This window comes from Ictalurus punctatus, chromosome 21 (genome assembly GCF_001660625.3).
Source record: "Ictalurus punctatus breed USDA103 chromosome 21, Coco_2.0, whole genome shotgun sequence".
Lineage (NCBI taxonomy): Eukaryota > Metazoa > Chordata > Actinopteri > Siluriformes > Ictaluridae > Ictalurus > Ictalurus punctatus.
The window spans coordinates 20,506,154-20,576,875 of record NC_030436.2 but is presented as its reverse complement, the minus strand read 5'-3'; the positions used below and the strand labels follow the sequence as shown (position 1 = coordinate 20,576,875).

General features: G+C 41.1%; 4 protein-coding genes across 4 annotated transcripts in view; all 4 read left to right on the top strand.

Moving 5' to 3' along the window:
* LOC108281041 (plexin-A2) overlaps positions 1-7,991 on the top strand; it is a gene marked incomplete at its 5' end in the record, with an annotated part of 23,954 nt that extends 15,963 nt beyond the window's left edge. Inside the window, 5 exon segments of the mRNA XM_053674105.1 lie at positions 2,269-2,465; positions 2,551-2,720; positions 2,918-3,130; positions 3,652-3,802; positions 5,528-7,991. Of these exon segments, the coding sequence (XP_053530080.1) occupies positions 2,269-2,465; positions 2,551-2,720; positions 2,918-3,130; positions 3,652-3,802; positions 5,528-5,623 (827 nt within the window).
* A 4,433-nt stretch (positions 7,992-12,424) lies between these two features.
* LOC108254800 (myosin heavy chain, fast skeletal muscle) lies at positions 12,425-25,274 on the top strand. Its single transcript, XM_053674097.1, has 40 exons — positions 12,425-12,562; positions 13,754-13,966; positions 14,069-14,212; positions 14,302-14,458; positions 14,559-14,586; positions 14,693-14,804; positions 15,331-15,423; positions 15,525-15,588; positions 16,087-16,185; positions 16,283-16,386; positions 16,479-16,617; positions 16,714-16,832; positions 16,921-17,070; positions 17,152-17,322; positions 17,419-17,725; positions 17,890-17,960; positions 18,490-18,577; positions 18,694-18,811; positions 18,949-19,072; positions 19,295-19,431; positions 19,524-19,779; positions 19,870-20,112; positions 20,198-20,374; positions 20,464-20,609; positions 20,701-20,791; positions 20,877-21,266; positions 21,586-21,712; positions 21,789-21,907; positions 22,325-22,521; positions 22,617-22,800; positions 22,891-23,056; positions 23,140-23,264; positions 23,349-23,657; positions 23,748-23,951; positions 24,049-24,174; positions 24,259-24,429; positions 24,513-24,617; positions 24,701-24,796; positions 24,907-25,038; positions 25,167-25,274. Exons 2-40 carry the CDS (start codon positions 13,766-13,768, stop codon positions 25,179-25,181), a joined length of 5,805 nt encoding a protein of 1,934 aa, XP_053530072.1. The 5' UTR covers positions 12,425-12,562; positions 13,754-13,765; the 3' UTR covers positions 25,182-25,274.
* Positions 25,275-29,264: 3,990 nt separating this feature from the next.
* Positions 29,265-40,871, top strand: LOC108261437 (myosin heavy chain, fast skeletal muscle). Its single transcript, XM_053674098.1, has 41 exons — positions 29,265-29,288; positions 29,425-29,484; positions 29,898-30,110; positions 30,213-30,356; positions 30,451-30,607; positions 30,708-30,735; positions 30,842-30,953; positions 31,480-31,572; positions 31,674-31,737; positions 32,236-32,334; positions 32,432-32,535; positions 32,626-32,764; positions 32,862-32,980; positions 33,069-33,218; positions 33,300-33,470; positions 33,567-33,873; positions 34,038-34,108; positions 34,623-34,710; positions 34,827-34,944; positions 35,082-35,205; positions 35,427-35,563; positions 35,656-35,911; positions 36,000-36,242; positions 36,328-36,504; positions 36,594-36,739; positions 36,831-36,921; positions 37,008-37,397; positions 37,492-37,618; positions 37,695-37,813; positions 37,927-38,123; positions 38,219-38,402; positions 38,493-38,658; positions 38,742-38,866; positions 38,951-39,259; positions 39,350-39,553; positions 39,651-39,776; positions 39,860-40,030; positions 40,114-40,218; positions 40,302-40,397; positions 40,504-40,635; positions 40,764-40,871. The coding sequence occupies exons 3-41, from the start codon at positions 29,910-29,912 to the stop codon at positions 40,776-40,778; spliced, it is 5,805 nt and encodes a 1,934-aa protein (XP_053530073.1). The 5' UTR covers positions 29,265-29,288; positions 29,425-29,484; positions 29,898-29,909; the 3' UTR covers positions 40,779-40,871.
* Positions 40,872-53,146: 12,275 nt separating this feature from the next.
* On the top strand, positions 53,147-68,100 carry LOC108261508 (myosin heavy chain, fast skeletal muscle). The gene is made up of 41 exons (XM_053674100.1): positions 53,147-53,171; positions 53,308-53,367; positions 53,792-54,004; positions 54,107-54,250; positions 54,345-54,501; positions 54,602-54,629; positions 54,736-54,847; positions 55,376-55,468; positions 55,570-55,633; positions 56,132-56,230; positions 56,328-56,431; positions 56,522-56,660; positions 56,758-56,876; positions 56,965-57,114; positions 57,196-57,366; positions 57,467-57,773; positions 57,938-58,008; positions 58,532-58,619; positions 58,736-58,853; positions 58,991-59,114; positions 59,336-59,472; positions 59,565-59,820; positions 59,910-60,152; positions 60,236-60,412; positions 60,500-60,645; positions 64,012-64,102; positions 64,189-64,578; positions 64,669-64,795; positions 64,872-64,990; positions 65,104-65,300; positions 65,396-65,579; positions 65,670-65,835; positions 65,919-66,043; positions 66,128-66,436; positions 66,527-66,730; positions 66,828-66,953; positions 67,038-67,208; positions 67,292-67,396; positions 67,480-67,575; positions 67,686-67,817; positions 67,993-68,100. Exons 3-41 carry the CDS (start codon positions 53,804-53,806, stop codon positions 68,005-68,007), a joined length of 5,805 nt encoding a protein of 1,934 aa, XP_053530075.1. The 5' UTR covers positions 53,147-53,171; positions 53,308-53,367; positions 53,792-53,803; the 3' UTR covers positions 68,008-68,100.
* Positions 68,101-70,722: the final 2,622 nt, after the last annotated feature.

Below are 70,722 nucleotides of genomic sequence, written 5' to 3'. Positions count from 1 at the left end.
TTTAATCCGGAGCCATCCATATCCATCAAGGCCTGTAGTGTAGAGCTGAAAGGGTTAATACGAATGTTAATGCGTCTGTTTCATGGTCGTAAACCCACCAGAACTCATTTCAGCGTTGTATTTACGTGCTGTGTGGAAGGACAGGAATCTGAAATGAAGCTTGTGGGTCTCGGGGAAAAGTTCAGTGCAGAGCAGCTCTTTTGTTAGTTATGATATAAGTGTGTGTGAGTTAATGAGTGTGAAAGTGTGCCGTGACCTTGTAGTGTGAACGAGAAGTTTCTGCTGAACGACCTCGTGTGATGAGCCGCTCGGTGCGGAGGGGGTGAGAGTTCAACCTGTCTAATCTGCTGATGGAAGCAGAGGCTAATTACGGTGTGAACTGCTGTGGGTATGTGTGTGTGTGTGTGTGTGTGTGTGCGTGTGTGTGTGTGTGAGTGTGCGAGTGTACTACATGTCCTGCTGTGTGTATCATTAACCTCTTCATCTCTGCTGGCACACAGCCTGAGGATGAGACATGCCGAGCCTCACACTTTCTACATACAACACAGAAAGTACAAACTGATACTAGATAAATAAATAAATAATTACTGAAATGTTATAAAAGAAATGCTGTGAATATCAAAGCCTTTTTAACCTTTGGTCACTTTTTAAAACCCTTTTAGACCAAATACTAGGAAAAAAGTCTGCAAAGGCTTTGTGTATATATATCTCTATTTCCATCTGCCTGTCTATCTACCTGTCTGTCTACCTGTTTATCTGCCTGTCTATCTACCTGTTTATCTTTCTGTCTATCTACCTGTCTGTCTACCTGTTTATCTGCCTGTTTATCTACCTGTCTGTCTACCTGTCTATCTACCTGTCTATCTACCTGTTTATCTTTCTGTCTATCTACCTGTCTGTCTACCTGTTTATCTGCCTGTTTATCTACCTGTCTGTCTACCTGTTTATCTGCCTGTCTATCTACCTGTTTATCTTTCTGTCTATCTACCTGTCTGTCTACCTGTTTATCTGCCTGTTTATCTACCTGTCTGTCTACCTGTCTGTCTACCTGTTTATCTATCTGTCTATCTACCTGTCTGTCTACCTGTTTATCTGCCTGTCTATCTACCTGTTTATCTTTCTGTCTATCTACCTGTCTGTCTACCTGTTTATCTGCCTGTTTATCTATCTGTCTATCTACCTGTCTGTCTACCTGTTTATCTTTCTGTCTATCTACCTGTTTATCTTTCTGTCTATCTACCTGTCTGTCTACCTGTTTATCTGCCTGTTTATCTACCTGTCTGTCTACCTGTCTGTCTACCTGTTTATCTATCTGTCTATCTACCTGTCTGTCTACCTGTTTATCTGCCTGTCTATCTACCTGTTTATCTTTCTGTCTATCTACCTGTCTGTCTACCTGTTTATCTGCCTGTTTATCTATCTGTCTATCTACCTGTCTGTCTACCTGTTTATCTATCTGTCTATCTACCTGTCTGTCTACCTGTCTATCTACCTGTCTGTCTACCTGTTTATCTGCCTGTCTATCTACCTGTCTGTCTACCTGTCTGTCTACCTGTTTATCTGCCTGTCTATCTACCTGTTTATCTTTCTGTCTATCTACCTGTCTGTCTACCTGTTTATCTGCCTGTCTATCTACCTGTTTATCTTTCTGTCTATCTACCTGTCTGTCTACCTGTTTATCTGCCTGTCTATCTACCTGTATATCTTTCTGTCTATCTACCTGTCTGTCTACCTGTTTATCTGCCTGTTTATCTATCTGTCTATCTACCTGTCTGTCTACCTGTCTATCTACCTGTCTGTCTACCTGTTTATCTGCCTGTCTATCTGTCTATCTGCCTGTCTATCTGTTTATCTACCTGTCTGTCTATCTGTTTATCTATCTGTCTATCTACCTGTCTACCTATCTGTCTGTCTGTTTATCTATCTGTCTATCTACCTGTCTACCTATCTGTCTGTCTGTTTATCTATCTGTCTATCTACCTGTCTACCTATCTGTCTATCTGTTTATCTATCTATTTATCTATCTGATTATCTATTTGTTTATCTATTTGTTTATCTATTTGTTTATCTATTTGTTTATCTCTATGTCACTGGTATGTTTTTATTGAATATTTACTCAGTTGTTTTACACTCACACTGACAAAGGGCCGCACTTCAATATTTTATTAAAGTTGTGTGTAAACGTTTGTGTAAGCCAAACCGAACACAATTCTCTCTCTCTCTCTCTCTCTCTCTCTCTCTCTCTCTCTCTCTCCCTCTCTCCCTCAGATGCAGTCCTTCGCTCCGTGTCCGCGGGCAGTCCGGACTTCTCACACTCCCTGGTGCCGATGATCACGCCAGATATGGAGAGCAGCGTTAAAGTTTGGCATCTGGTCAAAAACCACGACCACGGAGACCAAAAAGAAGCTGATCGCGGCAGCAAGATGGTGTCCGAGATCTACCTGACCCGCCTTCTGGCCACCAAGGTCAAACACACACACACACACACACACACACACACACACACACAGTAGTGATTCCTAATGACCAGTTGTGTCCGTGTTCCTGCAGGGGACGTTGCAGAAGTTTGTGGACGATCTCTTCGAGACGCTCTTCAGCACGGCGAATCGGGGCAGCGCGCTCCCGCTCGCCATCAAATACATGTTCGACTTCCTGGATGAGCAGGCGGACAAACACGGCATCCACGACCCCGACGTCCGACACACGTGGAAGAGCAACTGGTGAGACACGACAAGACGCAAAAAAAACAATACTTATACTAGACGCTTAGATTTCATAATGCTGAGGCATGCAGGAGATTATGATGAGGACTGGAAGGTTCCAATCATCAGTAACTCGAGTGAGGATCAAGCCAGTTCCTTAAAATGAAACATTGTTCTTGTTATTTGTCGATTGACTTTGAACTCTTCTCACGCAGTCTTCCTCTGCGCTTCTGGGTGAACGTGATCAAAAACCCTCAGTTCGTGTTCGACATCCACAAGAGCAGCATTACAGACGCGTGTCTATCCGTAGTGGCTCAGACCTTCATGGACTCGTGCTCGACCTCGGAACATCGACTTGGCAAGGACTCGCCCTCGAACAAGCTCCTCTATGCTAAAGACATCCCGCACTATAAGAGCTGGGTGGAGCGGTAAGAGACACGACCGACAGATTCAATCTAAAATTGTTAACGCTGTACGCCGTGATGGTCACGTGACTGAAGGAGTCCCAATCAGCAGTTCTTACTTAGAACAAACCTGAGGCAGGTGTGAATAGGGAAGACAGAACTAGCCAATCAGGAGGAGAGGAAGGATAACCTCTGGCTGTGTTCTGTTCTGATCATGACGATACCCTACGAATACCATGTCCTTCTGGACAGAATGAGAGTGCACTTCACATAATTTGTAGCCTAGCTAATGTTAGCTGCACTCAACATTTCATCAGGACGACCGAGTGACTTGTAGCGAGAGGTTCCGCAACGTAATCGTGTCTTGTATTTAAACTTTCCTCTGCGGACCGTTCCTTCTGATGAATGACAGCACAAAGAATCTCGAGAGTAGTTCCTACCATGTTCTCAATTCAAGCAAAAGCATTTCTTGTATTAGAATTCCTCACTGTGCATCTCTGTGGGCTTTGGAACCGAGCTCAGGTGTGTTTCTGTCTCGTTTACAGGTACTATGCCGATATAAGCCGTCTGCCGTCCATCAGCGATCAGGACATGAACGCGTATTTGGCCGAGCAAGCGCGTCTTCATTCGCACGAGTTTAACGCGCTCAGTGCCCTGCACGAGATCTACGCCTACGTCAGGAAGTACAGCCAGGAGGTACGGTACACTTCAGATCTGCTTACACTTACTGTCACGTCTCTTGTGCTTCATGCTGTTTGTACCTGCTGCAAGACCTGGATATTAAGAAGAAAGTAAAGAGTAACAATTTGGAGTTTATTAATCCAGAAACTTCCCACCATTTAATACGGAGCCATCCCATGCTTTAATACGGAGCCATCCATATCCATCAAGGCCTGTAATGTAGAGCTGAAAGTTTTAATACGAATGTTAATGCGTCTGTTTCGTGGTCCTAAACCCACCAGAACTCATTTCAGCGTTTTATTTACGTGCTCCAGTTAATACATAGACTCTTTATTTAAATAAATAAATAAATAAATAAATAAATAAATAAATAAATAAAAAGGTTATTTAAGGATTCATTTGATAATTAAGGGTTCTTTCTGATAGGAAAAAAAAAACTGTTGTAGGGTTCTAGATGGAACCTTCATGGGACAACTGCAGAACTCGTAGGAAAAGGAGACGATATCAGATCATTTGGATTGTGAACACACAGAAATGCAGAACCGGCTCCTGTCCTTAAAACGTCCTCATCTCACGGCTCGGTGGTAAATGAGCTCCCAGGAGATCTAACTTGCCTTGATCTTTACCCAACATTAAGTCCTTTCACTTTACACTGACAAAAACTCTGGCGCAGTTCATGGACACACTGAGAAAAAAAACAGAAAAGTCACCAGTTATTCAGACGTTGTGCTGCAGACTGGGAAGGAAAGACCAGCGTGAAGAGAGAAATCAAGTCTGTACTGTAGGTTTGCTGGGAATCGATTATTATTATTATTTAAAACCGAGACGCTTTTAGGAACCCGGATGTAGTTCTGGGCCTGAGATTAAACCCACAGTCTGGCTGGATGTCAGAAAGTTCCAGCTGTCTCAACATGTCTGGATTTGGGAGCTGCACTGGAGAACTGCGTGATGTACGGTCCGTATTTATCCGATTAGTTACGTGTTGTAGATGTGAAGATGGGAGACTCTGGTACTGTGTTTCTGAAACTCATTCTCCTTCCCAAACCCCTGCTTACATTTCATATATATCAGCATTACGGGCTGGAAATTTGCCGTTATGGTATCATTATGGTTGTGTCGGAAAGATCGTATTTACGAGTCGAACGCAGACGAACGCCACCACAAAGTTGTAATTACGAGCGGGGGAAACTCCGGATTTTCTTTGCGCTCAGAGTGTCCGAGTCTGGGGGGCGTGTCTGTAAGAAAACGCGGTGGAATCAACCGACGTAACGTCTGTAGTTGACGGTAAATTTGTTGAAATCGGATGTTTACTCAACTCAGACGCTGATTTCAGTTATTAAAGTGTTTGGTAAATGCAGTAAGTTAATATCAGGCTTAACTTTTTTTTTTACAATAAAACAAGCTAATTTCCTGCACAAGATACGACAGCATCGTTACATATTAAATCGTAATTGTACAACGAAGTTTATACCGGCTTCATAAATTTATTAAAAACATAAAAAAGCTAAACACACCTGATCTTTGTTCTTCATTTTATAGAAATAGACTTAAAAAGCCTCGCTGTACACCGCCATCTTGCTCCAGAGGGACTTATACACACCTGACATCGTAAATACAAACTTCCCAGGAGGACTAACACACTGTTAGTGTGAAACTCGGGATTTGCTCTGTGAGGATATGGGGGCGATGTAATTTATGTCTCATTATTGTCCTCTCCTGCCCTCTTGTGGCTGTGTGCAGATAGTGCAGTCTCTGAAGCAGGACCCGTTGGCCCAGAAACAAAGACTCGCCTACAAACTGGAGCAGCTCATTGCTGACATGGATCATGAGAGCTGATCTGAGATCCCCGACCCTACCCCACCCCACCCCACCTCCCCCCCAAAAAATGGACAAAAATCATCAACTGATCAACTGAGAATGAACTGAAGTGAGATTACAAGTCGGACGAGTCACGGTGACGAGTGGTTAACCTTCCAGCTTGATTTCGAAGGCTTCAGTGCGTCACGGTATCCTCTCACGTCCTCACTTTTTTAAAAAGAGACATTAAATACCATGAAACTAAATCTCGACCTAGCTTTTTGTGCTAGCATTTACCACAGCAGCGTAACTGTAATAAAACTAACGGTGTAAATATTTTAGATTTCCTCATCGCAGCTACGTGACTCCAGCCTACAGAACACAGAGGCTCTCCTGAGGAAAAGACAGATAGATGTTATTAGATAAACAGCGCCATCTACTGCATGAAGTGAGAAGTTCTGCACCAGTTCTCAACTTTGAGCTAGAAAACAAATACAAAAAAATACAAAATTTTTTTTTTTTAAATTTAAAAAATGATAGCCTCATTAAAATTTCAGACTTATTACATTCTTACACTTTCATATACACGTTTGCTAATAAAGGGGGGTGCGGAGGTTTTGGGTTTTACTTTATGCATGAGAGAAATATGCTTGTTATTTATTACTCCAAGCTCATAAACATTTTTATTAGCTTTGATGTGACTCGTGTCTGTAGCGGATGTAAAACTGGAGCGCTGAAGAGAAATGACTTTCACAGTGGACCGATTTTAATTACACCGGTAAAAAAGCTCTGTGTACTGTACGTGGACCAAGAATTTAGCTAGGGCCGAACGTCATGTCTTTCCAAATAAAATGCAGGTTTGTGTGTATGAAAGTGGGTGTTGTTTACAGAATGTGCGTCCACCGTGACATGTCCTTTCTCAAGAGGGTTTTGTGCGATTACTACTTATATTAATATAGGTCGTCTCTTATACTTGAAAGAAGCGAACGTTAGCGTCGTTTGTTTTCCGTCACTGTACTGATGAGCTTCCAGAGTCTTTCTGTACACACGTTCCCTTTCTTACACGCGTGACGGTCACGTGTCCGTGCTGGTTGATGACGTGTTCCAGATACAGGGATTTTGCAACAAACCTGATTTGTACGATGTCAAATTGGAGCTGTATAAAAAACTTCAGTGTGATATTTTAGTCTATCGATCATGATTCTGAAGTTCACAGGTTTGGCTCCTGACCTCGTCAATAATTCAGATGATTATCTTTTTTGTGTGTTTAACCCTAAACATTTCATTGTGCTCCCTCGTGTTTCTGCAGGTTATAATTTATTCCTTATTCTCGTCTGGTTTAATGTCTTGTCCGTGTGTTTCTTCATGGCGGTGAGTAAAACCAGTATCGTCAGTTCACGGTGTAACACACAACCCTGTTTTACGACTTTAGTAAAAATGTGACTGTATTTTATTCATTTATTTCATGTTTTTTTTTTTTTTTACAGCTCGATTTATTGTGTATTCAAACTGTAAATAGTAAACATTCCTATTTTGCAATTATCCCCCACACTTTTTTTTAAACAGTTGTAACAAATTAAATAAAATCAACTAATCAAAGCGTCAGTATATGTTAATCTCTGATGTTACCATTGGTGTTACTTGCCAGTCATTTACCGAGCAGTTAATTAATACCCAGCAATTGTTAGAAACTCTATATAATCTAATAGTGATCTAAAAGTTATTAACAAAAGTTTGATGGAGTTTCTTTAGTGTGGAAACATTGTGCAGCTCATAGACCCGAATGAAGGGGACAGGTAAAGGGTAAAACTCCAGGAGCCAGAGAGATGAAAAGAGCTGAAGCTACAGAGGTTCGTCCATACTTTACATACCAAGAGCTGTCCACTTGCATGTAATGTTTTGTGAAACTGTTCATGCAGGCTCTGATGGTGACTCAGACGGTGGATGATGGGAAGCTGAATCCTGTGAAGCAGTGAAATGTAGAAAATTCATGCATGTTTGTCCAATGCCACTGTAATAAGATCTGGTTTGTTTGTGTGTGAGTTCAGCTTTATTAATATTATACTGAATTCAGTGTTGATTGTACAGAAGTGATCACAGTTTGCGAACCACGATATTGTTAAACAGTTAAGAGGTCTGCCTTCTCATAAACCAGTACACGCAAAACATTCAGGGTTTTTATTTTTATTTCTTATAACTTTTATTTTTATTTCTTATAACTTCACACCCCGCCTTCACTTCATCGAGCGACTGTCACTTGAAGTTTTTATTTATTCTGTGGACGGTTGGAGAAGGAATGGAAGAACGAACTGTAGTAGTCACAATGCATATCGTCTCCTGTATAATTAATAATCACAGGGTTTCAGATGTATCTTAATACTGTAATAAATCCCACATAGATTGCTAAGGGTGTAGTGAGCGTGTTCTTTCAAGATGTTTTATTTATTTATTTTTTAAAGGTCCCATAAAGTTATATGTACAAGACAGGTCCAAGCTCAGCAGCATCTCCAATCAGTCTTTAACACTTGGCAATTTCCTGATTAAGTCTGTTAGAGTGAACGTTCTGAACCGAATCCTGTTGTGTCCGATGTCTCTTTTAATGCTGCTCAGTTTATAATGTCAAATTTAATTTGTCGGAACGATCCGATTCCCAAAAGCGTGTCCTCTCTCTCTGTTCCAAACCGAGGGCAGAGATTTACTGAGCCTTCTGATAATCACCTCCTGCTGTTCACAAGAAAGATTTGTCCCTGGTATTAAAAGTGGCATCCAGATGAAAGTCCGACCGTAAATATCACAATCAACTCTCCTTCCTGTTTAAGACTGGGATTGTACTGAGGACGATACTGAACGCTAACGAGGAGGCATTAAACGTCCAGCAGTTGGTGTTTTGATTTCAACAAAGGACGTTTCATTGATACAAACAGCTGATAAATAAAGCCCAAAGCCTAAAAGACCGAGGCATTATGAGCAGGAACACATCCGCTGGCTATCTTTAGCTCATTCTCACAGCGCACTCGGAGGCGATGATACGAAAACAACTTTACGGCCAAGCTAGATGAACTTTCTTGGTATTCTTGTCTACGGCTCCTGCCAAAATCAGATTCAGTTGCACACGATGTCCGACTGTTGCGCTGGTGTACGTTCAGTACTGACTTTATCAGTTGACGTGCTGTATGTACCGTCATTACAGTAAAGACTTCAATCAGTTCCTCATTAGCTTTCTCACAGCGAGAAAGCGACAGGATTAATATCATGCTGTGTTCACTGTATTAAACGCATTAGTCACCGACGCACTGTACATTTCATCATGCAGGATTAATAAAGTATTTATATAACCAGTTTATTTGGAAATCAGTAAATTGGAGAAGAGAAAATTCTCAAAATACAAACAACAACAACAACATTTGGGAAGTGTATATAAAAGAAGCTTGTACACAGGTAGGTAAAGACAAAGCTTTATTACATCACACAGCCAAGATGAGCTGATTATGGGGAAAACCTCGCAACGCTTTAATTCTGTACGAGAATACCATATACAGGATGACTGAAAAACGTTAACACTTGCAGGACACAATGCGGTGCGGTTACCAATAACGACTGTAAAAGCTCCTTGCTTCAAAGGGTCTCAGGTTATGTGCAGTCACTCTCAACACATTTTCGGAAGACCTCGTGGTTGCACTTTCTCTCCGAGGTCTTGCACATCACATAAAAGCATTCTTTCATCTTTCACAACCAGTAAGTGTTAACATTTTGTTAACCAGCCTGTGTATCGTAAGGTGTTTCTCTTAAATGTTCAGTTATAAATCATCATAAAAGAATTTCACACTTAAATAAAGTATTTGAAGGAACAATCTTTGATGATGATAACGATTAATTATTATTATGATGATTGTTACTACTAATACTTACAGCGTACTACTTCAGACCCTTGATGTAATCTTCGCCACCTGTAGACAGACGTAAGAAGAACAAAGACAGAGCATGAGCATTTCCTGTGAGCCAAATTGAAATTATGCCGCTGGATAACCGCACTTCTGTCCTTAAAAGCTCAGTCCTGCCAAGCCAATTGAGTTTTATAGTAAACATTTATGTTGGTTATATGAGCTGCCACCTGTCAACACCACCCTCGGACTCTTGGGACAGGAATGCTGGCTGCATTCAAATGGTTTATTAATAAAAATGCTTGACTTGCGAGAGCCTTGCAACAGTATACCAGTGGCATCTGAGCTCTCCCCCTGGGCTAATCCACAAATTCACTCCAGGAAGTCATATGAGCTGCCTCTCGTATTAGATGCAGCTTTTTTAACCATAGTTGAAGTGAAGCCTAGACTACAGTACAGAACACACTCTATTTTTATGATGTTTTTAATGGGAAAGTAACCTTGATTTGGGTTTGCAGTTATATGAACACAGTGAAACAAAGACCGCGATGGCGGTCCTGGACAAAACATGTCATGTGTTGCTAAAAAACAGATTTCACTGCAGTCTATGGGTTTATCAACATATATTAATTAGATTAAAACATAGACTCTAATACAACTCTGTTCCTCTTAAGATGATGGTTAAATGGTGGACGTATGCTGTATGCAATGAGGTAACACGTAAATAATATTAATCCTTGCCTACAGCTCAGTACTTGAATTAAAAGTCACCATCTGACTGACATATAGCTTATTAATAAAAGTGTGTGCCTGGCAAATTCCATGACACTGAATACCAGTGGCATTTCACAGCTCCTCCATTGCCAAGTTAGGCATTGTTGAAGTGCAAGTCGGATTAGTCTGTCTTTTAAACTGAGCACTAAGAATGATAAATGGATAATTAGATTTATTGTGAGCCAAAAGTTTTTGGATAGTTACTGCAGCCCTGAAATAAATGTGATATTAAAATTACACAGTAAATCATGTAATAAGATTAACACCTGAAATACTGTTATCAGGTCATCTGCTGTCATCAACATAGTTAATCTCACTGCACTTTTCTTTGACAATATTCTTACCGTATCTTTTTATCTTACCTTATTTTATTTTATTCAGATGTCAGAAAAGTCCCGTTAACTTATTGTCTAATGTTCATTAGGAACCTTGTCCTTGTATATAATATATATTGACACATTTGCGTTATGGACGATTAGCTACTGAGGCTAAAATAATAACACAATTTGAGATATAATCCAGCACTAATCCTGCACCTTCTTGGCTTAAGAACAACACCATAGTAAGTTCTACAGGAAGTAGTTAAGAGATTTCTGGGTGTATGCGTTTTATCCTCAGTGGGACAGATTTGTTGCAGGTTTCTACTGTTCTACCTCCAGTGGAGAATCTGGTGCAGGAAAGACCGTGAACACAAAACATTATGGTAATGCCAAGACTGTGAGAAATGCCAACTCCTCTCATTTTGTACTGTAAGTAGGCCTACACTGCATGGCAATTACAGCCAAGATGTTACAAGCTCGTCAAAGTTCAAATCAGACGGTCTTTAATTTTCTAGGGTAGATGTATCAGAATACATTTTGGACAAACTGGAAAGTTGTCTTCAGCTGACTGAAACTTGTAAGTTTGCGTGGGTCTTTTTTCCCACCTGGATGAGGCTGAGAATCTCGCCATGAAGTGTGGAAAGAAGCAGCTCCAGAAACTAGAATCTAGGGACTGCTGCAAAATAATAATAATAATAATAATAATAATAATAATAATAATAATAATAATGTTACGGGATTATACGTAACATTAAGATCAATGTGTTCTTTTAATGTAAAGTAAGTTTATGATTAGAACAAACACAAAGCATCAGCTGTTTATATTAGACCATTTGATAAAACATCCATTATAACATCTTAATTGTAAAATGAAGTGCACAAAATTCTTGAGGCCCACACCAGACCACTAGTTGGTTTCGATATGTGTGTTTACTCCTAATAGGGACACTTTGCTTGTAATATTCATTTCCAGTGTTTAATTTTATGAATCCAAATAATCACTTCTAAATTGCACTGCCTTGTATGCGACTGCCAAACATATGATCTTTCTTTGGAAAAGAATGTTATGGTCAGCCACTGGTAATTAATCTTACACTACTTGATACTCTGCTGGCACTAAATGTTAGATCCTTTAAATCTTGCTATGTATCCAAGTTAAGTCTGGGAAACCTGATTTATATACTTGGAAATGACTGCACTGACCATGAAACTGAACACCAGGGGGATCAGAGTGCTTCTCCACGTCCAATTTTAGCGCCTCTTAATTGACAGAACTCACAATGTAAACTTTTTTAAAATAACCAAAAATAAAAATAAATGTTTAACATTTTAACAACAACAACAACAACAACACTATTTCATGAGTAATATACACGTGTTTTTACTGGATATTCAATAGAAACAGCAATCCAAAAATGGTCAGAAATATATTCTGATAGAGTTTAATTTTTGACAAATTTTAAATATTTATGTTAATTTTAAATTGTAAATTGATCATGCATTCCACTGGAAAATTACTGTTGTCTCTACCTTGCATAAAATAAATAGTTAGTCTTTAATATAATAAATAAAACCATATATTTTCTAAGAAATTTTTTTTTTCTCGAAGAAAACCGTATATTTTCTAAGAAACACCAGCATTTACAATTGGATAGCACCAAGACGTGTCTTTAGTAGTGTGACATAAAGCAAAAATACACTGCATCATCTAATGCTACACACCCATATATAGATAGTCAATTCTGCTGAGTGAACGGTAATGCTGCTATAAAACAGGCTCCCCCAAGGACTGAAGGAACCTCAAGCACCCTGCCAAGGTGAGGAAATCTCCAGTTCTATTTATATACTCATTATATTTGTATATTGTTTAATTAGTAAAATGTGGCATTTCATCGGTGTTTACACTGAATGTCTAAACTGATATTTACTCCTTTTTACCCCAGGGTTTACAATCTGCCAGCCAATCTACCATCTGCCAATTTCTCCTATTGATATCAAACAAGGTACAGTGCTAAACATCGAAATGGTAAAAAAATTATTAGTTAAAACATGGTTAATGTGTATTTATTTACTGTGTATTTTGTCAGGCCACATGTAAGGATATCTATACAGGAACTTTGCAGCAGATATACTGTACATATACACGCACCGAACACTTTAATAGGAACACCTGCATATATACCCATTCATGCAACTATCTAATTGGCCAACTGTATGACAGCAGTGCAGTGCATAAAATAATGCAGATATAGGCGAGCAGCTTCAGGTAATGTTCACATTAACCATGAGCATGGGGGAAAAATGTGATCTCAGTGACTCTGACCATGGCATGATTGTGGGTGAAAAACGGGCTGGAGAATGACCAGACTGGTTTGAGATGACAAAAATGCTACAGTAACTCAGATTCTTATTCTGTACAATTATGGTGAGCAGAAAAACATCTCAGAACACACAACACCTCAAACCTTGAGGTGGATGGCCTACAGAAGCAGAAGACCATGTTGGGGTCGACTTCTGTGGAAAACTGGTCTGATGAATCTCGATTTCTGCTGAAGGACACAGATGGAAATGTCAGAATTTGGTGCCAACAGCATGAATCCATGGACCCAACCTGCCTTGTGTCAACAGTCCAGGCTGGTGGAGGTGGTGTAATGATGTGGAGAATGTTTACTTCACACTCTGGACCCATTAATCCCGATCAATCATCGCTTGAATGCCACATCCTGTTTGAGTATTGTAGCTGACCGAGTGCATCCCATCATGGCCATAATTTACAATCTTATAATTGCTACTTTCAGCATGATAATGCACCATGTAACAAAGCAAAACTCATTTCAAGGTGGTTTCATGAACATGAGAATGAGTCCTATCCAGTCACTGGATCTGAAACCTGTAGAACCTTGGGATGTGGTAGAGCAGGAGATTCACAGCATAAAAGTGCACTTTTAGGAGACAAAATTGCTATAAGTGTGATGCAATCATGTCAACATGAACCAGAATCTCAAAGGAATGTTTCCAACATCTTGTGGAATCAATGCCAGGAAGAATTGAAGCTGTTTTGAGAGCAGAGGCCCTACCCAGTATTAGTATAGTGTTCCAACTGCTCAGTGAGTGTATGACATTTATAAACCACAGACAACTACATGGCTTCATCCAAAGTAAAAAAGGTATGTTTATATAATTTGACTCCACAGTAACCTGCCACCATGGGAGATGGCGAGATGGAATGCTTCGGCCCGGCGGCCATCTACCTCCGGAAGCCGGACAAGGAGAGGATTGAGGCTCAGAACAGACCTTTTGATGCCAAAACTGCAGTGTATGTGACTGATGCAGCTGAGATGTACGTCAAGGGTACACTGAAGAGTAAAGAGGGTGGCAAAGCCACCGTTGAAACTCTGGACAAAAAAGTAAGTGACAAGATAACTGACGCATCTAGAAGTGGCAGGATCCTAGTATATTTCCCTACAGAACCAACCATTATAATGTGTTCTATCACTGTTATTTTACAGACTGTCACAGTTAAGGAAGATGAAGTCTTTCCCATGAATCCCCCAAAGTATGACAAAATTGAGGACATGGCCATGATGACCCACCTCAATGAACCTACCGTGCTGTATAACCTCAAAGAGCGTTACGCAGCATGGATGATCTACGTAAGTTTAACAAAGAATTACTCAATTATGAAAGAGAAATAGAAGAGTGTGACACAAACTAATGAAAATTTACTCTGACTCTCCTTCAGACCTACTCAGGGTTGTTCTGCGTCACTGTGAACCCCTACAAGTGGCTCCCAGTGTACGACGCTGTCGTTGTGTCTGGATACAGAGGCAAAAAGAGGATTGAAGCCCCACCTCACATCTTCTCCATCTCTGATAACGCCTATCAGTTCATGCTCACTGGTATGATATTCCTCATATTTCTAACTGTAACTATTTGTCACTGTATAAATAGTTGTATGCATTATACAAAATGTATAATGAATTCTAATTACTCCTTTAGATCGTGAGAACCAGTCAGTCCTGATTACGTAAGTTAAAACTCTTAAATGAAAATTCTGAAAAAAATGACACATAAAGATACATTCCTAGATGCTCTTGTATTGAAAAGTAATTTACAGTCTGTTCTGCCCCCAGTGGAGAATCTGGTGCAGGAAAGACTGTGAACACAAAACGTGTCATTCAGTACTTCGCAATGGTTGGCATGACTACACAGAAGAAGGCAGAGGCTACTCCTGGAAAAATGCAGGTAAGCGAACAATTATTACTGATATACAGTACTGTGCAAAAGTCTCAGACACCCCTTTTTTTTTAGTAAAAACGTTGCTATAGATTTTTTATTTTATGACTTCTACATTATCGAGTCAGTACAAAAACATTTTATATTTCCAAACATTAGTTTTCCTGCACAAAATTAAATGTAATATAAAAATGTTTGTATGTCAGTAAAGAAACCAGCGTATTAAGTGGTAAGAGACACTTTTCAGACAAAAACATAATGAAGGCTGCTGGATTTTGCTGCAAAAATAAGAAGCATGTGTGACAGTTAAAGTCTCCAGAAGAACCGTGGCTGGCTCTGCAAGACGCTCAGAAAAACTTACCAGTTAATTTCCTTATAAAACTGCACAAATTCTACCTAAGACTCCTTTTTTTAAGCAAAGGGTCGTCACACCAAATATTGTTTCATTTATTACTGTTATATATACACATATATGTATATATAAATAAAAATCAGAAGTCAGAATCCTCAATTAAATACCTGCCATCATCACTAGGGTTCACTGGAAGATCAAATTGTTGCAGCCAACCCCCTGCTGGAGGCTTATGGTAATGCCAAGACTGTGAGAAATGACAACTCCTCTCGTTTTGTAAGTTCACACATACTGAATGTATAAATCACAGATTGTGTACGCAGCCATGTGACTAAAATATATATCAAATAAATACAATATATATTTTTCATTTACAGGGTAAATTCATCAGAATTCACTTTGGCCAAACTGGCAAGCTGGCCTCAGCTGATATTGAAACCTGTAAGTATTAACAACTATGAAGATTCCTGAATATCATGGAATATTCATTTAAAATCTTTTAGATGTTCAAAAAGAGAATGAACTAAAAAAGAAAAGAGAGAGAAAGTGGTATTTTACTACTATCTGAAAAGTGATTATGGTAATTCATTCTACTAACTAATGGAGAAGGTATAATTACAAGGTGATAAAGGCAAACGGCACCAAAGGCCCACTGGTAACTTACTGGCTTAGCGCTTATATATATTCTAAAACTTCCAGTTGTGAATATAAAAATACGAAGCTACATTAATACAAATGATGAAAAACTCTAGTCAGTAATGCAGGAAAAAGAAATAACAGTCCAATCATTGACAGTTCATAATTCTGAACACAGAGCATAAAGGTGCAAGCACACCTGGAAAAACTGTTCAAAGACATTTATCTGATTACTGATCAGATTTAAGAATATTATAAAATAAACATGAGACAGTGCTTAACAAAATCAATTCTTGCCAACAGACCTGCTGGAAAAGTCCAGAGTCACCTTCCAGCTGTCTGCTGAGAGAAGCTACCACATTTTCTACCAGCTCATGACGGGACACAAACCAGAGCTGCTTGGTAGGAATTCTCATGAGCTGTAATGTTGCCAAAATCCTGTTACATTAGTTTAAGGAACAAATTTGTATGAATACCAACTATTTGTATCCTTATACAGAGGCACTGCTCATCACCACCAACCCCTACGACTACCCTATGATCAGCCAGGGTGAAATCACAGTCAAGAGCATCGATGATGTTGAGGAGTTCGTTGCCACAGATGTGCGAAAAATGATTTGCTCTAATTTCACAAAAGAAATGTGTGTGTAAATTATAAAGATACACATGACTAATCTCTCCTTCTCATCACACAGACGGCCATTGACATCCTTGGCTTCAACGCTGATGAGAAAATTAGCATATACAAGCTGACCGGTGCTGTGATGCATCATGGAAACATGAAGTTCAAGCAGAAGCAGAGGGAGGAGCAGGCTGAGCCTGATGGCACTGAGGGTACAAATAAAATCACAAGACTTATTTAGTCTGTCAAAATATAAATGATAATATATATCAAATTCTTGATTTTTATTACAACTTTTTTCATTTCAGTTGCTGATAAAATCGCCTACCTTCTGGGCCTGAACTCAGCTGACATGCTGAAAGCTTTGTGCTACCCCAGAGTCAAGGTCGGAAATGAGTTTGTGACCAAAGGCCAGACTGTTCCTCAGGTAATGTCTGTGAGAATGAAGCTTTGTTTGTATAGAAAGCACAAATTACAGGACAATACTCAATAAGGCTAACTTTTACATTATTCAGGTGAACAATGCTGTCAGTGCCCTCTGCAAATCCATCTATGAGAAAATGTTCTTGTGGATGGTCGTGCGAATTAATGAGATGCTGGACACAAAGCAACAAAGACAGTTCTTCATTGGTGTGCTGGACATCGCTGGATTTGAGATCTTTGATGTAAATATTTGTTTTTCTCCATGAAGAGTGTTCCACTGGTTTAAACAATAATTTGGAAATGTCTAATATATTGATCTACAGTTCAACAGCTTGGAGCAGCTCTGCATTAACTTCACAAATGAGAAACTGCAACAGTTTTTCAACCACCACATGTTCGTGCTGGAACAAGAGGAGTACAAGAAAGAAGGTATTGTGTGGGAGTTCATTGACTTCGGTATGGACTTGGCTGCCTGCATTGAGCTCATTGAGAAGGTAAAGTGTTTCAATGAAGCACAGTTTAAACAAATTGCTAACTATCCAACCTGTCTTCCTTGTCATTTGACTAATAAAAATTAATATTACCAACAGCCAATGGGCATCTTCTCCATCCTTGAAGAGGAGTGCATGTTCCCCAAGGCTACAGACACGTCATTCAAGAACAAGCTTCATGACCAGCATCTTGGAAAATGCAACGCCTTCCAGAAGCCAAAGCCCGCCAAAGGCAAAGCTGAGGCCCACTTCTCCCTGGTGCACTACGCCGGCACTGTGGACTACAACATTACCGGCTGGTTGGACAAGAACAAGGATCCACTGAATGACTCTGTTGTGCAGCTGTACCAGAAGTCAGCAAACAAACTGTTGTGCCTCCTGTACGCAGCCCATGCTGCTGCCGATGGTAAGATTAACATCGATAAGGTTAATAATTTTCACTATACAAGCACAGAATAAGCTGATAATCAGACTTTTCACTTTCAGTAATTAAGATGTTTCTGGACTGAGAAAGTAAGAGTATAATAAAATAAGGAAAACAATAACCGACTAATTTGTATTGGTCAACAGCTGATAGTGGTGGTGGAAAGAAAGGCAAGAAGAAGGGTGGTTCCTTCCAGACTGTGTCTGCTCTGTTCAGGGTGAGAACAATTTAACAGAAACTATGTTAACATAAAAGGTTGAGTGAATGGATTCCACATTTTACATACATTTTAGTCTCAGCAACAGGATGAAATACATGACATTTACTGTAAAAACTAACATAACAGATGCAAGAGTCCTATCAGAGTGTAAATAACAGTAAACATCAGTTTCACATCATACCAGAGTTTACAATTCCTGTTTGTGTTTTTAAGAATCCCTTAAAATATAAAAAATATTATTATATTATTTAGATTCCCGTCTGAGCTCCACCCATCCTCACAATTCCTTTTGATGTTTGAAAATATGTAACATTAAACTTGTTTCCCGACCGTGTGTTTTGTATCCACATGTACTTCAGCATTCTTGCTCAGAATTTATGCAAAGATTAAAATTATTGAAAGTATACTAGTTTACCTCAGTTTCCTCTACTCTAGTTTAGCTGTGTACAGGCTATTATTATTATTATTATTATTATTATTATTATTATTATTATTATTGCTAAACCGCTGAATGTAAAACTCACAGGAGAACTTGGGTAAGCTGATGACCAACTTGAGGAGCACTCACCCTCACTTTGTGCGTTGCTTGATTCCAAATGAGTCCAAGACTCCAGGTGGGTATTCTTATTTTCTTACATTTTTACTAGTAAATACACAACAACATACCTATGAATGTCTTTGACTGTAAGAGTTTTTGCTAAATATTGTACCCCTACACTGTACACACTAGGTCTGATGGAGAACTTCCTGGTCATCCACCAGTTGAGGTGTAATGGTGTGCTGGAGGGTATCAGAATCTGCAGAAAGGGATTCCCAAGCAGAATCCTCTATGCTGACTTCAAACAGAGGTAATCTGTATTACAAATATAATTTAAGGTAATGGAAGAACACCTGAAAATACCCTTTGCTTCTACACATGGGTTGTGGGCCAAGAAATGAAAATGTGGGTACATTATGTATTCTGAAATACATGTTTCTATTTCAGATACAAAGTCTTGAATGCCAGTGTCATCCCAGAGGGACAGTTCATTGACAACAAAAAAGCTTCAGAGAAACTCTTAGGCTCTATCGATGTAGATCATACGCAGTACATGTTTGGACACACCAAGGTGTGTAGTTTTGTTAGAACAAAAGTATTAATGTTGGTACTGAAAAGTTTCATTTCCTGGAAAAACGCAACTCAAGAGAGCAGCCACCATTTAAATTCTACAATACCCAGTACTAATTATAACACAGGTCATTATGTATTTCTATTGCTGTATTTCTATTGCTGTATTTTCTTAGGTAAAGACTCAGATCATCATTTTTTTCCAATCTTCCCAAACCTGCAGGTGTTCTTCAAAGCCGGTCTGCTGGGTACCCTTGAGGAGATGCGAGATGAGAAATTGGCATCACTAGTGACCATGACTCAGGCTTTGTGCCGTGGCTACCTCATGAGGAGGGAGTTTGTCAAGATGATGGAGAGGAGGTATATTTAGATGAACAAAGCATTAAACCTAAGTACAAAACAAAAATAAACATAGGTAGGTGCATACTGACCGTGTTCATCTTAAATTCCAGAGAATCCATCTATTCCATCCAATACAACATCCGCTCATTCATGAATGTGAAACACTGGCCATGGATGAAGCTGTACTTCAAGATCAAGCCTCTTCTCAAGTCTGCAGAGACTGAGAAGGAAATGGCTGCCATGAAGGAGAACTTTGAGAAAATGAAGGAGGACTTGGCAAAGGCACTGGCCAAGAAGAAAGAGCTTGAGGAGAAGATGGTGTCTCTGGTACAGGAGAAAAATGACCTGCAACTCCAAGTATCAGCTGTGAGTATTTTAAACAGAGTTGGTAAAATTTCACTGGAATTTGGATAACCTCAATAATCTTTAACAAACAAAAAAAAATCATCATAACAGGAAACTGAGAACCTTGCTGATGCTGAGGAAAGGTGTGAGGGGCTCATCAAGAGCAAGATCCAGCTTGAGGCCAAGCTCAAAGACACAACTGAGAGACTGGAGGATGAGGAGGAAATCAATGCTGAGCTGACTGCCAAGAAGAGGAAACTGGAGGATGAGTGCTCTGAGTTGAAGAAGGATATTGATGACCTGGAGCTCACCTTGGCCAAAGTGGAAAAGGAGAAACATGCCACTGAGAACAAGGTTGAAATTAATTAAATGAACATATTGTACTTTTATCATAAGAACTTAAACAGACAACTTAACATTATTTAATGCTCTTTCACAGGTCAAGAACCTCACTGAGGAGATGGCCTCTCAGGATGAGAGCATTGCCAAGCTCACTAAGGAGAAGAAAGCCCTCCAAGAGGCACACCAGCAGACTCTGGATGATCTCCAGGCAGAGGAAGACAAAGTCAACACTCTGACCAAATCAAAGACCAAGCTTGAGCAACAAGTGGATGATGTAAGACTTTAGTATTCTATTTTTAATTAAATATTTCATAAATGTGTTATAGATTATCAGTTGAAACTCCAACACTCTCACATACACAGCTTGAGGGTTCTCTGGAACAAGAGAAGAAACTCCGTATGGACCTTGAGAGAGCCAAGAGGAAGCTTGAAGGTGACCTGAAACTGGCTCAAGAGTCCATAATGGACCTGGAGAATGACAAGCAGCAGTCTGATGAAAAGATCAAGAAGTGAGTGAGTGTAAAAGAAATTATATGTACTAGAAAGAAATATATAACTCTTGATAACATCATGTTTGTTTTTCTTGTTTCAACAAAACAGGAAGGACTTTGAAATAAGTCAACTTCTGAGCAAGATTGAAGATGAGCAGTCACTGGGTGCTCAACTTCAGAAGAAAATCAAAGAACTCCAGGTAAAAATGAGTTCTGAAACAGGTTAACAGTAAGCTAGCAAGCAAGGCCATTCATTCAGACAAATCAAACTTTTTTCCACCTTAGGCTCGCATTGAAGAGCTGGAGGAGGAAATTGAGGCTGAGCGTGCAGCTCGTGCTAAAGTTGAGAAGCAGAGAGCTGATCTCTCCAGGGAACTTGAGGAGATCAGTGAGAGGCTTGAGGAAGCTGGAGGTGCCACTGCTGCTCAGATCGAGATGAATAAGAAGCGTGAGGCCGAGTTCCAGAAAATGCGCCGTGATCTGGAAGAGTCCACTCTGCAGCATGAAGCCACAGCTGCTGCACTCCGCAAGAAACAAGCTGACAGCGTTGCTGAGCTTGGAGAGCAGATCGACAATCTTCAGCGTGTCAAACAGAAGCTGGAGAAGGAAAAGAGTGAATACAAAATGGAGATAGATGACCTCTCCAGTAACATGGAGGCTGTTGCCAAAGCAAAGGTATCAAATTGGACTTCACTTCTTTTAGCTGACGTATTAGCTAAAGAATACTGAAACAAATTACTATGAAACCTTTTTCCTATGGGCAGTGCAGTGGTGGTTTACCGGTTAAGGCTCTGGGTTACTGGTCGGGGGTTCAAGCCCCATGTCTGCCAAACTGCCACTGTTGGGCCCTTGAGCAAGGCCCTTAACCCTCTCTGCTCCAGGGGTGCCGTATCATGGCTCTGACCCCAGCTTCCTGACAGGCTTGGGTATGCGATGTATACAATTTCACTGTGTTCTACTGTATATGTGACCAATAAGCATTATTATGCTTTAGGGTAACCTAGAAAAAATGTGCCGCACCCTTGAGGACCAACTGAGTGAACTCAAGACCAAGAACGATGAGAATGTCCGCCAACTGAATGACATTAACACACAGAAAGCACGACTTCAGACTGAAAATGGTGAGTATTTCAATTTAATATATAATCAAAATATTGATGTCTATCACAAAGCTAACGCCACTGTTGTTGGTGACAGGTGAACTTGGCCGGCAACTGGAAGAGAAAGATGCACTTGTGTCCCAGCTTACAAGAGGAAAACAAGCTTACACTCAGCAGATTGAAGAACTCAAGAGAGTCACCGAGGAGGAAGTGAAGGTAAATAATGAAACTAATTAAATAAATCTCTCCAGTCCATTAATGCAGGAGTTCCCAAACTTTTCCAGGGCAAGGCCCCCCAAATGGCATTAGCATTTGACCGAGGCCCCCCTTTTGGAAGATGTCTTTAAAACACAATAAAAATATATCCCCCTTTGTTTTTATTATTAATAATTACATGTTACATCTTTACAATACATTAGGAATTGAGTGTGTGTGTGTGTGTGTGTGTGGTTGTCTGAGAGTGAGAAATAGAAAACATATTAGTGGGAGGGATGGGCACACCAAATTGTTGAGTCCCCCCTGGTGCCCCTTGGCGACCCCCACTTTGAAAACCACTACATTAATGTACATGTGGTAGTGTGCTTAAAACAATCCGTATGAATGAGTGAACTGAAAATAAAAACTTATCTTTAGGCCAAGAACGCTCTGGCCCATGCTGTCCAATCAGCCAGACATGACTGCGATCTGCTCAGAGAGCAGTTTGAGGAAGAGCAGGAGGCCAAGGCTGAGCTTCAGCGTGCGATGTCCAAGGCCAACAGTGAGGTGGCTCAGTGGAGAACCAAATATGAGACTGATGCCATTCAGCGTACTGAGGAGCTTGAGGAGGCCAAGTAAATTCATACCACAGTGAAAAACAGTTGTGTCTAAACAAATAATACTCATAATAGCCAAATATACAACATATTGCTGATTCACCCCCCTATAGGAAAAAGCTTGCTCAGCGTCTACAAGAGGCAGAGGAATCCATTGAAGCTGTGAACTCCAAGTGTGCTTCTCTGGAGAAGACCAAGCAGAGACTGCAAGGTGAAGTGGAGGACCTCATGATTGACGTTGAGAGAGCCAATTCTGTGGCTGCTAATCTTGACAAGAAGCAGAGGAACTTTGACAAGGTGAACATCTGTTACTTGACCAAAAATACACAAGTTATTAAACTGGTACAAGCATAAAGTTTACATGATCCTATTTAATGCGACATTTAGGTCTTGGCAGAATGGAAACAGAAGTATGAGGAAGGCCAGGCTGAACTGGAGGGGGCTCAGAAAGAGGCTCGCGCTCTCAGCACTGAGCTCTTTAAGATGAAGAACTCATATGAGGAAGCTCTTGACCACCTGGAGACTCTGAAAAGGGAGAACAAGAATCTCCAGCGTAAGTTAAACAGAAATTCACATGTAAAATAGTAGTACCCTTAAAATGAAAGCAAACTAACAGAAATTCTCTCGCTTCTGCAGAGGAGATCTCTGACCTGACTGAACAGATTGGAGAGACTGGAAAGACCATCCATGAGCTGGAGAAGGCAAAGAAGACAGTGGAAACTGAGAAATCAGAAATCCAGACTGCTCTTGAAGAAGCTGAGGTAACGATGCATAACTGCAAAAAGCAAAAATGAAATAAAACTTGATATGCATTATATTGTTCAACATTCAACATATTTCCTAAGGGTACACTTGAACATGAAGAGTCCAAGATCCTTCGTGTCCAGCTTGAGCTCAACCAGGTTAAGAGTGAGATTGACAGGAAACTGGCTGAGAAGGATGAGGAGATGGAGCAGATCAAGAGAAACAGCCAGAGGGTGATTGAGTCCATGCAGACTACTCTGGACTCTGAAGTTAGGAGCAGGAATGATGCTTTGAGGGTCAAGAAGAAGATGGAGGGAGATCTCAATGAGATGGAGATTCAGCTGAGCCATGCCAACCGCCAGGCTGCTGAGGCACAGAAACAGCTCAGAAATGTCCAAGGACAGCTCAAGGTCTGCCTGGAGGTTTTTTTATTCACAACTTAAGTTTACAATTCTTTAATATGACAGTTCTAGTTAAAGTAATATCCACTTTCACATCAGGATGCACAACTGCACCTTGATGATGCTGTCAGAGGACAGGAAGACATGAAAGAACAGGTTGCTATGGTGGAGCGCAGGAATAACCTGATGCTGGCAGAGATTGAGGAACTCAGAACTGCACTGGAGCAGACAGAGAGAGGCCGCAAAGTGGCTGAGCAGGAGCTGGTTGATGCCAGTGAGCGTGTGGGGCTGCTGCACTCTCAGGTAGGATCTACTAGCTGTTCCGATGTTGCTCTTTGCTGTTTCTTTGATATTTTGTGACAAAAACCACCTAATGTCATCTTGTTACCCTTTTTGACAGAATACCAGCCTGATCAACACCAAGAAGAAGCTTGAGGCTGATCTGGTGCAGGTCCAAGGTGAGGTGGATGACACCATCCAGGAGGCCAGAAATGCTGAAGAGAAGGCGAAGAAGGCTATCACAGATGTGAGTGTTTCACTTAATAGAAACGATAACACTGTGATTTACAGTTAACCTGAAAACTAAATTCATGACATGGTCAAACACTAGGCTGCCATGATGGCAGAGGAGCTGAAGAAAGAGCAGGACACCAGTGCTCACCTTGAGAGAATGAAGAAGAACCTTGAAGTTACAGTCAAAGATCTGCAGCACCGTCTGGATGAGGCTGAGAATCTTGCCATGAAGGGTGGAAAGAAGCAGCTCCAGAAACTGGAATCTAGGGTATATTGCAATCCTTAAACATGGGGTACAACTAGCAAATCATTTTATTAGAAGGTTTTCTACAAATGAAATGTCTGCTCTAGGTGCGTGAACTGGAGAGTGAGGTCGAAGCTGAGCAGAGACGTGGCGCTGAAGCCGTTAAAGGAGTCCGCAAGTATGAGAGGAGAGTGAAGGAGCTCACCTACCAGGTACAAAATATATTTGGCAATGTGAAGCATATAAGAAGCACAATTTAAACAAGCAAAACCTTAATAACCACCGATCTTTACAGACTGAGGAGGACAAGAAGAATGTGAGCAGACTGCAGGATCTTGTGGACAAACTGCAGCTGAAAGTGAAGGCCTACAAGAGGCAGGCTGAGGAAGCTGTAAGTTCATAAGCTACACTGGTCATTCATGTAGTGCATAACAATGACAAACATGCCGGTATTTTACTTAATTTAACAACACTAAATTGGATATTGCTTGCCAATCACAGGAGGAGCAGGCCAACACTCACCTGTCCAGGTACAGGAAAGTGCAGCATGAGATGGAGGAAGCTCAGGAGCGTGCTGACATTGCTGAGTCCCAGGTCAACAAGCTGAGAGCCAAGAGTAGAGATGCTGGAAAGGTGAGGCAATGTCATCTTTAAAAAAAATATCTTTATAATTTCTAACATGTTCTTTTATTTAGAAAAAAAAACGTCCTTTAACGGCTTAAACGATTTCCTCTAATTGTCTTCATTTATACTTCCCAAAGAGCAAAGAAGAATGAGGAGCAGACCAACCAGACACCAACAAGCAAGCATAAAATATGACTGACTTGTGATGTCTTAAATTTTCTATCAAATAAATCATGCAACTGTAACACTGACTTTGAGTCTTTTTGTGAAAATAAATAGCACAGAAGCAACACTGAAAAGCCAGGTTAGGGAATGACACTTTAACCCGTATACAATGAAAATTATTAGACAATTGCCGTCTTTCACATATCACTCAAAGTATGAACCACCTACATTCACACAGATAGTTATAGGAGTTTACAACTGGAGAACATTTTCATACCTTTCAGAAAATTAATACAACTTTAGTTAAGCGAAATTAAGTCTGAGTCAATGAACTCCAGATAAGAAATGGTACAAAATGCACAAGTACTCAAGCTTCAGTCATATCTGCACACCCCATTTAACTACAAGCACATCAACTGAGAATATTAATTGTATGCACACTTGCAAAATGTGAAGATGTCTTACAGCACCTGGAGAGGCGTCACTGCAGCAAATTTTCCAGTGAACACTTGTATGCTTTAAACACCTTGACTTGGCGATATTTTCCAACTCTTTCTTACGAAAACATTCTAGATCTGTCAGATTGTGAGGGAATCTCCTGTGCACCGTCCGCTTCAGGTCACCCCAAAGATTTTTGTTGGATTCAGGTCTGGGCTCTGTCGTTCAAAAACACTGATTTTCTTTTAGTTAAGCCATTCCTTTGTATATTTGGATGTGTGCTTTGGGTCACTGTCGTACTGAAAGGTGAAATTCCTTTTCATCTTCAACTCATCAGCAGACACCTGAAGGTTCAGCACTAAAATCGACTGGTATTTGTAGCCATTCATGATTCCCTCACCTTGATAAAAGCCCCAGTTCTAGCTGAAAAAGCAGTACTAAAGTATAATGCTGATACCACCATGCTTCATCATGACGGGGTTCTTTTGGTGCTTTTGTACCACCAAATAAACCTTTTGGAATTATGGAATTATTATAACTGATGGAATTGGTCTAATCAGACCAGAACACATTTTGCCACATGGTTGTGTGTGACTTAGTTGAGCTTGGATGTTTTTGTGAGAAACAACATGAAGACAGTAAACAGTACTTGTCAGATGTTCCTGCAGCTCCTGTAATGTTGCCACTGAATGTTTTGGAATTTTTTTCATGCCCTCTCCTGATTCCTTTCGACATGTGAAACCTTGTAAAGACTTTGTCAGCTCTACGCAAACCATGCCTTCAGCAATCAGATGAAACCACAAAGATGTCAAGAAAAAAGACCAGAAATGGCTGATCTTTATTTGGGGTTAATCAGAATAAGTTCATTGATGACCGCTGTTTGATAATTACCTATGAATATGAGATTGAATGTGATTGGCTCATTCTGAACACAACCACAATTATAAAAGGGTGTGCAAACTTATGCAACTGGGTTATTATAAGTTTTTTATTTTTCCTATTTTTCCCTAAAATGTTTATGGTTGTTTTTTCATGTAGTTTCACACTGAGGGTGGGAAAAAGTTCTGACATGATTTATCTTTTTTTACATGATTTTTTTTTTTTTTTTTACATCAAAAAAACGTGCCATTTTAACATTGGTGTATAGACTTTTTATATCCACTCTAAGTCAAAAATAAGAAGCAGGTTCTTTCTTTCTTTTTGGTTAAATGTGTTGCTTCACAAATAATAGCTTACAAGTCATTTGATTACTTTAATCCAAGTCTCCTTAAGATAGTATTCACTTTATGGCAATATGTAATGGCATATTACCATAAAGAGGCGTTGTCCTGCTCTGGATGGCCGCATATGTTGCTCCAAAATGTGTACATATCTTTCTGCATTAATGCTGCCTTCACAGATGTGTAAATTACCCATGCCATGGGCACTGACAAGCCTCCATACTATGACAGACGCTGGCTTTTGGACCTGACACTGATAACAGCTTGGATGGTCCTTTTCCTTTTTGGCCCGGAGAACACGACGGCTGTTTTGTCCAGGAAATATGTGAACTGTCGACTCATCAGACCACAAAACATGATTCCACTGTGCTACTGTCCATCTCAGAATAGACCGAGCCCAGAGAAGTGGGCGGAGCTTCTGGACAGTGTTGACGTACGACTTCTGCTTTGCATAGTAAAGCCTTAACATGCATCTGTGGCTGCAGCGCCAAATGGTGTCGACTGACAAAGGTTTACCAAAGTATTCCTGAGCCCACGTCAGGATATCCATTACAGTCTCATGACGGTTTTTAAGACGGTGACGTCTGAGGGATCGGAGATCACGCGCATTCACAAGTGGTTTTCCGCCTTGCCCTGTACGCACCAAGATTTGACCAGATTCCTTGAATCTTTTAATTATATTGTGCACTGTAGAAGGTGAAACGCCCAAAATACTACTGATTTATCTCTGGGGAATGTTCTTCTCAAAGTGTTGGATTATTCACTGACGCATCTGTTGGCAGATCGGCGAGCCTCGACCCATCCTTGATCCTGAAGGACCTTTTTTGGAGGCTCCTTATATACTATGATTAGACGATTGCCTCAGCTGTTTCACATCACCTTCTTATTTCAACTTGTCACATAGCAAACACTGTCATAAATTGCTGCTGTCTCAATGTTGCATGCATCAATTTCAAAATAAACGTTTGTCTTCAAAAAACTATGCAGTTGACTAGGTCAAACATCAAATACCTTGTCTTTATAAGTTTTTTGTTGTTTAAATACAAGTCAAAGTACAAATCACGCCTCTTTGTTTTTATTAGCATTTTCCCGTACTGGCACAACTTCTTCAGAACCAGGGTTGTACCATCTTAACCATTTTAAGTACAAATAAAAAATAGTACTTAAAGTAAATAAGCATTTTTACATTATTATATGAGTGAAATGAGCAAGGAGACTTACTTCCAAGATGACTGCAACTGGGAACTCGTGTAGCTCAACTAAACGTATTTATACTGCAATCTGAAGTGCATAAATGTGTGAGGCCCACACCAGACCACAAGCTGGTTTCTATATTTGTATTTATTCCTTATAAGAACCTTCTGCTTGTAATATTCAGTTTCAGTATTTCATTTTATGAATCCAACTAATCACTTTGAAATTTCACTGCCTTGTAAGCAATTGCCAAAGCATATTATCTTTCTTTGGAAAAGAACGTTATGACCAGCCACTGGTAATTAATCTTAGACTAAAATTTGCCTCATTTTAATTTGATACTCTGCTGGCACTAAAGAGCACTAAATAGTATATTCTGAAATCTTATCCAAGTCATGCCTCGGCATCAAAAGAGGTTTGTCAAAATAATAATAATAATAATAATAATAATAATAATAATAATAATAATAATAACAATAATAATAACACTAATAATTATTATTATTGTTATTATTATTATTATTATTATTATTATTATTATTAACACTTGTTGAAACGGGGGTTATGCTAAAGGTAACTAGCTTTTTTGTTTTTTAGTTAACAAACATTTATTCACATTTTTGCATTAACGTTTAAATCACAAACCCTAACTAGGAAATCCTGCCACACAATTCCAGGTGATGTGGGTCAGAGTTTTCAAACTCTTCACTGTTAGATGAAATGGGATTATCTGTATTTTTAAAAAAACTCAAAATATACCACTGTATATTCTTTATAAAAAACCATAAAACCCACTATTTTAAAATTAATATACATTTAATTTTTACAGGATATTCAATGCAAACAGCAATCCAAAAATTATCAGAAAAATACTCAGAAAAAGAAAAATTTATAAGAAAGGAGACAGGTTTAAGTGTAAATATCTATGTTCATTTTAATGTTTAAATTGATAATGCATTGCACTAGAAAATTTCTGTTATCTGTACTCGCACAAAGAAATGACCAGTTTTTAATATAATAAAGAAACGGTATATTTTGAAAGAATCCGTGTAAGAAACAACAGCATTTACAATTGTATGACACCAAGGCGTGTCCTAAATAGTGTGACATAAAGCAAAAATACACTGCATCCACTAATGCTACATGGACATATATAGCTATACAATTCTGCTGAGTGAACGGTAATGCTGCTATAAAACAGGCTCCCCCAAGGACTGAAGGAACCTCAAGCACCCTGCCAAGGTGAGGAAATCTCCACTGCAGTGCTGATGTCTCATGTGCTTGAGAATTATCTTTGTATACTGTTTGATTTGTAAAAATGTTGCATTTCATCAATGTGTTTACACTGTCTAAACTGATATTTACTCCTTTTTTTCAGTGTTTACAATCTGCCAGCCAATCTACCATCTGCCAATTTCTCCTATTGACCCCAAACAAGGTACAGTTCTAAACATCGAAATGGTAAAACAAATGATTGATGTGTATTTATTTACTGTGTATTTTGTCAGGCCGTGTAAAAAAAAAAACAAGGAAATTTCTTTTAAGAGAATAGAATGTATTGTGGGAGGAGGGGATATGTGCTAAAGTGTTGTGAAGAAATACAGACATTCAAACAGTAAGGTTGATGTCAGTATTAATCAGTGATTTGAGCTCACTGGAAATTTGTGATGAGGGTGAGACAGATGTACTGTGGAAATGAGTCTACTGAAATAGCAAATGAAAAATTGAAGTTAAGCTCATGATCCCTACATGAACTTGATGAATTTATCCCTTCATGATTTCTAAAACACAGACAACTACATGGCTTCATCCAAAGTAAAAAAGGTATGTTTATATAATTTGACTCCACAGTAACCTGCCACCATGGGAGATGGCGAGATGGAATGCTTCGGCCCGGCGGCCATCTACCTCCGGAAGCCGGACAAGGAGAGGATTGAGGCTCAGAACAGACCTTTTGATGCCAAAACTGCAGTGTATGTGACTGATGCAGCCGAGATGTACGTCAAGGGTACACTGAAGAGTAAAGAGGGTGGCAAAGCCACCGTTGAAACTCTGGACAAAAAAGTAAGTGACAAGATAACTGACGCATCTAGAAGTGGCAGGATCCTAGTATATTTCCCTACAGAACCAACCATTATAATGTGTTTTATCACTGTTATTTTATAGACGGTCACAGTTAAGGAAGATGAAGTCTTTCCCATGAATCCCCCAAAGTATGACAAAATTGAGGACATGGCCATGATGACCCACCTCAATGAACCTACCGTGCTGTATAACCTCAAAGAGCGTTACGCAGCATGGATGATCTACGTAAGTTTAACAAAGAATTACTCAATTATGAAAGAGAAATAGAAGAGTGTGCAGTGACACAAACTAATGAAAATTTACTCTGACTCTCCTTCAGACCTACTCAGGGTTGTTCTGCGTCACTGTGAACCCCTACAAGTGGCTCCCAGTGTACGACGCTGTCGTTGTGTCTGGATACAGAGGCAAAAAGAGGATTGAAGCCCCACCTCACATCTTCTCCATCTCTGATAACGCCTATCAGTTCATGCTCACTGGTATGATATTCCTCATATTTCTAACTGTAACTATTTGTCACTGTATAAATAGTTGTATGCATTATACAAAATGTATAATGAATTCTAATTACTCTTTTAGATCGTGAGAACCAGTCAGTCCTGATTACGTAAGTTAAAACTCTTAAATGAAAATTCTGAAAAAAATGACACATAAAGATACATTCCTAGATGCTCTTGTATTGAAAAGTAATTTACAGTCTGTTCTGCCCCCAGTGGAGAATCTGGTGCAGGAAAGACTGTGAACACAAAACGTGTCATTCAGTACTTTGCAATGGTTGGCATGACTACACAGAAGAAGGCAGAGGCTACTCCTGGAAAAATGCAGGTAAGCGAACAATTATTACTGATATACAGTACTGTGCAAAAGTCTCAGACACCCCTTTTTTTTTAGTAAAAACGTTGCTATAGATTTTTTATTTTATGACTTCTACATTATCGAGTCAGTACAAAAACATTTTATATTTCCAAACATTAGTTTTCCTGCACAAAATTAAATGTAATATAATAATGTTTGTATGTCAGTAAAGAAACCAGCGTATTAAGTGGTAAGAGACACTTTTCAGACAAAAACATAATGAAGGCTGCTGGATTTTGCTGCAAAAATAAGAAGTATGTGTGACAGTTAAAGTCTCCAGAAGAACCGTGGCTGGCTCTGCAAGACGCTCAGAAAAACTTACCAGTTAATTTCCTTATAAAACTGCACAAATTCTACCTAAGACTCCTTTTTTTAAGCAAAGGGTCGTCACACCAAATATTGTTCCATTTATTACTGTTATATATACACATATATGTATATATAAATAAAAATCAGAAGTCAGAATCCTCAATTAAATACCTGCCATCATCACTAGGGTTCACTGGAAGATCAAATTGTTGCAGCCAACCCCCTGCTGGAGGCTTATGGTAATGCCAAGACTGTGAGAAATGACAACTCCTCTCGTTTTGTAAGTTCACACATACTGAATGTATAAATCACAGATTGTGTACGCAGCCATGTGACTAAAATATATATCAAATAAATACAATATATATTTTTCATTTACAGGGTAAATTCATCAGAATTCACTTTGGCCAAACTGGCAAGCTGGCCTCAGCTGATATTGAAACCTGTAAGTATTAACAACTATGAAGATTCCTGAATATCATGGAATATTCATTTAAAATCTTTTAGATGTTCAAAAAGAGAATGAACTAAAAAAGAAAAGAGAGAGAAAGTGGTATTTTACTACTATCTGAAAAGTGATTATGGTAATTCATTCTACTAACTAATGGAGAAGCTATAATTACAAGGTGATAAAGGCAAACGGCACCAAAGGCCCACTGATAACTTACTGGCTTAGCGCTTATATATATTCTAAAACTTCCAGTTGTGAATATAAAAATACGAAGCTACATTAATACAAATGATGAAAAACTCCAGTCAGTAATGCAGGAAAAAGAAATAACAGTCCAATCACTGACAGTTCATAATTCTGAACACAGAGCATAAAGGTGCAAGCACACCTGGAAAAACTGTTCAAAGACATTTATCTGATTACTGATCAGATTTAAGAATATTATAAAATAAACATGAGACAGTGCTTAACAAAATCAATTCTTGCCAACAGACCTGCTGGAAAAGTCCAGAGTCACCTTCCAGCTGTCTGCTGAGAGAAGCTACCACATTTTCTACCAGCTCATGACGGGACACAAACCAGAGCTGCTTGGTAGGAATTCTCATGAGCTGTAATGTTGCCAAAATCCTGTTACATTAGTTTAAGGAACAAATTTGTATGAATACCAACTATTTGTATCCTTATACAGAGGCACTGCTCATCACCACCAACCCCTACGACTACCCTATGATCAGCCAGGGTGAAATCACAGTCAAGAGCATCGATGATGTTGAGGAGTTCGTTGCCACAGATGTGCGAAAATTGATTTGCTCTAATTTCACAAAAGAAATGTGTGTGTAAATTATAAAGATACACGACTAATCTCTCCTTCTCATCACACAGACGGCCATTGACATCCTCGGCTTCAACGCTGATGAGAAAATTAGCATATACAAGCTGACCGGTGCTGTGATGCATCATGGAAACATGAAGTTCAAGCAGAAGCAGAGGGAGGAGCAGGCTGAGCCTGATGGCACTGAGGGTACAAATAAAATCACAAGACTTATTTAGTCTGTCAAAATATAAATGATAATATATATCAAATTCTTGATTTTTATTACAACTTTTTTTCATTTCAGTTGCTGATAAAATCGCCTACCTTCTGGGCCTGAACTCAGCTGACATGCTGAAAGCTTTGTGCTACCCCAGAGTCAAGGTCGGAAATGAGTTTGTGACCAAAGGCCAGACTGTACCTCAGGTAATGTCTGTGAGAATGAAGCTTTGTTTGTATAGAAAGCACAAATTACAGGACAATACTCAATAAAGCTAACTTTTACATTATTCAGGTGAACAATGCTGTCAGTGCCCTCTGCAAATCCATCTATGAGAAAATGTTCTTGTGGATGGTCATCCGAATTAATGAGATGCTGGACACAAAGCAACAAAGACAGTTCTTCATTGGTGTGCTGGACATCGCTGGATTTGAGATCTTTGATGTAAATATTTGTTTTTCTCCATGAAGAGTGTTCCACTGGTTTAAACAATAATTTGGAAATGTCTAATATATTGATCTACAGTTCAACAGCTTGGAGCAGCTCTGCATTAACTTCACAAATGAGAAACTGCAACAGTTTTTCAACCACCACATGTTCGTGCTGGAACAAGAGGAGTACAAGAAAGAAGGTATTGTGTGGGAGTTCATTGACTTCGGTATGGACTTGGCTGCCTGCATTGAGCTCATTGAGAAGGTAAAGTGTTTCAATGAAGCACAGTTTAAACAAATTGCTAACTATCCAACCTGTCTTCCTTGTCATTTGACTAATAAAAATTAATATTACCAACAGCCAATGGGCATCTTCTCCATCCTTGAAGAGGAGTGCATGTTCCCCAAGGCTACAGACACGTCATTCAAGAACAAGCTTCATGACCAGCATCTTGGGAAATGCAACGCCTTCCAGAAGCCAAAGCCCGCCAAAGGCAAAGCTGAGGCCCACTTCTCCCTGGTGCACTACGCCGGCACTGTGGACTACAACATTTCTGGCTGGTTGGACAAGAACAAGGATCCACTGAATGACTCTGTTGTGCAGCTGTACCAGAAGTCAGCAAACAAACTGTTGTGCCTCCTGTACGCAGCCCATGCTTCTGCTGATGGTAAGATTAACATCGATAAGGTTAATAATTTTCACTATACAAGCACAGAATAAGCTGATAATCAGACTTTTCACTTTCAGTAATTAAGATGTTTCTGGACTGAGAAAGTAAGAGTATAATAAAATAAGGAAAACAATAACCGACTAATTTGTATTTGTCAACAGCTGATAGTGGTGGTGGAAAGAAAGGCAAGAAGAAGGGTGGTTCCTTCCAGACTGTGTCTGCTCTGTTCAGGGTGAGAACAATTTAACAGAAACTATGTTAACATAAAAGGTTGAGTGAATGGATTCCACATTTTACATACATTTTAGTCTCAGCAACAGGATGAAATACATGACATTTACTGTAAAAACTAACATAACAGATGCAAGAGTCCTATCAGAATGTAAATAACAGTAAACATCAGTTTCACATCATACCAGAGTTTACAATTCCTCTGTTTGTGTTTTTAAGAATCCCTTAAAATATTAAAAATATTATTTAGATTCCTGTCTGAGCTCCACCCATCCTCACAATTCCTTTTGATGTTTGAAAATCTGTAACATTAAACTTGTTTCCCGACCGTGTGTTTTGTATCCACATGTAGTTCAGCATTCTTGCTCAGAATTTATGCAAAGATTAAAATTATTGAAAGTATACTAGTTTACCTCAGTTTCCTCTACTCTAGTTTAGCTGTGTACAGGCTATTATTATTATTATTATTATTATTATTATTATTATTGCTAAACTGCTGAATGTAAAACTCACAGGAGAACTTGGGTAAGCTGATGACCAACTTGAGGAGCACTCACCCTCACTTTGTGCGTTGCTTGATTCCAAATGAGTCCAAGACTCCAGGTGGGTATTCTTATTTTCTTACATTTTTACTAGTAAATACACAACAACGTACCTATGAATGTCTTTGACTGTAAGAGTTTTTGCTAAATATTGTACCCCTACACTGTACACACTAGGTCTGATGGAGAACTTCCTGGTCATCCACCAGTTGAGGTGTAATGGTGTGCTGGAGGGTATCAGAATCTGCAGAAAGGGATTCCCAAGCAGAATCCTCTATGCTGACTTCAAACAGAGGTAATCTGTATTACAAATATAATTTACAGTAATGGAAGAACACCTGAAAATACCCTTTGCTTCTACACATGGGTTGTGGGCCAAGAAATGAAAATGTGGGTACATTATGTATTCTGAAATACATGTTTCTATTTCAGATACAAAGTCTTGAATGCCAGTGTCATCCCAGAGGGACAGTTCATTGACAACAAAAAAGCTTCAGAGAAACTCTTAGGCTCTATCGATGTAGATCATACGCAGTACATGTTTGGACACACCAAGGTGTGTAGTTTTGTTAGAACAAAAGTATTAATGTTGGTACTGAAAAGTTTCATTTCCTGTAAAATGCAACTCAAGAGAGCAGCCACCATTTAAATTCTACAATACCCAGTACTAATTATAACACAGGTCATTATGTATTTCTATTGCTGTATTTCTATTGCTGTATTTTCTTAGGTAAAGACTCAGATCATCATTTTTTTCCAATCTTCCCAAACCTGCAGGTGTTCTTCAAAGCCGGTCTGCTGGGTACCCTTGAGGAGATGCGAGATGAGAAATTGGCATCACTAGTGACCATGACTCAGGCTTTGTGCCGTGGCTACCTCATGAGGAGGGAGTTTGTCAAGATGATGGAGAGGAGGTATATTTAGATGAACAAAGCATTAAACCTAAGTACAAAACAAAAATAAACATAGGTAGGTGCATACTGACTGTGTTCATCTTAAATTCCAGAGAATCCATCTATTCCATCCAATACAACATCCGCTCATTCATGAATGTGAAACACTGGCCATGGATGAAGCTGTACTTCAAGATCAAGCCTCTTCTCAAGTCTGCAGAGACTGAGAAGGAAATGGCTGCCATGAAGGAGAACTTTGAGAAAATGAAGGAGGACTTGGCAAAGGCACTGGCCAAGAAGAAAGAGCTTGAGGAGAAGATGGTGTCTCTGGTACAGGAGAAAAATGACCTGCAACTCCAAGTATCAGCTGTGAGTATTTTAAACAGAGTTGGAAAATTTCACTGGAATTTGGATAACCTCAATAATCTTTAACAAAAAAAAAAAAATCATCATACAGGAAACTGAGAACCTTGCTGATGCTGAGGAAAGGTGTGAGGGGCTCATCAAGAGCAAGATCCAGCTCGAGGCCAAGCTCAAAGACACAACTGAGAGACTGGAGGATGAGGAGGAAATCAATGCTGAGCTGACTGCCAAGAAGAGGAAACTGGAGGATGAGTGCTCTGAGTTGAAGAAGGATATTGATGACCTGGAGCTCACGTTGGCCAAAGTGGAAAAGGAGAAACATGCCACTGAGAACAAGGTTGAAATTAATTAAATGAACATATTGTACTTTTATCATAAGAACTTAAACAGACAACTTAACATTATTTAATGCTCTTTCACAGGTCAAGAACCTCACTGAGGAGATGGCCTCTCAGGATGAGAGCATTGCCAAGCTCACTAAGGAGAAGAAAGCCCTCCAAGAGGCACACCAGCAGACTCTGGATGATCTCCAGGCAGAGGAAGACAAAGTCAACACTCTGACCAAATCAAAGACCAAGCTTGAGCAACAAGTGGATGATGTAAGACTTTAGTATTCTATTTTTAATTAAATATTTCATAAATGTGTTATAGATTATCAGTTGAAACTCTAACACGCTCACATACACAGCTTGAGGGTTCTCTGGAACAAGAGAAGAAACTCCGTATGGACCTTGAGAGAGCCAAGAGGAAGCTTGAAGGTGACCTGAAACTGGCTCAAGAGTCCATAATGGACCTGGAGAATGACAAGCAGCAGTCTGATGAAAAGATCAAGAAGTGAGTGAGTGTAAAAGAAATTATATGTACTAGAAAGAAATATATAACTCTTGATAACATCATGTTTGTTTTTCTTGTTTCAACAAAACAGGAAGGACTTTGAAATAAGTCAACTTCTGAGCAAGATTGAAGATGAACAGTCACTGGGAGCTCAACTTCAGAAGAAGATCAAAGAACTCCAGGTAAAAATGAGTTCTGAAACAGGTTGACAGTAAGCTCTGCAAGCAAGGCCATTCATTCAGACAAATCAAACTTTTTTCCACCTTAGGCTCGCATTGAAGAGCTGGAGGAGGAAATTGAGGCTGAGCGCGCAGCTCGTGCTAAAGTTGAGAAGCAGAGAGCGGATCTCTCCAGGGAACTTGAGGAGATCAGTGAGAGGCTCGAGGAAGCTGGAGGTGCCACTGCTGCTCAGATCGAGATGAACAAGAAGCGTGAGGCCGAGTTCCAGAAACTGCGCCGTGATCTGGAGGAGTCCACTCTGCAGCATGAAGCCACAGCTGCTGCACTCCGCAAGAAACAAGCTGACAGCGTTGCTGAGCTTGGAGAGCAGATCGACAACCTTCAGCGTGTCAAACAGAAGCTGGAGAAGGAAAAGAGTGAATACAAAATGGAGATAGATGACCTCTCCAGTAACATGGAGGCTGTTGCCAAAGCAAAGGTATCAAATTGGAGTTTCACTTCCAGTAGCTGACTTATTAGCTGAAGAATACTGAAATAAATTACTATGAAACTTTTTTCCTATTATGCTTTAGGGTAACCTAGAAAAAATGTGCCGCACCCTTGAGGACCAACTGAGTGAACTCAAGACCAAGAGCGATGAGAATGTCCGCCAACTGAATGACGTTAACACACAGAAAGCACGACTTCAGACTGAAAATGGTGAGTATTTCAACTTAATATATAATCAAAATATTGATGTCTATCACAAAGCTAACGCCACTGTTGTTGGTGACAGGTGAACTTGGCCGGCAACTGGAAGAGAAAGATGCACTTGTGTCCCAGCTTACAAGAGGAAAACAAGCTTACACTCAGCAGATTGAAGAACTCAAGAGAGTCACCGAGGAGGAAGTGAAGGTAAATAATGAAACTAATTAAACAAATCTGTCCAGTCCATTAATGTACATGTGGTAGTGTGCTTAAAACAATCTGTATGAATGAGTGAACTGAAAATAAAAACTTATCTTTAGGCCAAGAACGCTCTGGCCCATGCCGTCCAATCAGCCAGACATGACTGCGATCTGCTCAGAGAGCAGTTTGAGGAAGAGCAGGAGGCCAAGGCTGAGCTTCAGCGTGCGATGTCCAAGGCCAACAGTGAGGTGGCTCAGTGGAGAACCAAATATGAGACTGATGCTATTCAGCGTACCGAGGAGCTTGAGGAGGCCAAGTAAATTCATACCACAGTTAAAAACAGTTGTGTCTAAACAAATAATACTCATCATGGCCAAATATACAACATATTGCTGATTCACCCCCCTATAGGAAAAAGCTTGCTCAGCGTCTACAAGAGGCAGAGGAATCCATTGAAGCTGTGAACTCCAAGTGTGCTTCTCTGGAGAAGACCAAGCAGAGACTGCAAGGTGAAGTGGAGGACCTCATGATTGACGTTGAGAGAGCCAATGCCGTGGCTGCTAATCTTGACAAGAAGCAGAGGAACTTTGACAAGGTGAACATCTGTTACTTGACCAAAAATACACAAGTTATTAAACTGGTACAAGCATAAAGTTTACATGATCCTATTTAATGTGACATTTAGGTCTTGGCAGAATGGAAACAGAAGTATGAGGAAGGCCAGGCTGAACTGGAGGGGGCTCAGAAAGAGGCTCGCGCTCTCAGCACTGAGCTCTTTAAGATGAAGAATTCATATGAGGAAGCTCTTGACCACCTGGAGACTCTGAAAAGGGAGAACAAAAATCTCCAGCGTATGTTAAACAAAAATTCACATGTAAAATAGTAGTACCCTTAAAATGAAAGCAAACTAACAGAAATTCTCTCGCTTCTGCAGAGGAGATCTCTGACCTGACTGAACAGATTGGTGAGACTGGAAAGACCATCCATGAGCTGGAGAAGGCAAAGAAGACAGTGGAAACTGAGAAATCAGAAATCCAGACTGCTCTTGAAGAAGCTGAGGTAACGATGCATAACTGCAAAAAGCAAAAATGAAATAAAACTGGATCTACATTATATTGTTCAACATTCAACATATTTCCTAAGGGTACACTTGAACATGAAGAGTCCAAGATCCTTCGTGTCCAGCTTGAGCTCAACCAGGTTAAGAGTGAGATTGACAGGAAACTGGCTGAGAAGGATGAGGAGATGGAGCAGATCAAGAGAAACAGCCAGAGGGTGATTGAGTCCATGCAGACTACTCTGGACTCTGAAGTTAGGAGCAGGAATGATGCTTTGAGGGTCAAGAAGAAGATGGAGGGAGATCTCAATGAGATGGAGATTCAGCTGAGCCATGCCAACCGCCAGGCTGCTGAGGCACAGAAACAGCTCAGAAATGTCCAAGGACAGCTCAAGGTCTGCCTGGAGTTTTTTTTATTCACAACTTAAGTTTACAATTCTTTAATATGACAGTTCTAGTTAAAGTAATATCCACTTTCACATCAGGATGCACAACTGCACCTTGATGAAGCTGTCAGAGGTCAGGAAGACATGAAAGAACAGGTTGCTATGGTGGAGCGCAGGAATAACCTGATGCTGGCAGAGATTGAGGAACTTAGAGCTGCACTGGAGCAGACAGAGAGAGGCCGCAAAGTGGCTGAACAGGAGCTGGTTGATGCCAGTGAGCGTGTGGGGCTGCTGCACTCTCAGGTGGGATCTACTAGCTGTTCCGATATTGCTCTTTGCTGTTTCTTTGATATTTTGTGACAAAAACCACCTAATGTCATCTTGTTACCCTTTTTGACAGAATACCAGCCTGATCAACACCAAGAAGAAGCTTGAGGCTGATCTGGTGCAGGTCCAAGGTGAGGTGGATGACACCATCCAGGAGGCCAGAAATGCTGAAGAGAAGGCGAAGAAGGCTATCACAGATGTGAGTGTTTCACTTAATAGAAACAATAACACTGTGATTACAGTTAACCTGAAAACTAAATTCATGACATGGTCAAACACTAGGCTGCCATGATGGCAGAGGAGCTGAAGAAAGAGCAGGACACCAGTGCTCACCTTGAGAGAATGAAGAAGAACCTTGAAGTTACAGTCAAAGATCTGCAACACCGTCTGGATGAGGCTGAGAATCTTGCCATGAAGGGTGGAAAGAAGCAGCTCCAGAAACTGGAATCTAGGGTATATTGCAATCCTTAAACATGGGGTACAACTAGCAAATCATTTTATTAGAAGGTTTTCTACAAATGAAATGTCTGCTCTAGGTGCGTGAACTGGAGAGTGAGGTCGAAGCTGAGCAGAGACGTGGCGCTGAAGCCGTTAAAGGAGTCCGCAAGTATGAGAGGAGAGTGAAGGAGCTCACCTACCAGGTACAAAATATATTTGGCAATATAAAGCATATATGAAGCACAATTTAAACAAGCAAAACCTTAATAACCACCGATCTTTACAGACTGAGGAGGACAAGAAGAATGTGAGCAGACTGCAGGATCTGGTGGACAAACTGCAGCTGAAAGTGAAGGCCTACAAGAGGCAGGCTGAGGAAGCTGTAAGTAACCTACACTGATCATTCATGTAGTGCATAACAATGACAAACATGCCGGTATTTTACTTAATTAAACAACACTAAATTGGATATTGCTTGCCAATCACAGGAGGAGCAGGCCAACACTCACCTGTCCAGGTACAGGAAAGTGCAGCATGAGATGGAGGAAGCTCAGGAGCGTGCTGACATTGCTGAGTCCCAGGTCAACAAGCTGAGAGCCAAGAGCAGAGATGCTGGAAAGGTGAGGCAATGTCATCTTTAAAAAAAATATCTTTATAATTTCTAACATGTTCTTTTATTTAGAAAAAAAAACGTCCTTTAACGGCTTAAACGATTTCCTCTAATTGTCTTCATTTATACTTTCCAAAGGGCAAAGAAGAATGAGGAGCAGACCAACCAGACACCAACAAGCAATCATAAAATATGACTGACTTGTGAGGTCTTAAATTTTGTATCAAATAAATCATGTAACTGTAACACTGACTTTTAGTCTTTTTGTGAAAATAAATAGCACAGAAGCAACACTGAAAAGCCAGGTTAGGGAATGACACTTTAACGATGGTTACGTGTGTAACTGCCATTCTATTTCATTTCTACTGACCGCGAGAGGTGGGAAGAGGCAGGCACGTGTACATGCAGGTCAAGTGTTTGTATCAACAAAATCACCTGTGACTTGGGTGACATGTGCCATATGCCCTGGTACTAAACGCACATTCACCCCAGAAACGATCTCTTGGCAATCTTTTCACAAATCTTCAGAGTGACTGCCAAGCTCTGGTGGTCATCCGAAAGTCATAGAACCACGGTTACATACGTAACCATCATTCCATTTCATTTCTACTGACTGCCAGAGGTGGTGCCATCAGCACCTGGATGAGTAATACCAACAAGGTCACGAGGAAGTTCTACGTGCCCCTTAACAACAGCTGTGAAGCAAGGGAAAAAAATGCCTGTAGTCACTGGTTTGTGCAAGATCACATTCACCCTATAAAATCTTGCAAATGTGCAGGTTGATGCCCATGACGCAGCTGCACAAATATCTGAAAGAGGGACCCCTCATAGGGCTGCCCATGAAGTAGACACACTCCTGGTTGAGTGATTTCGAACCTGAGGGGGGGATCCGGAGACCCCTGCCCTTATAGGCATAAACGATAGCATCACCAATCCATTTTGACAAACGCTGCTTGGACAAAGCCTGACCTCACCTATGCCCCATATGGCAGACAAACATTGAATCTGACTGCTGGAATTCAGCAGTTGTTCGGATATAACACTTTAGTGCTCACACTGGGCACAACAGGCTCGCACTTGACCCCTGCTCATCCTCCTGAGTTGGGGGCTCAAAAGCTGACAGACTGAGGGGCTTGTTCATATAAGACGAACAAAAGGTCTTTGGGAGAAATGAAGGGTTAGGCCATAAGAACTCCAGTGTAGGCACACTTGGCTTACTGATAAGGCGTGCAACTTACCTACTCATCTAGCCGATGCCATGCCTAAGAGGAAAGCTGTTTTCATAGACAGCCACCTCAATTCTGACCTTTCTAGAGGTTCAAATGGAGGCTGACACAGTGCCTCTAATACGAGAGGCAAGTCCCAAGAGGATACTGGGTTTCGTCAAGGAGGTCTCACTCGTTGAGCACCTTTAAGAAAGCGGGTCACAAGGGTGTGGGACCAAATCGTTACGCCATCTACTCTATTATGCATGGCTGAGATGGCAGATATGTATAGCTTGATTGTCGAGACTGCAAGGTCTCCATGAAGATGGGACTGGAGAAAGCTGAGGATTACCGGTATGAAACAGCGTGTTGGTTCCTGATTTTGTGCTTGGCACCACTCAGAAAAGAGCTTCCATCTGTTAGTGTACAATGCATTGGTGGAAGGTGCATGGGAGCTGTGGATGGTCTGTACAACTGATGGATCACACAGCCTTAATAATGGCTCTGGCCCTTCAGAAGCCAGACCAAAGTTGCAGCTGGGATGGGTTTGGGTGCCAGATTCGACCCTCCAGCTGTGAGAGGAGATCCTTCCTCAGAGGGAGGCACCAAGGCTCCCTGTACAATAATCTGTGTAATATTGGGAACCATACCATCCCTGGCCATTTGGAGGCTTGCCCATTGTAGCACCTTGCCCTTGAGGATCCTGTCTAGGGAGGGCAGTATCTACGGTAGTGGAGGGAAAGCATACAGCAGTTGATTTGTCCACGCATGGGCCATTGCATCTTGGCCCAAGGGGCTTGTTGGTTCACCCAGTGAAAACCAAAGGGGATAGTGTGTTGTTGACAGTGAGGCGAAAAGGCCCACCTCTGCCCTGCCATATTTGTTCCTACCAGCACTGGAAGGAAATGTTTGATGGTGAACCACACTGCCAGTAGCTCCAACACATTTATGTGTTGTTCCCGCTGCCATGGACTCCACTGCCCTCTGACTGCCCTGCACTGCCATACAGCTCCCGAGCATGCCAGGGAAGCATCTGTGGTCACTACTTCTCTGCAAAAAGGTCTGGCCCCTAAGGGAACCCCCTGGGTAAAATACGCTCTTCTCCTCCATGGGCGTAGGCACTTTAGGCAACTGGCAGTGACTCTGACCAGCTTGTGCCTGTGTTGAGTGCGATGCAAGCCAAGGTCGTTCAGCCAGATCTGGAGAGGGCGTAATGACAGAAGGCCCAAAAGGACCACCAATGAGGCTGCTGTGAGCATACCTAGCAGTCTCAGAAATGCTTTGAGGACCAGAGCCCTGCCTCTTCCGAAGTGACTGATGGGCTGGAGGATGTTGTTGACTCGCCGTTGAGAGGGGTTAGCCATCATCAACCGTGAGTCCAACTGGATGCCAATAAACAGATTTCGCTGACTGGGCATCAGAGAGCTCGTTCCATAATTCACTGTAAGGCCTAGCTTGGTAACATGGGAGACCAGCAATGCTGATTCTCTGAGGGCATCTACCCTTGACTGGGAACAGATCAACCAGTGAGATCCCGACCGGGAGCACACAAAACTGGTAAGCCCTTCCCTCGAATGCGAAACAGAGGAATTGCCTGTGCTGGGGTGCGATTGGAATGTGAAAATATGCGTCTTTCAGGTTGATGGTTGTTAACCAATCGTTCTGCCTGATGCCTTGCAGCATGTCCACTGTACGTAGCACGTGGAACTTGAAAGCCTTGAGGTGTGCTCAGAGGTCTTAAATCCAGTATGTGGTGAAATCCGCCATCTTTCTTTCAATAATAAAATAAGTGGAATAGAATCCACTGTTCTGTAAAGCAGGGGTTCCCAATCTTTTCCAGTGCAAGGCCCCCCAAGTGGCATTAACATTTGACCGAGGTCCCCTTTTGCAAGATGTCTTTAAAACACATAATATATACAGACTTCTGAATATATCTCCCCCTTTTTTTATTTATTAATAATTACATCTTACATCTTTACATTAAATTACATTAGGAATTGATTGTGTGTGTGTGTGGTTATCTGAGAGTGAAAAAGAGAAAACATACTAGTGGGAGGGATGGGCTTGGTGGCTCCGACCAAACTGTCTAATTGCTTAATGGTCTTTGTCTAGCGGGGTGTTCAAAACACAGACTAACAAACTGTTGTCTGGTCTGTGGTTGTCTGGTCTGTGTAACCTGTAGGCTGTTCCAGGGCTTGCTGTGCAGCCGGGCCGAACAGTTCCCCAGGAATAACTGGGAGAGAGTGGAGGGCTCTCCTGCAGGGTTCCAAAAGTGTAGACTGGGCCAGCCATATTTGTCGTCGGGTGAGGGTTAATGAAGACATTATCCTCCCCATCTCCCTGGTTATATAGGCGAATGCCTACAAAGAGGCGTCACTCAGGCTCTGGGCAGAAGAGTCAACCTCTGAAGCCTGCAATGTCTGGGACAGGGCCAGCATAAGGTGTGACATGTGTCATAGCTTCTAACAATGAAATCATCTGTCAATTGGCACTGTGGCCGGGGGCAGCGTGCATCGGGCTGAAGTGTTTCATCAGGTGATAGCACAAGGGCAGCAACAGTTGGCTCTATATTGGGCATGCGGTCAAGGCAATGGTTGGATGCATCCTGCATATTAGCTAGTGCTCTACAGTTTGTCGGTAGGTGAGAGAAATGTCTGGGGACTGCTCAGCACCTCTGCAGCTCCTCGATATATGAAGCTGAAGGTGGGACACAGATCTGCGGACTGAGAGGTCTTCCTGAAAAAAGTGCTCTGAAGAGTCACCTGGACAGGTGCTGCATCTAATGCCAGACATGCCAAGGCCATTTTTACCACAGGGCTAACTGAGGTCTGACTAGTCTCCAAGTCCTTCAGTGTACTGTGGCTCGTCCCCTGCGAATTGGGATGAAATGAATGGGAGCTCTCATGTGCCCCCTCCTCAGCATAACCTCCCCCGATAACTAGGCTGTCTGAGGCCCCGGTGGAGAGTGCATCCTTCTCCTGGGTGTCAAAGCCTGGTGACAGTATTGGAGGCAGCACCATGGGAGGAGACTGTAGTGCAGCTGCAGCAGGACCACTAGCAGGCTGTGCACTGGGTGGTTGCAGATTAAGGAGGAGAGACTTAATCTCCGCAAGCTCAGAAGCCAAGGTGTCTACGTTCTGGGCTAGGGGGTCTACCTCGCTGCGTTTCACCTTACCAGGGGCCCGGCGCGAATCTCTCTTATGGCGCTTATGAGAGCTGGGAGACTTGGCCTGTGTAGGATGCGGTTGAGTGTCCAACCTGCCCTCTAGCTGGGCCAGTCTGGCTGCTCGTGCTGCAAAGCTCATGGAGCTGCAATTCATGCATGCCATCTCAGTCAATCCCTCTCTTAAGTGGTCAACCCCTAGGCAAGAGGGACATCTCTCATGGACATCCTCTAGTTCCATAGGGGCTAGGCAATCAATACATGTCATAAACATGGATACCAGCAGTAATTATAGATGGTCCTATATATACATACATATATATACACTTTTAGGATGTGCAGTCACAAAGTATACCGTTATTACGCATAATCGATGTGGTGGCGCTTCTGGTTAGGAGACGTTTATGCAACGTTTAGGGAAGGAGTCTCCAGTGTCGGCGTTTTGTAATAGTCAAAGATTTCTGGGTTCTCTGCAAAATGACAAGCTGCGTGTTTGTCAACATACCTTTGGTGAATAAACAACCTCCAATCACAAGGTATGTGAGAAAATGGTCTGAGGAGACCAGTGAGGACTGGTAGACTGTTTTGAGTCTACAGACTGGGAAATGAACAGAGCATGGTTCGCATGGAGAGGACATCGACAGTCTCACTCACTGTCTAATGGACTACATTAATTTCTATGTGGAGAACACTGTGCCTAAGAAGGTTCAGTGTTTTTCCAACAACAAACCCTGGGTGACTCCAGAGCTCAAAGCTTTGTTAAAGGAAAAAAAAGAGACTGTTTGGATTGGGGGACAAAGATGAGCTGAGGAGGGTTCAAAAACAGCTCAGAGGGGAGATAAGGAAAGGAAAATACAGCTACAGAAAAAAGTTTGAGGAGCGCCTTCAACAGAACAACATGAGGGAGGTCTGGAGGGGACTGAAAACAATTTCAGGTCAGAACAAAGACAATGGGAGGGTCCTTGTATCCGGCAAATATAAGGTGGCAGCCTGTTGCAGCAGCTCTGCTGTTTTTCGGCTAAGTTTAGTATACTTCCCTTGTTTTTTCTGCTTTCTTCGTGTTTTTTTCTAGACTAATCCTTGGCGATGCCTTTGCAGATATGGATACGCAATTGTGGACATTAGCAATATTTATTTTTCTGTTTGTTGGACTGTACTGCTCCACACTAGGAGACCCATTCAGCCACGGCTCTATTGTTTACACTAGGGAGCAGCTGTTAGCACTGAGCAACACCAGGATACTTCCTACAGAAAGACCGGTGATCCCCGAGGAAATTAGCAGAAGCAGAAGGGGAAGCAGAGCTGGACTTAAACGCCGGGAGAGAAAAAACGGTACAAACCATTCAGTCCGTCCGTTATTATGGGGAATGTGAGATCTCTCTCCAGTAAGATGGAAGAGCTAACGTCACTAACTAGGCTGCAGAGGAGTACCAGGAGTGTAGCATCATGTGCTTCATGGAGACGTGGTTGAACAATCTCAATATGGATTCACTGGTTACAATGAATGGATTTCAACTTGTCAGAGCGGACAGGAACGCAAACGAGAGCGGCAAGAGGAAGGGTGGAGGAATAGCGATGTATGTTAATAAGAGATGGTGTAACCCTGGGCATATCAGAGTTAAAGAGCAGCAGTGCACTAAGGATATTGAGTTGCTAGCGGTTAGCATGCAGCCTTATTACCTGCCGAGGGAGCTCTTGCACGTCATCACGATAACTGTCTACACCCCCCCCCTTGGCAGATGCTACAGCGAAATGTGAGGTACTTCACACTGTTGTGTCACATCTGCAGAGACCGCACCCACAGTCTCCCCTTCTCATCTCCAGAGACTTTAATCATGCTTCCCTTTCCTCAACTCTCCCCAGCTTCACACAGTATGTTAAATGCCAAACTAGGGGCAATAAAACATTGGATCTGCTGTATGCAAACACAAAAGATGCATACAGTTCTTCACCCCTTCCCCCGCTTGGCCACTCAGATCACAACCTGGTCCATCTGCTGTCTGTCTACATACCTTTGGTGAATAAACAACCTCCAATCACAGGGTATGTGACAAAATGGTCTGAGGAGACCAGTGAGGCACTAAGAGACTGTTTTGACTCTACAGACTGGGAAATGCTCTGTAGTTCACATGGAGAGGACACTGACTGTCTCACTCACTGTGTAACGGACTACATTAATTTCTGTGTGGAGAACACCGTGCCTAAGAAGAAGATTCAGTGTTTTTCCAACAACAAACCCTGGGTGACTCCAGAGCTCAAAGCTCTGTTACAGGAAAAAAAGAGACTGTTCGGATAAGGGGCAAAGAAGGGCTGAGGAGGGTTCAAAAACAGCTCAGAGGAGAGATAAGGAAAGGAAAAGATAGCTACAGAAAAAAGTTGGAGGAGCGCCTTCAACTCCAGGCATGGGGCTTGAGGATGCCATTATTTATCTGATGCACAGATCACTTCTACACCTGGAGAATACAGGGAGCATTGTGAGGATCTTGTTTTTTTTATTTTTCCAGTGCTTTCAACACAATTCAGCCATCACTACATAGGGGGAAGCTGTTGGGAGCTGGAGTTGACCGCCCTGGCTGCATGGATCACCAACTATCTCACTGACAGACCACAGTAAGTGAGGCTCCAGGACTGTATGTCTGATGTGGTGGTCAGTAGCACGGGAGCACCGCAGGGTACAATGCTTGCTCCATTTCTCTTCACCCTGTACACAGCAGACTTCAGGCAGAACACTAACAGCTGCCACATGCAGAAGTTCTCTGATGATATGGTCATTGTTGGACGAGTATCAGAGGAGAACAATCAGGAATTCTGGGAGGTCATCGCTGACTTGTCAACTGGTGTGAATTAAACCACCTCTGTCTCAACACTACCCAGTCTACGACTTTTTGAACACCATGACTTTGCGTAGTATTGAGTGTTATCACCATACCAAGCAGTTGTACCATGTTCCTGGTATTGATTCATGGTTTTTGATCTAGTTTCTTGTTACTCATTCTCGATTCTTGCCTTGCCTTGTTTATGCCTGTTTGTTGATTGCCTGACCCATTGCCTGTTAATTCAACCATGCTATTGTCTCACGATTTGCATTTATCTGCTTGCCTCTCTCTAATAAACTCTTATCTGCATTTGCATCTGTCCTAACCTTCATTACGTGGAATATGTGACAGAACACTACGCCTCACCATGGATGCAGCAGGAAGAAGGAGGAAACATCAAGGCAAGTTCATGTCCGAGGTCGATGAGACAACCTCGTAAGCCACGTTCCTGTCCGAGGTCGACGAGGCGACCTCCCTAGCCACGTTCCCGTCCGAGGTCGACGAGGCGACCTCCCTAGCCACGTTCCCGTCCGAGGTCGACAAGGCGACCTCCCAAGCCATGTTCCTGTCCGAGGTAGACGGGGCGAACTCCCATGCCACGTACCTGTCTGAGGTCGAAGAGACAACTTCTCAAGCCAGGTTCCTGTTCGAGGTCGAAGAGACAGGATCCCAAGATACGTTTCTGTCCGAGATCGACGATGTGACCTTCTACGCCAAGTTCCAGTCTTAGATCGACTATGTGACCTTCCACGCCAAGTTCCAGTCTGAGATCGACAATGTGACCTTCCACGCCAAGTTCCAGTCTGAGATCGACGATGTGACCTTCCACACCAAGTTCCAGTCTGAGATCGACGATGTGATCTTCCACACCAAGTTCCAGTCTGAGATCGATGTCACGACCAACCAAGTTATGCTCACTCCAGAGTTGGTCAACACGACCAACCAAGATCTCCTCACGCCTGAAGCCAACGTCACGACCAACCAGGTTCTGCTCACACCTGAAGCCGACGTCATGAACAACCAAGTTCTGCTCACACCTGAGTCTGCTGACACGACCAACCCAGTTCTAACCTATCACAGTAAACCAGTGACTACATTTCCCATCCTGCACTGTGGCCTACAAACATGGCTGCCATGGACTACACTTCACACACGTTCACCTTCTCCAGAAGTCTAATCACACACACCTGGTGCCAATCTCACACTCACTCACTCCACGCATTAAGAGACTTTTTGAACACCATGACTTTGCGTAGTATTGAGTGTTATCACCATACTAAGCGGTTGTACCTTATTCCTCGTATTGATTCATGGTTTTTGATATAGATTCTTGTTACTCGTTCTCGATTCTTACCTTGCCTTGTTTATGCCTGTTTGTTGATTGCCTGACCCATTGCCTGTTATTTAAACCACGCTATTGTCTTACGGTTTGGATTCATCTGCCTTTTCATTCTGTCTAATAAACTCTTATCTGCATTTGCATCAGTCCTAACCTTCATTACGTGGAATACGTGACACTTACTCCGTGCGATTTGCCCAAATATAAAATGGATATCAATGGTTAAAATAACAGGTTTTTGTGATATAAAAAAAATTAAACCAAGATAAATCATGTCAGAATTTTTTCCAAAGTGAAAACAATCAGACTCCTTTTTTTTTTTAGGGGAAAAAAGGAAAAATCTAAAAACATACAATAACCTGGTTGCATAAGTGTGCACACCCCTAAACTAATACTTTGTTGAAGCACATCTTGATTTTATTACACCATTCAGTCTTTTGGGGTAACAGTCCATCAGTGTGGCACATCTTGACTTGGCGATATTTTCCAACTCTTTCTTACGAAAACATTCTAGATCCGTCAGATTGTAAGGGAATCTCCTGTGCACCATCCAGTTCAAGTCACCCCACAGATTTTTGTTGGATTCAGGTCTAAGCTCTGGCTCCAAAAACACTGATTTTCTTTTAGATAAGCCATTCCTTTGTATATTTGGATGTGTGCTTTGGGTTACTGTCATACTGAAAGGTGAAATTCCTTTTCATCATCAGCGTACTAGCAGACACCTGAAGGTTCAGCACTAAAATCGACTGGTATTTGTGGCCATTCATGATTCCCTCCACCTTAAAACGCCCCAGGTCTCACTGAAGAAAAGTAGTACTAAAGCATAACGCTGCTGCCACCACCATGCTTCATCATGGGGATGGGGTTCTTTTGGTGCTTTTTTTTTGTTGCACCAAATAAACCTTTTGGAATTATGGAATTATTATAACTGATGGAATTGGTCTCATCAGACCATAACACATTTTGCCACATGGTTGTGTGTGACTTAGTTGAGCTTGGATGTTTTTGTGAGAAACAACATGAAGATAGTAAACAGTACTTGTCAAATGTTCCTGAAGGTCCTGTAATGTTGCCATTGTTCCATGGTACACTGAATGTTTTGGAATTTTTTTTTATGCCCCTCTCCCGATTCCTTTCAACACATGAGACCCTGTAAAGACTTTGTCAGCTCTATGCAAACCACACCTTCAGCAATCAGATGAAACCAAGATGTCAAGAAAAAAGACCAGAAACAGCTGATCTTTATTTGGGGTTAATCAGAATAATTTCATTGATGACCGCTGTATGATAATTACTTTTGAACATGAGACTGAATGTGATTGGCTCATTCTGAACACAGGAACAATTACAAAAGGGTGTGCAAACTTATGCAACTCGGTTATTAAAGGTTTTTTTATTTTTCCTATTATTCCCTAAAATGTTTCTGGTTGTTTTTCAGATGGTGTAGTTTCACACTGAGGGTGGGAAAAAGTTCTGACATGATTTATCTTTTTTACATGATTTTTTTTACATCACAGAAACCTGACATTTTAACATTGGTCTATAGACTTTTTATATCCAGTGTAAGTCAAAAATAAGAAGCAAGTTCTTTCTTTCAGCTTGGATGGTCCTCTTCCTCTTTGGCCTGAAGAACACGACGGATGTTTCATCTAGAAAATATTTTAAATGTCGACTCGTCGGACCACAAAGTAGTAGGCATAGTAAAGCCTTAACATGCATCTGTGGATGCAGCGAAGAATGGTGTCGACTGACAAAGGTTTACCAAAGTTTCCCTGAGCCCATGTCAGGATATCCATTACAGACTCATGACGGTATTTAAGACGGTGACATCTGATGGATCGGAGATCACATGCGTTCCGCCTTGCCCTGTACGCACCGAGATTTGACCAGAATCCTTGAATCTTTTAATTATATTGTGCACTGTAGAAGGTGAAACACCCAAAATACTACTGATTTATCTCTGGGGAATGTTCTTCTCAAAGTGTTGGATTATTCACTGACGCATCTGTTGGCAGATCGGCGAGCCTCGACCCATCCTTGATCTTGAAGGACCTTTTTTGGAGGTTCCTTATACACTATGATTAGAGGATTGCCTCACCTGTTTCACATCACCTTCTTATTTCAACTTGTCACATAGCAAACATTGTCGTAAACTGCCGCTGTCCCAAATTTTAGGAAAATGTTGCATGCATCAATTTAAAAATAAACGTTTATCTTCAAAAAACTATGCAGGTGACTAGGTCAAACATCAAATACCATGTCTTTATATGTTTATTTTTGTTGTTTAAATACAAGTCAAAGTACAAATCATTCCTCTTTGTTTTTATTAGCATTTTCCCGTACTGGCACAACTTCTTCAGAACCAGGGTTGTACCATCTTAACCATTTTAAGTACAAATTAAAAATAGTACTTAAAGTAAATAAGCATTTTTACATTATTATATGAGTGAAATGAGCAAGGAGACTTACTTCCAAGATGACTGCAACTGGGAACTCGTGTAGCTCAACTAAACGTATTTATACTGCAATCTGAAGTGCATAAATGTGTGAGGCCCACACCAGACCACAAGCTGGTTTCTATATTTGTATTTATTCCTTATAAGAACCTTCTGCTTGTAATATTCAGTTTCAGTATTTCATTATATGAATCCAACTAATCACAGCCTTGAAAGCAAATGCCAAAGCATATTATATTTCGTTGGAAAAGAACGTTATGGCCAGCCACTGGTAATTAATCTTAGACTAAAATTTGCCTCATTTTAATTTGATACTCTGCTGGCACTAAAGAGCATTAAATATTAGATCCCTAATTCTTGCCATGTATCAAAGTCATGCCTCAGCATCTAAAGAGGTTTTGTCAAAATAATAATAATAATAATAATAATAATAATAATTATAATAATAATAAACACTTCACTTGTTGAAACGGGGGTTATGCTAAAGGTAACTAGCTTTTTTGTTTTTTAGTTAACAAACATTTATTCACATTTTTGCATTAATGTTTAAATCACAAAGGCTAACTAGGAAATCCTGCCACACAATTCCAGGTGATGTGGGTCAGAGCTTTCAAACTCTTCACTGCTAGATGAAATGGGATTATCTGTATTTTTAAAAAAAACAAACTCAAAATATACCAATGTATATTCTCTATGAAATCAGGAAATATTGAGACAATGTGGATTACTGCATAAATATTTTTAACAGAATGTTAAAAAAAACAAAACCCAGTATATCTTCAACATTTTTTTTACTTTCCTTCCTTTTAAATGCTTTTGTTTACACTCACTAAAATTAATACATTTTTCCACACAAAACATATTATTGGCAATAGGTGAAATCTAGGCTGAACACTAATGATTGCTTTTGGAACACTATCCACTTAGAATCATGATTGACATGTTTGGAAATGATTGCACTGACCGAGAAATTGAACACCAGTGGCATCAGACTGCTTCTACACGTCCAATTTTAGTGCCTCTTCATTGCCAGAACTTTAAGAGGATTGGGCTCCTTAACCTTAACAAAAACAAACAAACAAAAACCCATAAAACCCACTATTTTAAAATTAATATACATTTATTTTTTACAGGATATTCCATGCAAACAATCCAAAAACGATCAGATCAACAAAAAATAAATAATACCAATCAAAAAAGAGAAATATTTATAAGAAAGGAGACAAGTTTAAGTGTAAATATTTATGCTAATTTTAATATTTAAATTGATAATGCATTGCACTAGAAAATTACTGTTATCTCTACTTTGCATAACAACAAGAAATGACCAGTTTTTAATATAATAAAGAAACTGTATATTTTGAAGGACTCTTTCTAAGAAACACCAGCATTTACAATTGTATGACACCAAGGCGTGTCCTTAATACTGTGACATAAAGCAAAAATACACTGCATCATCTAATGCTACACGGCCATATATAGATAGACAATTCTGCTGAGTGAACGGTAATGCTGCTATAAAACAGGCTCCCCCAAGGACTGAAGGAACCTCAAGCACCCTGCCAAGGTGAGGAAATCTCCACTGCAGTGCTGATGTCTCATGTGCTTGAGAATTATCTTTGTATACTGTTTGATTTGTAAAAATGTTGCATTTCATCAATGTGTTTACACTGTCTAAACTGATATTTACTCCTTTTTTTCAGTGTTTACAATCTGCCAGCCAATCTACCATCTGCCAATTTCTCCTATTGACCCCAAACAAGGTACAGTTCTAAACATCGAAATGGTAAAACAAATGATTGATGTGTATTTATTTACTGTGTATTTTGTCAGGCCGTGTAAAAAACAAAACAAAAAAAAACAAGGAAATTTCTTTTAAGAGAATAGAATGTATTGTGGGAGGAGGGGATATGTGCTAAAGTGTTGTGAAGAAATACAGACATTCAAACAGTAAGGTTGATGTCAGTATTAATTCAGTGATTTGAGCTCACTGGAAATTTGTGATGAGGGTGAGACAGATGTACTGTGGAAATGAGTCTACTGAAATAGCAAATGAAAAATTGAAGTTAAGCTCATGATCCCTACATGAACTTGATGAATTTATCCCTTCATGATTTCTAAAACACAGACAACTACATGGCTTCATCCAAAGTAAAAAAGGTATGTTTATATAATTTGACTCCACAGTAACCTGCCACCATGGGAGATGGCGAGATGGAATGCTTCGGCCCGGCGGCCATCTACCTCCGGAAGCCGGACAAGGAGAGGATTGAGGCTCAGAACAGACCTTTTGATGCCAAAACTGCAGTGTATGTGACTGATGCAGCCGAGATGTACGTCAAGGGTACACTGAAGAGTAAAGAGGGTGGCAAAGCCACCGTTGAAACTCTGGACAAAAAAGTAAGTGACAAGATAACTGACGCATCTAGAAGTGGCAGGATCCTAGTATATTTCCCTACAGAACCAACCCTTATAATGTGTTTTATCACTGTTATTTTATAGACGGTCACAGTTAAGGAAGATGAAGTCTTTCCCATGAATCCCCCAAAGTATGACAAAATTGAGGACATGGCCATGATGACCCACCTCAATGAACCTACCGTGCTGTATAACCTCAAAGAGCGTTACGCAGCATGGATGATCTACGTAAGTTTAACAAAGAATTACTCAATTATGAAAGAGAAATAGAAGAGTGTGCAGTGACACAAACTAATGAAAATTTACTTTGACTCTCCTTCAGACCTACTCAGGGTTGTTCTGCGTCACTGTGAACCCCTACAAGTGGCTCCCAGTGTACGACGCTGTCGTTGTGTCTGGATACAGAGGCAAAAAGAGGATTGAAGCCCCACCTCACATCTTCTCCATCTCTGATAACGCCTATCAGTTCATGCTCACTGGTATGATATTCCTCATATTTGTAACTGTAACTATTTGTCACTGTATAAATAGTTGTATGCATTATACAAAATGTATAATGAATTCTAATTACTCCTTTAGATCGTGAGAACCAGTCAGTCCTGATTACGTAAGTTAAAACTCTTAAATGAAAATTCTGAAAAAAATGACACATAAAGATACATTCCTAGATGCTCTTGTATTGAAAAGTAATTTACAGTCTGTGCTGCCCCCAGTGGAGAATCTGGTGCAGGAAAGACTGTGAACACAAAACGTGTCATTCAGTACTTCGCAATGGTTGGCATGACTCCACAGAAGAAGGCAGAGGCTACTCCTGGAAAAATGCAGGTAAGCGAACAATTATTACTGATATACAGTACTGTGCAAAAGTCTCAGACACCCCTTTTTTTTTTAGTAAAAACGTTGCTATAGATTTTTTATTTTATGACTTCTACATTATCGAGTCAGTACAAAAACATTTTATATTTCCAAACATTAGTTTTCCTGCACAAAATTAAATGTAATATAAAAATGTTTGTATGTCAGTAAAGAAACCAGCGTATTAAGTGGTAAGAGACACTTTTCAGACAAAAACATAATGAAGGCTGCTGGATTTTGCTGCAAAAATAAGAAGTATGTGTGACAGTTAAAGTCTCCAGAAGAACCGTGGCTGGCTCTGCAAGACGCTCAGAAAAACTTACCAGTTAATTTCCTTATAAAACTGCACAAATTCTACCTAAGACTCCTTTTTTTTAAGCAAAGGGTCCTCACACCAAATATTGTTTCATTTATTACTGTTATATATAAACATATATGTATATATAAATAAAAATCAGAAGTCAGAATCCTCAATTAAATACCTGCCATCATCACTAGGGTTCACTGGAAGACCAAATTGTTGCAGCCAACCCCCTGCTGGAGGCTTATGGTAATGCCAAGACTGTGAGAAATGACAACTCCTCTCGTTTTGTAAGTTCACACATACTGGATGTATAAATCACAGACTGTGTATGCAGCCATGTGACTAAAATATATATCAGATACATACAATATATATTTTTCATTTACAGGGTAAATTCATCAGAATTCACTTTGGCCAAACTGGCAAGCTGGCCTCAGCTGATATTGAAACCTGTAAGTATTAACAACTATGAAGATTCCTGAATATCATGGAATATTCATTTAAAATCTTTTAGATGTACAAAATGAGAATGAACTAAAAAAGAAAAGAAAGAGAAAGTGGTATTTTACTACTATCTGAAAAGTGATTATGGTAATTCATTCTACTAACTAATGGAGAAGCTATAATTACAAGGTGATAAAGGCAAACGGCACCAAAGACCCACTGATAACTTACTGGCTTAGCGCTTATATATATTCTAAAACTTCCAGTTGTGAATATAAAAATACGAAGCTACATTAATACAAATGATGAAAAACTCTAGTCAGTAATGCAGGAAAAAGAAATAACAGTCCAATCACTGACAGTTCATAATTCTGAACACAGAGCATAAAGGTGCAAGCACACCTGGAAAAACTGTTCAAAGACATTTATCTGATTACTGATCAGATTTAAGAATATTATAAAATAAACATGAGACAGTGCTTAACAAAATCAATTCTTGCCAACAGACCTGCTGGAAAAGTCCAGAGTCACCTTCCAGCTGTCTGCTGAGAGAAGCTACCACATTTTCTACCAGCTCATGACGGGACACAAACCAGAGCTGCTTGGTAGGAATTCTCATGAGCTGTAATGTTGCCAAAATCCTGTTACATTAGTTTAAGGAACAAATTTGTATGAATACCAACTATTTGTATCCTTATACAGAGGCACTGCTCATCACCACCAACCCCTACGACTACCCTATGATCAGCCAGGGTGAAATCACAGTCAAGAGCATCGATGATGTTGAGGAGTTCGTTGCCACAGATGTGCGAAAAATGATTTGCTCTAATTTCACAAAAGAAATGTGTGTGTCAATTATAAAGATACACGACTAATCTCTCCTTCTCATCACACAGACGGCCATTGACATCCTCGGCTTTAGCGCTGATGAGAAAATTAGCATATACAAGCTGACCGGTGCTGTGATGCATCATGGAAACATGAAGTTCAAGCAGAAGCAGAGGGAGGAGCAGGCTGAGCCTGATGGCACTGAGGGTACAAATAAAATCACAAGACTTATTTAGTCTGTCAAAATATAAATGATAATATATATCAAATTCTTGATTTTTATTACAACTTTTTTTCATTTCAGTTGCTGATAAAATCGCCTACCTTCTGGGCCTGAACTCAGCTGACATGCTGAAAGCTTTGTGCTACCCCAGAGTCAAGGTCGGAAATGAGTTTGTGACCAAAGGCCAGACTGTTCCTCAGGTAATGTCTGTGAGAATGAAGCTTTGTTTGTATAGAAAGCACAAATTACAGGACAATACTCAATAAGGCTAACTTTTACATTATTCAGGTGAACAATGCTGTCAGTGCCCTCTGCAAATCCATCTATGAGAAAATGTTCTTGTGGATGGTCATCCGAATTAATGAGATGCTGGACACAAAGCAACAAAGACAGTTCTTCATTGGTGTGCTGGACATCGCTGGATTTGAGATCTTTGATGTAAATATTTGTTTTTCTCCATGAAGAGTGTTCCACTGGTTTAAACAATAATTTGGAAATGTCTAAAATATTGATCTACAGTTCAACAGCTTGGAGCAGCTCTGCATTAACTTCACAAATGAGAAACTGCAACAGTTTTTCAACCACCACATGTTCGTGCTGGAACAAGAGGAGTACAAGAAAGAAGGTATTGAGTGGGAGTTCATTGACTTCGGTATGGACTTGGCTGCCTGCATTGAGCTCATTGAGAAGGTAAGGTGTTTCAATGAAGTACAGTTTAAACAAATTGCTAACTATCCAACCTGTCTTCCTTGTCATTTGACTCTTTAATAAAAATGAATATTACCAACAGCCAATGGGCATCTTCTCCATCCTTGAAGAGGAGTGCATGTTCCCCAAGGCTACAGACACGTCCTTCAAGAACAAGCTTCATGACCAGCATCTTGGGAAATGCAACGCCTTCCAGAAGCCAAAGCCCGCCAAAGGCAAAGCTGAGGCCCACTTCTCCCTGGTGCACTACGCCGGCACTGTGGACTACAACATTTCTGGCTGGTTGGACAAGAACAAGGATCCACTGAATGACTCTGTTGTGCAGCTGTACCAGAAGTCAGCAAACAAACTGTTGTGCTTCCTGTATGCAGCCCATGGTGCTGCCGATGGTAAGATTAACATTGATAAGGTTAATAATTTTCACTATACAAGCACAGAATAAGCTGATAATCAGACTTTTCACTTTCAGTAATTAAGATGTTTCTGGACTGAGAAAGTAAGAGTATAATAAAATAAGGAAAACAATAACCGACTAATTTGTATTTGTCAACAGCTGATAGTGGTGGTGGAAAGAAAGGCAAGAAGAAGGGTGGTTCCTTCCAGACTGTGTCTGCTCTGTTCAGGGTGAGAACAATTTAACAGAAACTATGTTAACATAAAAGGTTGAGTGAATGGATTCCACATTTTACATACATTTTAGTCTCAGCAACAGGATGAAATACATGACATTTACTGTAAAAACTAACATAACAGATGCAAGAGTCCTATCAGAGTGTAAATAACAGTAAACATCAGTTTCACATCATACCAGAGTTTACAATTCCTCTGTTTGTGTTTTTAAGAATCCCTTAAAATATTAAAAATATTATTTAGATTCCTGTTTGAGCTCCACCCATCCTCACAATTCCTTTTGATGTTTGAAAATCTGTAACATTAAACTTGTTTCCCGACCGTGTGTTTTGTATCCACATGTAGTTCAGCATTCTTGCTCAGAATTTATGCAAAGATTAAAATTATTGAAAGTATACTAGTTTACCTCAGTTTCCTCTACTCTAGTTTAGCTGTGTACAGGCTATTATTATTATTATTATTATTATTATTATTATTATTATTATTATTGCTAAACTGCTGAATGTAAAACTCACAGGAGAACTTGGGTAAGCTGATGACCAACTTGAGGAGCACTCACCCTCACTTTGTGCGTTGCTTGATTCCAAATGAGTCCAAGACTCCAGGTGGGTATTCTTATTTTCTTACATTTTTACTAGTAAATACACAACAACATACCTATGAATGTCTTTGACTGTAAGAGTTTTTGCTAAATATTGTACCACTACACTGTACACACTAGGTCTGATGGAGAACTTCCTGGTCATCCACCAGTTGAGGTGTAATGGTGTGCTGGAGGGTATCAGAATCTGCAGAAAGGGATTTCCAAGCAGAATCCTCTATGCTGACTTCAAACAGAGGTAATCTGTATTACAAATATAATTTACAGTAATGGAAGAACACCTGAAAATACCTTTTGCTTCTACACATGGGTTGCGGGCCAAGAAATGAAAATGTGGGTACATTATGTATTCTGAAATACATGTTTCTATTTCAGATACAAAGTCTTGAATGCCAGTGTCATCCCAGAGGGACAGTTCATTGACAACAAAAAAGCTTCAGAGAAACTCTTAGGCTCTATCGATGTAGATCATACGCAGTACATGTTTGGACACACCAAGGTGTGTAGTTTTGTTAGAACAAAAGTATTAATGTTGGTACTGAAAAGTTTCATTTCCTGTAAAATGCAACTCAAGAGAGCAGCCACCATTTAAATTCTACAATACCCAGTACTAATTATAACACAGGTCATTATGTATTTCTATTGCTGTATTTCTATTGCTGTATTTTCTTAGGTAAAGACTCAGATCATCATTTTTTTCCAACCTTCCCAAACCTGCAGGTGTTCTTCAAAGCCGGTCTGCTGGGTACCCTTGAGGAGATGCGAGATGAGAAATTGGCATCACTAGTGACCATGACTCAGGCTTTGTGCCGTGGCTACCTCATGAGGAGGGAGTTTGTCAAGATGATGGAGAGGAGGTATATTTAGATGAACAAAGCATTAAACCTAAGTACAAAACAAAAATAAACATAGGTAGGTGCATACTGACTGTGTTCATCTTAAATTCCAGAGAATCCATCTATTCCATCCAATACAACATCCGCTCATTCATGAATGTGAAACACTGGCCATGGATGAAGGTGTACTTCAAGATCAAGCCTCTTCTCAAGTCTGCAGAGACTGAGAAGGAAATGGCTGCCATGAAGGAGAACTTTGAGAAAATGAAGGAGGACTTGGCAAAGGCACTGGCCAAGAAGAAAGAGCTTGAGGAGAAGATGGTGTCTCTGGTACAGGAGAAAAATGACCTGCAACTCCAAGTATCAGCTGTGAGTATTATAAACAGAGTTGGAAAATTTCACTGGAATTTGGATAACCTCAATAATCTTTAACAAACAAAAAAAAATCATCATAACAGGAAACTGAGAACCTTGCTGATGCTGAGGAAAGGTGTGAGGGGCTCATCAAGAGCAAGATCCAGCTTGAGGCCAAGCTCAAAGACACAACTGAGAGACTGGAGGATGAGGAGGAAATCAATGCTGAGCTGACTGCCAAGAAGAGGAAACTAGAGGATGAGTGCTCTGAGTTGAAGAAGGATATTGATGACCTGGAGCTCACCTTGGCCAAAGTGGAAAAGGAGAAACATGCCACTGAGAACAAGGTTTAAATTAATAAGTGAAGTGAATATTTTGTACTTTTTTAATATTTAAAGAGACAACTTATTATTTTAATGCTCTTTCACAGGTCAAGAACCTCACTGAGGAGATGGCCTCTCAGGATGAGAGCATTGCCAAGCTTACTAAGGAGAAGAAAGCCCTCCAAGAGGCACACCAGCAGACTCTGGATGATCTCCAGGCAGAGGAAGACAAAGTCAACACTCTGACCAAATCAAAGACCAAGCTTGAGCAACAAGTGGATGATGTAAGACTTTAGCGTTCTATTTTTAATGAAATATTTCATAAATGTGTTATAGATCATCAGGTGAAACTAACACTCTCACGTACACAGCTTGAGGGTTCTCTGGAACAAGAGAAGAAACTCCGTATGGACCTTGAGAGAGCCAAGAGGAAGCTTGAGGGTGACTTGAAACTGGCTCAAGAGTCCATAATGGACCTGGAGAATGACAAGCAGCAGTCTGATGAGAAAATCAAGAAGTGAGTGGGTGTAAAAGAAATTATATGTACTAGAAACAAATATATAAGTCTTGTTCCCTTTCAAAGGAACGTCAACGTTGCATTTAGCATGACAGCATGTCACTCTTCTTTTCTTTTAAAAAGAAAAGAAAAGAGAAAGAAAGAAAGAGCGAGAGAGATTTCAGAAAGTGTGTTACGGCTTGCTCCCATTTCATCACGGGAGGAGGCAGACACGCTTTCTGTTGAAGTGTTTGGGCATGGAGCATGCGACAGCATGTGAACATTTCACGATTAGGCAGCTCCGCTCACATCTCGCTCTCTTCTCGTCCAGAGGGAGTTGGGTTTCAGAACCCCAGGTCCTGGGGATCTCGTATGGATTTGGAAGAGGAGCCGGAGACGAGCACTGCTCTATCTCTTGCTCTGTCTTCCGGCTCTCTGCCTGACTTTAGAGCTCGCATTGCGACTCCTCCTTCCCCTATGGAAAGCCAAAACACCCTCGCTGCCTCTGAGGAGTCGGTAGAGGGTGCCATTGTACCAAAAACTGAGAGCAGCTCTCAAGCATATAAAGAGCTGCTTGAGTTGATTACTAGGGCAGTTGAAAAGTTGAATATAGACTGGCCTGGGGAAGAGGAAGTGGCTCATAGCAGGCTGGATGAGCGCTTCCTCACCAGTGGAAATAAATATAAATCTCCCTCACATCGCAGAAAACTCTCCTTTTTTTCCAGAAGTTCATGATGAGATATTGCGCATCTGGAGAAAACCATACACTAGCCAGGTTTATAACCCTGCAATGTTTGATTACTCAGCCGTCATGGGGAGTGAGCAGCACGGCTATTTAGTGATGCCGAAGGTGTAGGAGGCGTTTGCGAGCCACCCCTCTCCATCAACGGCAGGTAATTTAGGGAGGCCAACTTTACCTTCCAAGCCATGTAAGGCCAATGGTTTATATGGGATTCTACTACGATGAGGGAGTTTCTATCTCCAACACGCGTAGGATCAATCCTATAAACTTTGAGCAAGCTAAAGTTGGGTCTAGGCATCACAAGAGACTCTACAAGAGACTGTTGAGCCTTATGCTAGCAGCAGCCAACGTCATACTGTTGGGCCTATTGCAAATGAGACCGTTTCAGTGGTGGCTGAAAAGTCAGGGGTTTCATCAGAGGATGAAACCTCTTAGAGTAAATAGGGTCACGCGGCAATGCCTACGTGCTCTGAGTATTTGGAGGTGTCCACAGTTTCTAGCCTCGGGTCACACTCTAGGGGCGTCTCCTTATCGCAAGACAGTAATGACAGATGCCTCCCTCACGGGCTGGGGTGTAGTCTTAGATGGCTGTCCAGCTCACGGTCTTTGGAGCAGCCCTCATCTGGCGTGGCATATAAATCGCCTAGAGATACAGGCTGTATTCCTAGCACTGAAATTCTTTCTTCTTCAGTTGAGAGGTCACCATGTGTTAGTTGTGTCAGACAACACAGTGGAGGTCTCATATATCAACCACCAGAGAGGGTTACATTCATGCCCCCTGTTCATGCAGGTGCAACTAATCATTCTCTGGGCAGAGGGAAAGTTATTGTCAGTGAGTGCAACGTACATTCCAGGCAGCCGGAATGTGGGGGCAGACATCATATCGACGCAGGGGCTATAAGTGGTGGAGTCCATATGGCGGAGGTTCGGACAAGCGGAAGAGGATGTGTTCGCCTCCGAGGCGACAACACACTGTCCACTGTGGTTTGCCCTCACTCCTCCCGCGCCATTGGGGCTGGACGTCATGGTGCACAAGTAGCCGAGATCACGTCTATATGCTTTTCCCCCGATCGCTCTGCTCCCACAAGTTCCAGCGAAAGTTCGCCAAGACCATCTACATCTGCAGCTAGTAGCACCTTATTGGCCAGCTCGAATATGGTTCTGTGAGATCATTTCCCTGCTTGACGGTACTCCTTGGGAGATTCCCATCTGCAGGGATCTACTGTCTCAAGCCGGAGGGCTGATTTATCACCCTCAGCCAGGACTATGGAAACTGTGGGTCTGGCCCCTGAGGGGCACCAGTTCATAGATTCTGGTCTCACAACTGAGGTTGTAGAGACCATGTTAAACACTAGAGCACCATCCACAAGGAAATTGTACGGGCTCTAGTGGCGGCTTTTTGTCTTGTGGTGTGAGGAACATCAGCTAGATCCAGCGAACTGCGATCTGGAGTTCTTACAAGAACGTTACCCAGCAGGGTTGCCTCCTTCTACAATCAGGGTTTATGTGGTTGACGTTTCAGTCAGCCACGCCCCTGTTGATGGAGCCTCTGTGGGGCAACATCCTCTAACTTCGAGGTTCATGCGTGGTGTCAGGCGGCTGAGGCCCATCTGCAGGCCACGCATACCTTCCTGGGACCTTTCTGTGGTCTTGGAAGGTCTGTCAGGGGCCCCATTTGAGCCCTTAGAGTCAGTATCTGAGAAGCTTCTGATTCTAAAGGTAGCTCTTCTGCTGGCCCTGACATCTCTCAAGCGAGTGGGAGCTCTACAAGCTCTCTCTGTTGCCCCTTCCTGCCTTGACTTTGCCCCTGGATTAGCCAAGGCCTTCCTGTATCCTAGGCCGGATTATATCCCCTGCTGTGTCAAGTAAGGGCTCTCTGTACTTACGTCCCCCGCTCCAGCCAGTGGGGTAAGTCGGAGCAGCTGCTGGTCTTCTTTGGCAGCGACAGAAGAGTTGATGCTGTGTCAAAGCAGCGCATCTCTAATTGGATAGTGGAAGCAATCTCTATTGATTACGAGGCGCACGGTCTCGCTACGCCTCTGAGCATAAGGGCTCATTCCACTAGGGTGGTTGCCTCCTCGAAAGTTTTGTCCAAAGGGGTATCCTTACAGGTGTGCTGCTGCAGGGTGGTCTATGCCACACACATTCATTCGTTATTACAGCCTGGATATTCATTCCATCCCGGGCTTGAGTGTCTTGCAGTGACCCTCGGGCTTGGGTCTTTTTGAACAGGCCGTACGCTCGGTATGATGGAGTTGGTATTCTCTTCCCAAACTGTTATGTTAAACGCAACGTCAAAGTTCCCGTTGAAAGGGACCGTCTGTAACCCTGTTCCCTGAGAAGGGAACGACACATTGCATAGGTTTGCCATACCAGGGTAGGCCTGTGAATTGCGTCTTCACTTCAGATAATAGAGGCTGGTGGCGTGGTTCACAGGTGCCTTATATATATCATGCAACACTCTTAATTGCCACGTCACCTGATCATGGCAGGCCTATAAGGAGAGGCATGATTTTACACAAGCTTCAGATACCGGTCATGCGCGCAAGGACGTCTTGTTCCCTTCTCAGGTAACAGGGTTGCAGGCATAACTCAGATGATAACATGTTTACATCGTGTTTGTTTTTCCTGTTTCAACAAAACAGGAAGGACTTTGAAATAAGTCAACTTCTGAGCAAGATTGAAGATGAACAGTCACTAGGAGCTCAACTTCAGAAGAAGATCAAAGAACTCCAGGTAAGAATGAGTTCTGAAACAGGTTAACAGTAAGCTCTGCAAGCAAGGCCATTCATTCAGACAAATCAAACTTTTTTCCACCTTAGGCTCGCATTGAAGAGCTGGAGGAGGAAATTGAGGCTGAGCGTGCAGCTCGTGCTAAAGTTGAGAAGCAGAGAGCTGATCTCTCCAGGGAACTTGAGGAGATCAGTGAGAGGCTCGAGGAAGCTGGAGGTGCCACTGCTGCTCAGATCGAGATGAATAAGAAGCGTGAGGCCGAGTTCCAGAAAATGCGTCGTGATCTGGAAGAGTCCACTCTGCAGCATGAAGCCACAGCTGCTGCACTCCGCAAGAAACAAGCTGACAGCGTTGCTGAGCTTGGAGAGCAGATCGACAACCTTCAGCGTGTCAAACAGAAGCTGGAGAAGGAAAAGAGTGAATACAAAATGGAGATAGATGACCTCTCCAGTAACATGGAGGCTGTGGCAAAATCAAAGGTATCAGAATGAACTTTACTTCTTATAGCTGACACATTAGCAAAATTAATAATTACTAATTACTATGAAACTTATCCTATTATGCTTTAGGGTAACCTAGAAAAGATGTGCCGCACGCTTGAGGACCAACTGAGTGAACTCAAGACCAAGAACGATGAGAATGTCCGCCAACTGAATGACATTAACACACAGAAAGCACGACTTCAGACTGAAAATGGTGAGTATTTCAACTTAATATATAATCAAAATATTGATGTCTAACACAAAGCTAACGCCACTGTTGTTGGTGACAGGTGAACTTGGCCGGCAACTGGAAGAGAAAGATGCACTTGTGTCCCAGCTTACAAGAGGAAAACAAGCTTACACTCAGCAGATTGAAGAACTCAAGAGAGTCACAGAGGAGGAAGTGAAGGTAAATAATGAAACTAATTAAACAAATCTGTCCAGTCCATTAATGTACATGTGGTAGTGTGCTTAAAACAATCCGTATGAATGAGTGAACTGAAAATAAAAACTTATCTTTAGGCCAAGAACGCCCTGGCCCATGCCGTCCAATCAGCCAGACATGACTGCGATCTGCTCAGAGAGCAGTTTGAGGAAGAGCAGGAGGCCAAGGCTGAGCTTCAGCGTGCGATGTCCAAGGCCAACAGTGAGGTGGCTCAGTGGAGAACCAAATATGAGACTGATGCCATTCAGCGTACTGAGGAGCTTGAGGAGGCCAAGTAAATTCATACCACAGTGAAAAACAGTTGTGTCTAAACAAATAATACTCATCATAGCCAAATATACAACATATTGCTGATTCACCCCCCTATAGGAAAAAGCTTGCTCAGCGTCTACAAGAGGCAGAGGAATCCATTGAAGCTGTGAACTCCAAGTGTGCTTCTCTGGAGAAGACCAAGCAGAGACTGCAAGGTGAAGTGGAGGACCTCATGATTGATGTTGAGAGAGCCAATTCTGTGGCTGCTAATCTTGACAAGAAGCAGAGGAACTTTGACAAGGTGAACATCTGTTACTTGACCAAAAATACACAAGTTATTAAACTGGTACAAGCATAAAGTTTACATGATCCTATTTAATGCGACATTTAGGTCTTGGCAGAATGGAAACAGAAGTATGAGGAAGGCCAGGCTGAACTGGAGGGGGCTCAGAAAGAGGCTCGCGCTCTCAGCACTGAGCTCTTTAAGATGAAGAACTCATATGAGGAAGCTCTTGACCACCTGGAGACTCTGAAAAGGGAGAACAAGAATCTCCAGCGTAAGTTAAACAGAAATTCACATGTAAAATAGTAGCACCCTTAAAATGAAAGCAAACTAACAGAAATTCTCTCGCTTCTGCAGAGGAGATCTCTGACCTGACTGAACAGATTGGTGAGACTGGAAAGACCATCCATGAGCTGGAGAAGGCAAAGAAGACAGTGGAAACTGAGAAATCAGAAATCCAGACTGCTCTTGAAGAAGCTGAGGTAACGATGCATAACTGCAAAAAGCAAAAATGAAATAAAACTTGATATGCATTATATTGTTCAACATTCAACATATTTCCTAAGGGTACACTTGAACATGAAGAGTCCAAGATCCTTCGTGTCCAGCTTGAGCTCAACCAGGTTAAGAGTGAGATTGACAGGAAACTGGCTGAGAAGGATGAGGAGATGGAGCAGATCAAGAGAAACAGCCAGAGGGTGATTGAGTCCATGCAGACTACTCTGGACTCTGAAGTTAGGAGCAGGAATGATGCTTTGAGGGTCAAGAAGAAGATGGAGGGAGATCTCAATGAGATGGAGATTCAGCTGAGCCATGCCAACCGCCAGGCTGCTGAGGCACAGAAACAGCTCAGAAATGTCCAAGGACAGCTCAAGGTCTGACTGGAGTTTTTTTTATTCACAACTTAAGTTTACAATTCTTTAATATGACAGTTCTAGTTAAAGTAATATCCACTTTCACATCAGGATGCACAACTGCACCTTGATGAAGCTGTTAGAGGTCAGGAAGACATGAAGGAGCAGGTGGCCATGGTGGAGCGCAGGAATAACCTGATGCTGGCAGAGATTGAGGAACTCAGAACTGCACTGGAGCAGACAGAGAGAGGCCGCAAAGTGGCTGAGCAGGAGCTGGTTGATGCCAGTGAGCGTGTGGGGCTGCTGCACTCTCAGGTAGGATCTACTAGCTGTTCCGATGTTGCTCTTTGCTGTTTCTTTGATATTTTGTGACAAAAACCACCTAATGTCATCTTGTTACCCTTTTTGACAGAATACCAGCCTGATCAACACCAAGAAGAAGCTTGAGGCTGATCTGGTGCAGGTCCAAGGTGAGGTGGATGACACCATCCAGGAGGCCAGAAATGCTGAAGAGAAGGCGAAGAAGGCTATCACAGATGTGAGTGTTTCACTTAATAGAAACGATAACACTGTGATTTACAGTTAACCTGAAAACTAAATTCATGACATGGTCAAACACTAGGCTGCCATGATGGCAGAGGAGCTGAAGAAAGAGCAGGACACCAGTGCTCACCTTGAGAGAATGAAGAAGAACCTTGAAGTTACAGTCAAAGATCTGCAGCACCGTCTGGATGAGGCTGAGAATCTTGCCATGAAGGGTGGAAAGAAGCAGCTCCAGAAACTGGAATCTAGGGTATATTGCAATCCTTAAACATGGGGTACAACTAGCAAATCATTTTATTAGAAGGTTTTCTACAAATGAAATGTCTGCTCTAGGTGCGTGAACTGGAGAGTGAGGTCGAAGCTGAGCAGAGACGTGGCGCTGAAGCCGTTAAAGGAGTCCGCAAGTATGAGAGGAGAGTGAAGGAGCTCACCTACCAGGTACAAAATATATTTGGCAATGTGAAGCATATATGAAGCACAATTTAAACAAGCAAAACCTTAATAACCACCGATCTTTACAGACTGAGGAGGACAAGAAGAATGTGAATAGACTGCAGGATCTGGTGGACAAACTGCAGCTGAAAGTGAAGGCCTACAAGAGGCAGGCTGAGGAAGCTGTAAGTTCATAAGCTACACTGGTCATTCATGTAATGCATAACAATGACAAACATGCCGGTATTTTACTTAATTTAACAACACTAAATTGGATATTGCTTGCCAATTACAGGAGGAGCAGGCCAACACTCACCTGTCCAGGTACAGGAAAGTGCAGCATGAGATGGAGGAAGCTCAGGAGCGTGCTGACATTGCTGAGTCCCAGGTCAACAAGCTGAGAGCCAAGAGTAGAGATGCTGGAAAGGTATTCAATTTAATTCATTTAAATATAGTTTTCAAATACTACCATTGTGTATTTTTAAGAATCTTTAAAAAAAAATCTTTATAATTTCTAACATGTTCTTTTATTTAGAAAAAAACTCCTTCCTTTAACGGCTTAAACAATTTCCTCTAATTGTATTCATTTATACTTCCCAAAGAGCAAAGAAGAATGAGGAGCAGACCAACCAGACACCAACAAGCAAGCATAAAATATGACTGACTTGTGATGTCTTAAATTTTCTATCAAATAAATCATGCAACTGTAACACTGACTTTGAGTCTTTTTGTGAAAATAAATAGCACAGAAGCAACACTGAAAATACAATGAAAATTATTAGACAATTGCCGTCTTTCACATATCACTCAAAGTATGAACCACCTACATTCACACAGATAGTTATAGGAGTTTACAACTGGAGAACATTTTCATACCTTTCAGAAAATTAATACAACTTTAGTTAAGCGAAATTAAGTCTGAGTCAATGAACTCCAGATAAGAAATGGTACAAAATGCACAAGTACTCAAGCTTCAGTCATATCTGCACACCCCATTTAACTACAAGCACATCAACTGAGAATATTAATTGTATGCACACTTGTCAAAATGTGAAGATGTCTTGCAGGACCTGGAGAGGCGTCACTGCAGCAAACTGTATGATTTAAATGGAACATTTACACAATAATATGTCAGTAGAAAAAGATTGAAAGACTGATACTAGAACAGAAAAAGCATGCCATGCTAAACAATAAAATATATATATTTTTAAATGTCTACACAAAGAAGCGCTGTAGCAGATATAGGACGTAAAGCTATAAAATACATCAACTTTTTACTGAAAGACTAGTCATACAAACGTTCACAGGTGTTGATAATGCCCCACCACCAAAACCAACTAGTTATCATACAGTTTGAGTGACTAGCTGTATGTAGACTAACAAAGGTACACTTGAACACACAATCTTTTATGGACACTTTCTTACTCAGTGCGATTTGCCCAAATACGCAATGGATATAAAAAGTCCACAAACCCCATTAAAATAGCAGGTTTTTGTAATGTATAAAAATAAACCAAAATAAATCCATGTCAGAATTTTTTCCAAAGTGTAAAAAAAAAGTGAAAACTATCAGAAACTTTTTTAGGGAAAAAAGAAAAAATATAAAAACGTACAATAACCTGGTTGCATAAGTGTGCACACCCCTAAACTAATACTTTGTTGAAGCACATCTTGATGTTATTACACCATTCAGTCTTTTGGGGTAACAGTCTATCAGTGTGGCACATCTTGACTTGGCGATATTTTCCAACAGTTTCTTACGAAAACATTCTAGATCCGTCAGATTGTGAGGGAATCTCCTGTGCACCGTCCGCTTCAGGTCACCCCACAGATTTTTGCTGGATTCAGGTCTAGGCTCTAGCTACCCTTAACCCTTTTAGTTAAGCCATTCCTTTGTATATTTGGATGTGTGCTTTGGGTCACTGTCGTACTGAAAGGTGAAATTCCTTTTCATCTTCAGCTCATCAGCAGATACCTGAAGGTTCAGCACTAAAATCGACTGGTATTTGTGGCCATTCATGATTCCCTCCACCTTGATAAAAGCCCCAGTTATAGCTGAAAAAGCAGTACTAAAGTATAATGCTGATACCACCATGCTTCATCATGGGGACGGGGTTCTTTTGGTGCTTTTTTTTTTGTTGCACCAAACAAACCTTTTGGAATTATGGAATTATTATAACTGATTGAATTGGTCTCATCAGACCAGAACACATTTTGCCACATGGTTGTGTGTGACTTAGTTGAGCTTGGATGGTTTTATGAGAAACAACATGAAGACAGTAAACAGTACTTGTCAAATGTTCCTGAAGGTCCTGTAATGTTGCCATTGTTCCATGGTACACTGAATGTTTTGGATTTTTTTTTTATGCCCCTCTCCCGATTCCTTTCAACACATGAGACCCTGTAAAGACTTTGTCAGCTCTATGCAAACCACACCTTCAGCAATCAGATGAAACCCAGAAGTCAAGAAAAAAGACCAGAAACAGCTGATCTTTATTTGGGGTTAATCAGAATAATTTCATTGATGACCGCTGTATGATAATTACTTTTGAACATGAGACTGAATGTGATTGGCTCATTCTGAACACAGGAACAATTACAAAAGGGTGTGCAAACTTATGCAACTCTGTTATTAAACGTTTTTTTATCTTTCCCATTTTTCCCTAAAATGTTTCTGGTTGTTTTTCAGATGGTGTAGTTTCACACTGAGGGTGGGAAAAAGTTCTGACATGATTTATCTTTTTTACATGATTTTTTTTTACATCACAGAAACCTGACATTTTAACATTGGTCTATAGACTTTTTATATCCAGTGTAAGTCAAAAATAAGAAGCAAGTTATTTCTTTCAGCTTGGATGGTCCTCTTCCTCTTTGGCCTGAAGAACACGACGGATGTTTCATCCAGAAAATATTTTAAATGTCGACTCGTCGGACCACAAAGTAGTACGCATAGGAAAGCCTTAACATGCATCTGTGGATGCAGCGAAGAATGGTGTCGACTGACAAAGGTTTACCAAAGTTTCCCTGAGCCCATGTCAGGATATCCATTACAGACTCATGACGGTATTTAAGACGGTGGCATCTGATGGATCGGAGATCACATGCGTTCAGAAGTGGTTTTCCGCCTTGCCCTGTACGCACCGAGATTTGACCAGAATCCTTGAATCTTTTAATTATATTATGCACTGTAGAAGGTGAAACACCCAAAATACTACTGATTTATCTCTGGGGAATGTTCTTCTCAAAGTTTTGGATTATTCACTGACGCATCTGTTGGCAGATCGGCGAGCCTCGACCCACCCTTGATCTTGAAGGACCTTATATACTATGAT

Bases quoted from the DNA above. Each gene is read 5' to 3' on its own strand.
- LOC108254800 (XM_053674097.1), top strand. From the start codon at position 13,766: ATGGGAGATGGCGAGATGGAATGCTTCGGCCCGGCGGCCATCTACCTC. The intron at 19,780-19,869 runs GTGAGTATTTTA...TCATCATAACAG, and splicing joins TGCAACTCCAAGTATCAGCT to GAAACTGAGAACCTTGCTGA. The intron at 20,375-20,463 runs GTAAGACTTTAG...TCACATACACAG, and splicing joins TTGAGCAACAAGTGGATGAT to CTTGAGGGTTCTCTGGAACA.
- LOC108261437 (XM_053674098.1), top strand. From the start codon at position 29,910: ATGGGAGATGGCGAGATGGAATGCTTCGGCCCGGCGGCCATCTACCTC. The intron at 34,109-34,622 runs GTGAGAACAATT...TAAAACTCACAG, and splicing joins CTGTGTCTGCTCTGTTCAGG to GAGAACTTGGGTAAGCTGAT. The intron at 40,398-40,503 runs GTAAGTAACCTA...TGCCAATCACAG, and splicing joins AGAGGCAGGCTGAGGAAGCT to GAGGAGCAGGCCAACACTCA.
- LOC108261508 (XM_053674100.1), top strand. From the start codon at position 53,804: ATGGGAGATGGCGAGATGGAATGCTTCGGCCCGGCGGCCATCTACCTC. The intron at 64,579-64,668 runs GTATCAGAATGA...ATTATGCTTTAG, and splicing joins AGGCTGTGGCAAAATCAAAG to GGTAACCTAGAAAAGATGTG. The intron at 65,301-65,395 runs GTAAATTCATAC...ACCCCCCTATAG, and splicing joins GAGGAGCTTGAGGAGGCCAA to GAAAAAGCTTGCTCAGCGTC.